Below are 72,089 nucleotides of genomic sequence, written 5' to 3' on the forward strand. Positions count from 1 at the left end.
TAGCTATTATTACGCTTAGCAAATTTATACCACAAATTCTTTGGTCTAGCCCAATGTTTGGGTCAAGTTTCGTCGAATTTTGAGAACGTTCAAAATTTAGCTGGTTTGCATAGTTATATTAAAGCAAGTTTGTTTACCTTCTATACAAATTTGTAGTTATTATTACGCTTAGCAAATTTACCACAAAAGTTCTTGGGGCTAAACCAACATTTGGATCAAGTTTCGTCGAATTCTGAGAACGTTCAAAATTTAGCTATTTTGCACGGTTTTATTAAAGCAAGTATGTTTCCCTTTTTTACAAACATATAGTTATTATTACGCTTAGCAAATTAACCACCCAAATTCTTTTTTCTCGACAAATGTTAGGGTCATGTTTCGTCGAATTCTGAGAACGTTCAAAATATAGTTGTTTTGCACTGTTTTATTAAAGCAAGTTTGTTTCCCTTTTATACAAACTAGTAGTTATTATTACGTTTAGCAAATTTACCACACAAATTCTTGGGTCTAGACCAACGTTTCGATCAAGTTTCGTCAAATTTTGAGAACATTCAAAATTTAGCTATTTTGCACGGTTTTATTAAAGCAAGTTTCTTTCCCTTTGTACAAACTTGTAGTTTTTATTACAGTTAGCAAATTTATCACACAAATTCTTGGGTCTAAACCAGCGTTTGGGTCATGTTTCGTCGAATTCTGAGACCGTTCAAAATTTAGATGTTTTGCACAGTTTTATTAAAGTCAGTCTTTTTACCTTTTATACAAACTTGTAGTTATTATTATGCTTAACAAATTTACCACACAAATTTTTGCGTCTAGACCAACGTTTGGGTCATGTTTCATCGAATAATGAGAACGTTTAAAATTTTGCTATTTTGCACGGTTTTATTAAAGCAATTTTGTTTCCCTTTTATACAAACTTGTAGTTATTATTACGCTTAGCATATTTACCACACAAATTCTTGGATCTAGACCAACGTTTGGATCATGTTTCGTCGAATTCTGATAACGTTCAAAATTTAGCTGTTTTACACGTTTTATTAAAGCAAGTTTTTTCTCTTTTATACAAATTTGTAGTTATTAATACGCTTAGCAAATTTACCATACAATAGTTTTGGTCTAGATCAACGTTTGGGTCAAGTTTCGTTGAATTCTTAAAACGTTCAAAATTTAGCTGTTTTGGACAGTTTTATTAAAGCAAGTTTGTTTCTCTTTTATACAAACTTGTAGTTATTATTACGCTTAGAAAATTTGACACACAAATTGTTGGGTCAAGAGCAACGTTTGGGTCATGTTTCATGAAATTTTGATAACATTAAAAATTTAGTTGTTTTGCACGGTTTATTAAAGCAAGTTTGTTTCCCTTTTATACAAACTTATAGTTATTATTACGCTTAGCAAATTTAACACACAAATTCTTGGGTCTAGACCAACGTTTGGGTCATGTTTTGTTGAATTTTGAGAATGTTCAAAATTTAGCTATTTTGCACGGTTTTATGAAAGCAAGTTTGTTTCCCTTTTATACAAACTTGTAGTTATTATTACGCTTAAAAAATTTAACAAACAAATTCTTTGGTCTAGAGCAACGTTTGGGTCAAGTTTCGTCGAATTTTACGAATGTTCAAAATTTAACTGTTTTACACGGTTTTATTAAATCAAGTTTGTTTCCCTTTTATACAAACTTGTAGTTATTATTACGCTAAGCAAATTTACAACACAAATTCTTGGGTCCAGATCAACGTTTGGGTCAAGTTTCGTTGAATTCTTAGAACATTCAAATTTAGCTATTTTGCACTGTTTTATTAAAGCAAGTTTGTTTCCCTTTTAACAAACTTGTTGTTATTATTACGCTTAGCAAAATGTACCACACTAATTCTTGGGTCTAGACCAACGTTTGGCTCATATTTCCTCGAATTTTGAGAACGTTCAAAATTTAGCTGTTTTGCACGGTTTTATTAAAGCATGTTTGTTTCCGTTTTATACAAACTTGTAGTTATTATTACGCTTAAAAAATTTAACACACAAATTCTTTGGTCTAGAGCAATGTCTGGGTCAAGTTTAATCGAATTTTGAGAACGTTCAAAATTTAGCTGTTTTGCATGGTTTTATGCAAGCAAGTTTGTTTCCCTTTTATACAAACCTGTAGTTATTATTATGCTAATCGAACATTTGTGTGCTCTAGAGAGAATCACGAACAAGTTTCATTGATGTGAAAGAAATTACCTGGACAATTGTTTGAAACATGAAGAAACATAGGATGTGTAGGGGGGTATTTATACACACATACGTACACATAATGTAGAACAAATCAAGCCATTCATGGTAATAACTACACCCCTATCCCTATCCACTTACTATATAACAATTCAAATAAATCATGAGTAAGGCTCTATCCAAATTACAGTATTTTTTACTGTATTTACGGAATAGGAAAAGAATCATTAATTATTGCGAAGCTGTCGTAAAAAGATAATACAAATACTAATCATAATTAAGATGTCAAAATCTATACCGTGCAGGAACAATAAGAGATGCAATAAATCCATCGATAATTATTTTTTGTAAAAAATTATTCTTGGGATGTATAATGAGTAATTTTACGATATTGAATGAGAAAAAAATTATGAGAAATTAAAAGATAATGACAAAGTACGTAGTGATTATCCATATCTTACGTAGGATTTGCTTTTGAGTAAGTCAAGTGAGTTTACAAAATTGAATTTTGAATCTCAAAAAGTATCCTCATTAATTTGTCAACCTACTATATATGAAAAAAAGATATATTATAATGACAAAATCGATATTAATTTTACGTTAATAAATGTGTTCTACAGATTTTATCTCTTATTTAGATTTACTGAAATTTAATTGGAGCAAATTCTGAATGTTAATTATACTATTCTTGTAATTGTTACTATATGCAATTGATTCATGTATTTGAACATTTTGTGGTCCATGATTTATATGAAAGTAATTAAGTTGCAGTATCCATCCGTTGATGTTACTGATTGATCCATTTATTTTAGTTTATTTTGTTTTAGTTTTGTAATAACGCTATTGTATGCAGTAGTAATTTAGTTTCCTGAATTATTTTACATGAATTCTTCATTATATGTTACAGGAATTAATCACACAACTTATTCCTCGTTAATATTCAGGAATATAGCAATGATTAATATGCTCTTATGGATATCATAAATGTTAACATGCGATCACAATTCGTTTTAGTCATCTTATATTAATATATTCACATTATACATTTATTCATCTATCTCAAATGCAATCACGAATAATTTGATTTACTTTATCCCTATGCACATCAAAAACAAATATACATAATCCTATTTGCGACTAGTTAAAACTTTCCGATACATTTAGTACGATCAACAAAAGATGTAATTCCTACTCAAACGAATCTAATACTCACTTCCATATAAGTATGATCAACGAAGAATATAATCCGTACTCAAACTAAATTAATACTTACTTCCATATGATGCTTCTACATATGTACGAACAAAATTTATTATCTCTACTTATACAAATTAAACTAGTGTTTGAACAGTTAATATAAATTACTAAAATTGTCAAAATTATATTTTTTGTTCATACATATGTAGAAGCATCATATGGAAGTAAGTATAAATTTATTTTGAGTATGGATTACCTCCTTCATTGATCATACTCATATGGAAGTGAGTATAAATTTAGTTTGAGTAGTATAGAGCGGAAATCACTTGAAAATCCTATCCAACTATTACAAAAATTGGAGTACGAAACACCATACGATTATTACAGGCCAATATACAACTTAAATGATAATAACAAATGAAAGAAATAATGAAATAATTAAATCAACAGTATAGTGATTAACATGCTTAAAGCAGCTAGATCCAATATCTCGATAAAGGAATACGGTCACAAGGCACTGTTTCCACAATGAACCGACTCACGGTAACTCCACAAACCAAGAACCCGACCACAACTCCGATCACTCAGATCTCAGTATCACACGGTCATAGAGACCCCTACAAAATATTTCACAAAGAACTTTGGCGAATGGTGAAGGAGATAAACAACTTGATTCATGTTTTAGCCGAAAGGGAGAATCCCCTATTTAAAGGGGTGAAAACAGTGGTAGAGAAGGAAAACCTTGGTGGCTTTCCTAAACCATTAGATTTGTTTATGAAAATGGCCATGGCTCTCGGAGAACAGAAGGCAGAAAATCACAGAGAGGATTCGGAGAGGAGAGGAAGTAGACAGCGCAGAAAAAACAAATAAGAGGGAAACTGAAATTTAGGGCTAGGGGTGTGATATAAGTAGGTAGATTGGATGGGTCGGGTTACCGGGTCGGTTGTGGGCCGCCAAGTGGGTCAGGTAATTGGGCTGCCAAGGTCGGCCTTTTAATAAGTCAATAGGCTACAAATTATAACAAGTAGGGATTACATCTTTTGTTGATCGTACTAAATGTATCGGCAACTTTTAACTAGCTGCAAATAGGATTAAATATATTTATTGTAGATCATGCTAATCGCACGGGCATGAGTTTTAATTAGTATAAATGGGATTACATATATATTTCGTTGATCAAAGCATTGAATATTCTTGCTTTCATACTAATTCTACCGCCATGAATTTTAACTCAGTATATAAGTAGAACTACATAATTTTGTTGATCATACTAATTGTTCATATGCAAGAAGGTACATATATATTTTGTTAGTAAAAGCATCACATTATGCTTGTAAACTAATTGTACGAACATTGGTTTTAGACTGGACCAACATAATAACTTCTTTGGTACACCACAATAATTGCACGTACACGATTTTTCACTTGATGATCATAATAAATACACGGAACATGACTTTTTACTTGGTATAAATACGTTCGCACAAGACTATATTATACTTTATTGATACAAACATCATTAATATATTCACATTTATAATTAAGACAATTTGCAACTTTTCTTGACATATTAATTGTACTGACATGAGCTTTAAATTGATATGAGTAGGATTATATTTAAAAATAATTCTATAAATAATGTTTAATTTGGTAACTAGGACTAAATATTTCATTGATGGAAGCACCATAAATATACGTATATGAGTTTTATTAACCTAGATAAATGTTACAAGAATTAATCACAAATCTTATTCCTCGTTCATATTCAAGAATATAGCGATGATTAATACGCTTTTATAGATATCATAAAAATTAACATGCAATCACAATTTGTGTTAGTCATATTATACTAATATATCCGTATTACAAATTTATACATCAACCTCAAGTGCAATCGCGAATAATTTGATTTAATTTTCAACTTTCTTCAAGAACTCCAGATATATATGTGTACATATATATCCACCTACTCACCCATAGTATTTTTACTTATATTTTATTGATAACACTAATTATTTTAGTAATTTTAATTCTATTAATTCTATAATTTTTATAATTTTAGTCTTGTAAAAACTAATTATCATAACTTCTGTAGGACAAAAAATGACAGCCCCTCATAAATTACAAGACAGAAACTGTATTTTTATACCTATACAAATAAGTAGGATTTAACATTTTAATAATCACACTAACTGCTCGAACACTAGTTTAATTGGTATAAGTAGAGATAATAAATTTTGTTCATACATATGTAGAAGCATAATATTAAAGTATGTATTAATTTAGTTTGAGTACAGATTACGTCCTTCGTTGATCAGACTCATATGGAAGTGAGTATTAATTTTGTTTGAGTAAGGATTACTTCTTTTGTTGATCGTACTAAATGAATTGACAAGTTTAACTAGACGCAAATAGGATTATATATATTTCTTGTTGATAATGCCAATCGAACAGACATGAGTTTAAATTTGTACAAATTGGATTACATATGTATTTCGTTGATCAAAGCATTGAATATTAATGCTTTCACACTAAATGTACTGCCATGAATTTTAACTCAGTATATCAGTAGAACTACAAAATTTTGCTGATCATACTAATTGTTCATATGCACGAACGTACATAATTGATCATACTAATTGTTCATATGCAGTAGGTTTCGGATCTATGTTTTCTTTGCAAATGAAATGAGCCACCATGTTCGTGATTGTTCATATGCAGTAGGTTTCGGATCTATGTTTTCTTTGCAAATGAAATGAGCCACCATGTTCGTACTCGGCTTCAGCACCAATTTCTCCCATGCATCATTGGCATCTCCACCACATCGAAGGAATACCTCTGTGGCCTTTAACCGATAGATTTGCCACCCAAATTCCTCCCTCATCCTCAAGATCTTTTCAACTTGACGGCAAGCTAATTTGCAAGTATTCATCTTAATTTCATCTATAGCTGCCTTAAGAAGCTTAGCCCTAGTTTCACCATCGACTAGACCCTCACTCCTGAAGAATTCATCCATCTCGGGGACCCCGATGGCACGCCTAATCCCATAATCATAGTCACGAATTTTTGGGTCAAAAAATGCCTTGCCCTCCTCCACCAACCCGCTATCCACCATCTAATCAACCCTTTTCGACACGTACGAGTGCAAGACCGGGATCGCCACGTCCATCCAGAGAAAGCAACACTCGTACTTGGAGGAAAACTCAGTGTTGTCAGTGACAAGTGCCTGTATGAAGGAATTGGACCCTCCAGCAATGATTGGCAACCGATTCTTTTGTACGATGGAATCAGCAGCCAGCAATGCATGATGCACAAAATCATGTACAGTGAAATCCACCTCGGGATCAATGATTCCGAGCAAATGGTGCGGCACGCCGTGGCATTCCTCATTGCTCACCTTATTGGTTACTATGTCAAGGCCCTTGTAGACCTGAATTTTGTCCGAGTTGATGACCTCTGCCCCGAAACGGGTGGCCAGGTCTATCGCCAGGCGCGATTTGCCTGTGCCAGTGGCACCCAATACCACCACCACCTTATCCTTCCCTTGGTGCTTGTTCATCATGCCCCGAACTGAAAAGTTTGTCATGCTAGATTGTGCTGGCTTCCAAGCGGAGATCGACATTTTAATTGGTAATTACTTTTACTTTTTGTAACACCTGTCAATTTCATCACACAAATAAAAAAAGAAAAAGGACACGTGTTAGAATACTCTAAAACAAAACTTGTACCAAACACAATCTACTATTTTTAGAATTTCTATCTATCATAGAGTGACAAGCCCTTCTCAACTCTTGAATTAATTTCTCTTCTTCAAAACGATTTGTTTGAAGAAAAACTTCAAACATTTGTATGCTCTAGAGAGAATCACGAACAAGTTTCATTGATGTGAAAGAAATTACCTGGACAATTGTTTGAAACATGAAGAAACATAGGATGTGTAGGGGGGTATTTATACACACATACGTACACATAATGTAGAACAAATCAAGCCATTCATGGTAATAATTACACCCCTATCCCTATCCACTTACTATATAACAATTCAAATAAATCATGAGTAAGGCTCTGTCCAAATTACAGTATTTTTTACTGTATTTACGGAATAGGAAAAGAATCATTAATTATTGCGAAGCTGTCGTAAAAAGATAATACAAATACTAATCATAATTAAGATGTCAAAATCTACACCGTGCAGGTACCATAAGAGATGCAATAAATCGATCGATAATTATTTTTTGTAAAAAAATATTCTTGGGATGTATAATGAGTAATTTTACGATATTGAATGAGAAAAAAATTATGAGAAATTAAAAGATAATGACAAAGTACGTAGTGATTATCCATATCTTACGTAGGATTTGCTTTTGAGTAAAGTCAAGTGAGTTTACAAAATTGAATTTTGAATCTCAAAAAGTATCCTCATTAATTTGTCAACCTACTATATATGAAAAAAAGATATATAATAATGACAAAATCGATATTAATTTAATGTTAATAAATGTGTTCTACAGATTTTATCTCTTATTTAGATTTACTGAAATTTAATTGGAGCAAATTCTGAATGTTAATTATACTATTCTTGTAATTGTTACTATATGCAATTGATTCATGTATTTGGACATTTTGTGGTCCATGATTTATATGAAAGTAATTAAGTTGCAGTATCCATCCGTTGATGTTACTGATTGATCCATTTATTTTAGTTTATTTTGTTTTAGTTTTGTAATAACGCTATTGTATGCAGTAGTAATTTAGTTTCCTGAATTATTTTACATGAATTCTTCATTATATGTTACAGGAATTAATCACACAACTTATTCCTCGTTAATATTCAGGAATATAGCAATGATTAATATGCTCTTATGGATATCATAAATGTTAACAGGCGATCACAATTCGTGTTAGTCATCTTATATTAATATATTCACATTATACATTTATTCATCTATCTCAAATGCAATCACGAATAATTTGATTTACTTTATCCCTATGCACATCAAAAAGAAATATACATAATCCTATTTGCGACTAGTTAAAACTTTCCGATACATTTAGTACGATCAACAAAAGATGTAATTCCTACTCAAACGAATTTAATACTCACTTCCATATGAGTATGATCAACGAAGGATATAATCCGTACTCAAACTAAATTAATACTTACTTCCATATGATGCTTCTACATATGTACGAACAAAATTTATTATCTCTACTTATACAAATTAAACTAGTGTTTGAACAGTTAATATAAATTACTAAAATTGTCAAAATTATAAATTTTGTTCATGCATATATAGAAGCAACATATGGAAGTAAGTATAAATTTATTTTGAGTATGGATTACCTCCTTCATTGATCATACTCATATGGAAGTGAGTATAAATTTAGTTTGAGTAGTATAGAGCGGAAATCACTAGAAAATCCTATCCAACTATTACAAAAATTGGAGTACGAAACACCATACGATTATTACAGGCCAATATACAACTTAAATGATAATAACAAATGAAAGAAATAATGAAATAATTAAATCAACAGTATAGTGATTAACATGCTTAAAGCAGCTAGATCCAATATCTCGATAAAGGAATACGGTCACAAGGCACTGTTTCCACAATGAACCGACTCACGGTAACTCCACAAACCAAGAACCCGACCACAACTCCGATCACTCAGATCTCAGTATCACACGGTCATAGAGACCCCTACAAAATATTTCACAAAGAACTTTGGCGAATGGTGAAGGAGATAAACAACTTGATTCATGTTTTAGCCGAAAGGGAGAATCCCCTATTTAAAGGGGTGAAAACAGTGGTAGAGAAGGAAAACCTTGGTGGCTTTCCTAAACCATTAGATTTGTTTATGAAAATGGCCATGGCTCTCGGAGAACAGAAGGCAGAAAATCACAGAGAGGATTCGGAGAGGAGAGGAAGTAGACAGCGCAGAAAAAACAAATAAGAGGGAAACTGAAATTTAGGGCTAGGGGTGTGATATAAGTAGGTAGATTGGATGGGTCGGGTTACCGGGTCGGTTGTGGGCCGCCAAGTGGGTCAGGTAATTGGGCTGCCAAGGTCGGCCTTTTAATAAGTCAATAGGCTACAAATTATAACAAGTAGGGATTACATCTTTTGTTGATCGTACTAAATGTATCGGCAACTTTTAACTAGCTGCAAATAGGATTAAATATATTTATTGTAGATCATGCTAATCGCACGGGCATGAGTTTTAATTAGTATAAATGGGATTACATATATATTTCGTTGATCAAAGCATTGAATATTCTTGCTTTCATACTAATTCTACCGCCATGAATTTTAACTCAGTATATAAGTAGAACTACATAATTTTGTTGATCATACTAATTGTTCATATGCAAGAAGGTACATATATATTTTGTTAGTAAAAGCATCACATTATGCTTGTAAACTAATTGTACGAACATTGGTTTTAGACTGGACCAACATAATAACTTCTTTGGTACACCACAATAATTGCACGTACACGATTTTTCACTTGATGATCATAATAAATACACGGAACATGACTTTTTACTTGGTATAAATACGTTCGCACAAGACTATATTATACTTTATTGATACAAACATCATTAATATATTCACATTTATAATTAAGACAATTTGCAACTTTTCTTGACATATTAATTGTACTGACATGAGCTTTAAATTGATATGAGTAGGATTATATTTAAAAATAATTCTATAAATAATGTTTAATTTGGTAACTAGGACTAAATATTTCATTGATGGAAGCACCATAAATATACGTATATGAGTTTTATTAACCTAGATAAATGTTACAAGAATTAATCACAAATCTTATTCCTCGTTCATATTCAAGAATATAGCGATGATTAATACGCTTTTATAGATATCATAAAAATTAACATGCAATCACAATTTGTGTTAGTCATATTATACTAATATATCCGTATTACAAATTTATACATCAACCTCAAGTGCAATCGCGAATAATTTGATTTAATTTTCAACTTTCTTCAAGAACTCCAGATATATATGTGTACATATATATCCACCTACTCACCCATAGTATTTTTACTTATATTTTATTGATAACACTAATTATTTTAGTAATTTTAATTCTATTAATTCTATAATTTTTATAATTTTAGTCTTGTAAAAACTAATTATCATAACTTCTGTAGGACAAAAAATGACAGCCCCTCATAAATTACAAGACAGAAACTGTATTTTTATACCTATACAAATAAGTAGGATTTAACATTTTAATAATCACACTAACTGCTCGAACACTAGTTTAATTGGTATAAGTAGAGATAATAAATTTTGTTCATACATATGTAGAAGCATAATATTAAAGTATGTATTAATTTAGTTTGAGTACAGATTACGTCCTTCGTTGATCAGACTCATATGGAAGTGAGTATTAATTTTGTTTGAGTAAGGATTACTTCTTTTGTTGATCGTACTAAATGAATTGACAAGTTTAACTAGACGCAAATAGGATTATATATATTTCTTGTTGATAATGCCAATCGAACAGACATGAGTTTAAATTTGTACAAATTGGATTACATATGTATTTCGTTGATCAAAGCATTGAATATTAATGCTTTCACACTAAATGTACTGCCATGAATTTTAACTCAGTATATCAGTAGAACTACAAAATTTTGCTGATCATACTAATTGTTCATATGCACGAACGTACATAATTGATCATACTAATTGTTCATATGCAGTAGGTTTCGGATCTATGTTTTCTTTGCAAATGAAATGAGCCACCATGTTCGTGATTGTTCATATGCAGTAGGTTTCGGATCTATGTTTTCTTTGCAAATGAAATGAGCCACCATGTTCGTACTCGGCTTCAGCACCAATTTCTCCCATGCATCATTGGCATCTCCACCACATCGAAGGAATACCTCTGTGGCCTTTAACCGATAGATTTGCCACCCAAATTCCTCCCTCATCCTCAAGATCTTTTCAACTTGACGGCAAGCTAATTTGCAAGTATTCATCTTAATTTCATCTATAGCTGCCTTAAGAAGCTTAGCCCTAGTTTCACCATCGACTAGACCCTCACTCCTGAAGAATTCATCCATCTCGGGGACCCCGATGGCACGCCTAATCCCATAATCATAGTCACGAATTTTTGGGTCAAAAAATGCCTTGCCCTCCTCCACCAACCCGCTATCCACCATCTAATCAACCCTTTTCGACACGTACGAGTGCAAGACCGGGATCGCCACGTCCATCCAGAGAAAGCAACACTCGTACTTGGAGGAAAACTCAGTGTTGTCAGTGACAAGTGCCTGTATGAAGGAATTGGACCCTCCAGCAATGATTGGCAACCGATTCTTTTGTACGATGGAATCAGCAGCCAGCAATGCATGATGCACAAAATCATGTACAGTGAAATCCACCTCGGGATCAATGATTCCGAGCAAATGGTGCGGCACGCCGTGGCATTCCTCATTGCTCACCTTATTGGTTACTATGTCAAGGCCCTTGTAGACCTGAATTTTGTCCGAGTTGATGACCTCTGCCCCGAAACGGGTGGCCAGGTCTATCGCCAGGCGCGATTTGCCTGTGCCAGTGGCACCCAATACCACCACCACCTTATCCTTCCCTTGGTGCTTGTTCATCATGCCCCGAACTGAAAAGTTTGTCATGCTAGATTGTGCTGGCTTCCAAGCGGAGATCGACATTTTAATTGGTAATTACTTTTACTTTTTGTAACACCTGTCAATTTCATCACACAAATAAAAAAAGAAAAAGGACACGTGTTAGAATACTCTAAAACAAAACTTGTACCAAACACAATCTACTATTTTTAGAATTTCTATCTATCATAGAGTGACAAGCCCTTCTCAACTCTTGAATTAATTTCTCTTCTTCAAAACGATTTGTTTGAAGAAAAACTTCAAACATTTGTATGCTCTAGAGAGAATCACGAACAAGTTTCATTGATGTGAAAGAAATTACCTGGACAATTGTTTGAAACATGAAGAAACATAGGATGTGTAGGGGGGTATTTATACACACATACGTACACATAATGTAGAACAAATCAAGCCATTCATGGTAATAATTACACCCCTATCCCTATCCACTTACTATATAACAATTCAAATAAATCATGAGTAAGGCTCTGTCCAAATTACAGTATTTTTTACTGTATTTACGGAATAGGAAAAGAATCATTAATTATTGCGAAGCTGTCGTAAAAAGATAATACAAATACTAATCATAATTAAGATGTCAAAATCTACACCGTGCAGGTACCATAAGAGATGCAATAAATCGATCGATAATTATTTTTTGTAAAAAAATATTCTTGGGATGTATAATGAGTAATTTTACGATATTGAATGAGAAAAAAATTATGAGAAATTAAAAGATAATGACAAAGTACGTAGTGATTATCCATATCTTACGTAGGATTTGCTTTTGAGTAAAGTCAAGTGAGTTTACAAAATTGAATTTTGAATCTCAAAAAGTATCCTCATTAATTTGTCAACCTACTATATATGAAAAAAAGATATATTATAATGACAAAATCGATATTAATTTAATGTTAATAAATGTGTTCTACAGATTTTATCTCTTATTTAGATTTACTGAAATTTAATTGGAGCAAATTCTGAATGTTAATTATACTATTCTTGTAATTGTTACTATATGCAATTGATTCATGTATTTGGACATTTTGTGGTCCATGATTTATATGAAAGTAATTAAGTTGCAGTATCCATCCGTTGATGTTACTGATTGATCCATTTATTTTAGTTTATTTTGTTTTAGTTTTGTAATAACGCTATTGTATGCAGTAGTAATTTAGTTTCCTGAATTATTTTACATGAATTCTTCATTATATGTTACAGGAATTAATCACACAACTTATTCCTCGTTAATATTCAGGAATATAGCAATGATTAATATGCTCTTATGGATATCATAAATGTTAACAGGCGATCACAATTCGTGTTAGTCATCTTATATTAATATATTCACATTATACATTTATTCATCTATCTCAAATGCAATCACGAATAATTTGATTTACTTTATCCCTATGCACATCAAAAAGAAATATACATAATCCTATTTGCGACTAGTTAAAACTTTCCGATACATTTAGTACGATCAACAAAAGATGTAATTCCTACTCAAACGAATTTAATACTCACTTCCATATGAGTATGATCAACGAAGGATATAATCCATACTCAAACTAAATTAATACTTACTTCCATATGATGCTTCTACATATGTACGAACAAAATTTATTATCTCTACTTATACAAATTAAACTAGTGTTTGAACAGTTAATATAAATTACTAAAATTGTCAAAATTATAAATTTTGTTCATGCATATATAGAAGCAACATATGGAAGTAAGTATAAATTTATTTTGAGTATGGATTACCTCCTTCATTGATCATACTCATAAGGAAGTGAGTATAAATTTAGTTTGAGTAGTATAGAGCGGAAATCACTAGAAAATCCTATCCAACTATTACAAAAATTGGAGTACGAAACACCATACGATTATTACAGGCCAATATACAACTTAAATGATAATAACAAATGAAAGAAATAATGAAATAATTAAATCAACAGTATAGTGATTAACATGCTTAAAGCAGCTAGATCCAATATCTCGATAAAGGAATACAGTCACAAGGCACTGTTTCCACAATGAACCGACTCACGGTAACTCCACAAACCAAGAACCCGACCACAACTCCGATCACTCAGATCTCAGTATCACACGGTCATAGAGACCCCTACAAAATATTTCACAAAGAACTTTGGCGAATGGTGAAGGAGATAAACAACTTGATTCATGTTTTAGCCGAAAGGGAGAATCCCCTATTTAAAGGGGTGAAAACAGTGGTAGAGAAGGAAAACCTTGGTGGCTTTCCTAAACCATTAGATTTGTTTATGAAAATGGCCATGGCTCTCGGAGAACAGAAGGCAGAAAATCACAGAGAGGATTCGGAGAGGAGAGGAAGTAGACAGCGCAGAAAAAACAAATAAGAGGGAAACTGAAATTTAGGGCTAGGGGTGTGATATAAGTAGGTAGATTGGATGGGTCGGGTTACCGGGTTGGTTGTGGGCCGCCAAGTGGGTCAGGTAATTGGGCTGCCAAGGCGGCCTTTTAATAAGTCAATAGGCTATAAATTATAACAAGTAGGGATTACATCTTTTGTTGATCGTACTAAATGTATCGGCAACTTTTAACTAGCTGCAAATAGGATTAAATATATTTATTGTAGATCATGCTAATCGCACGGGCATGAGTTTTAATTAGTATAAATGGGATTACATATATATTTCGTTGATCAAAGCATTGAATATTCTTGCTTTCATACTAATTCTACCGCCATGAATTTTAACTCAGTATATAAGTAGAACTACATAATTTTGTTGATCATACTAATTGTTCATATGCAAGAAGGTACATATATATTTTGTTAGTAAAAGCATCACATTATGCTTGTAAACTAATTGTACGAACATTGGTTTTAGACTGGACCAACATAATAACTTCTTTGGTACACCACAATAATTGCACGTACACGATTTTTCACTTGATGATCATAATAAATACACGGAACATGAATTTTTACTTGGTATAAATACGTTCGCACAAGACTATATTATACTTTATTGATACAAACATCATTAATATATTCACATTTATAATTAAGACAATTTGCAACTTTTCTTGACATATTAATTGTACTGACATGAGCTTTAAATTGATATGAGTAGGATTATATTTAAAAATAATTCTATAAATAATGTTTAATTTGGTAACTAGGACTAAATATTTCATTGATGGAAGCACCATAAATATACGTATATGAGTTTTATTAACCTAGATAAATGTTACAAGAATTAATCACAAATCTTATTCCTCGTTCATATTCAAGAATATAGCGATGATTAATACGCTTTTATAGATATCATAAAATTTAACATGCAATCACAATTTGTGTTAGTCATATTATACTAATATATCCCTATTACAAATTTATACATCAACCTCAAGTGCAATCGCGAATAATTTGATTTAATTTTCAACTTTCTTCAAGAACTCCAGATATATATGTGCACATATATATCCACCTACTCACCCATAGTATTTTTACTTATATTTTATTGATAACACTAATTATTTTAGTAATTTTAATTCTATTAATTCTATAATTTTTATAATTTTAGTCTTGTAAAAACTAATTATCATAACTTCTGTAGGACAAAAAATGACAGCCCCTCATAAATTACAAGACAGAAACTGTATTTTTATACCTATACAAATAAGTAGGATTTAACATTTTAATAACCACACTAACTGCTTGAACACTAGTTTAATTGGTATAAGTAGAGATAATAAATTTTGTTCATACATATGTAGAAGCATAATATTAAAGTATGTATTAATTTAGTTTGAGTACAGATTACGTTCTTCGTTGATCATACTCATATGGAAGTGAGTATTAATTTAGTTTGAGTAAGGATTACTTCTTTTGTTGATCGTACTAAATGAATCGGCAAGTTTAACTAGACGCAAATAGGATTATATATATATTTCTTGTTGATAATGCCAATCGAACAGACATGAGTTTAAATTTGTATAAATTGGATTACATATGTATTTCGTTGATCAAAGCATTGAATATTAATGCTTTCACACTAAATGTACTGCCATGAATTTTAACTCAGTGTATCAGTAGAACTACAAAATTTTGCTGATCATACTAATTGTTCGTATGCACGAACGTAGATAATTGATCATACTAATTGTTCATATACAGTAGGTTTCGGATCTATGTTTTCTTTGCAAATGAAACGAGACACCATGTTCGTACTCGGCTCCAGCACCAATTTCTCCCATGCATCATTGGCATCTCCACCACATCGAAGGAATACCTCTGTGGCGTTTGACCGATAGATCTGCCACCCAAATTCCTCCCTGATCCTCAAGATCTTTTCAACTTGACGGCAAGCTAATTTGCAAGTATTCATCTTAATTTCATCTATAGCTGCCTTAAGAAGCTTAGCCCTAGTTTCACCATCGACTAGACCCTCACTCCTGAAGAATTCATCCATCTCGGGGACCCCGATGGCACGCCTAATCCCATAATCATAGTCACGAATTTTTGGGTCAAAAAATGCCTTGCCCTCCTCCACCAACCCGCTATCCACCATCTGATCAACCCTTTTCGACACGTACGAGTGCAAGACCGGGATCGCCACGTCCATCCAGAGAAAGCAACACTCGTACTTGGAGGAAAACTCAGTGTTGTCAGTGACAAGTGCCTGTATGAAGGAATTGGACCCTCCAGCAATGATTGGCAACCGATTCTTTTGTACGATGGCATCAGCAGCCAGCAATGCATGATGCACAAAATCATGTACAGTGAAATCCACCTCGGGATCAATGATTCCGAGCAAATGGTGCGGCACGCCGTGGCATTCCATATTGCTGACCTTATTGGTAACTATGTCAAGGCCCTTGTAGACCTGAATTTTGTCCGAGTTGATGACCTCTGCCCCGAAACGGGTGGCCAGGTCTATCGCCAGGCGCGATTTGCCTGTGCCAGTGGCACCCAATAACACCACCACCTTATCCTTCCCTTTGTGCTTGTTCATCATGCCCCGAACTGAAAAGTTTGTCTTACTAGATTGTGCTGGCTTCCAACCGGAGATCGACATTTTAATTGGTAATTACTTTTACTTTTTGTAACACCTGTCAATTTCATCACACAAATAAAAAAAGAAAAAGGACACATGTTAGAATACTCTAAAACAAAACTTGTACCAAATACAATCTACTATTTTAGAATTTCTATCTATCATAGAGTGACAAGCCCTTCTCAATTCTTGGATTAATTTTTCTTCTTTAAAACGATTTGTTTGAAGAAAAACTTCAAACATTTGTATGCTCTAGAGAGAATCACGAACAAGTTTCATTGATGTGAAAGAAATTACCTGGACAATTGTTTGAAACATGAAGAAACATAGGATGTGTAGGGGGGTATTTATACACACATACGTACACATAATGTAGAACAAATCAAGCCATTCATGGTAATAACTACACCCCTATCCCTATCCACTTACTATATAACAATTCAAATAAATCATGAGTAAGGCTCTGTCCAAATTACAGTATTTTTTACTGTATTTACGGAATAGGAAAAGAATCATTAATTATTGCGAAGCTGTCGTAAAAAGATAATACAAATACTAATCATAATTAAGATGTCAAAATCTACACCGTGCAGGTACCATAAGAGATGCAATAAATCCATCGATAATTATTTTTTGTAAAAAAATATTCTTGGGATGTATATTGAGTAATTTTACGATATTGAATGAGAAAAAAATTATGAGAAATTAAAAGATAATGACAAAGTACGTAGTGATTATCCATATCTTACGTAGGATTTGCTTTTGAGTAAAGTCAAGTGAGTTTACAAAATTGAATTTTGAATCTCAAAAGGTATCCTCATTAATTTGTCAACCTACTATATATGAAAAAAAGATATATTATAATGACAAAATCGATATTAATTTAACGTTAATAAATGTGTCCTACAGATTTTATCTCTTATTTAGATTTACTGAAATTTAATTGGAGCAAATTCTGAATGTTAATTATACTATTCTTGTAATTGTTACTATATGCAATTGATTCATGTATTTGGACATTTTGTGGTCCATGATTTATATGAAAGTAATTAAGTTGCAGTATCCATCCGTTGATGTTACTGATTGATCCATTTATTTTAGTTTATTTTGTTTTAGTTTTGTAATAACGCTATTGTATGCAGTAGTAATTTAGTTTCCTGAATTATTTTACATGAATTCTTCATTATATGTTACAGGAATTAATCACACAACTTATTCCTCATTAATATTCAGGAATATAGCAATGATTAATATGCTCTTATGGATATCATAAATGTTAACATGCGATCACAATTCGTGTTAGTCATCTTATATTAATATATTCACATTATACATTTATTCATCTATCTCAAATGCAATCACGAATAATTTGATTTACTTTATCCCTATGCACATCAAAAACAAATATACATAATCCTATTTGCGACTAGTTAAAACTTTCCGATACATTTAGTACGATCAACAAAAGATGTAATTCCTACTCAAACGAATCTAATACTCACTTCCATATGAGTATGATCAACGAAGGATATAATCCATACTCAAACTAAATTAATACTTACTTCCATATGATGCTTCTAAATATGTACGAACAAAATTTATTATCTCTACTTATACAAATTAAACTAGTGTTTGAACAGTTAATATAAATTACTAAAATTGTCAAAATTATAAATTTTGTTCATGTATATGTAGAAGCATCATATGGAAGTAAGTATAAATTTATTCTGAGTATGGATTACCTCCTTCATTGATCATACTCATATGGAAGTGAGTATAAATTTAGTTTGAGTAGTATAGAGCGGAAATCACTAGAAAATCCTATCCAACTATTACAAAAATTGGAGTACGAAACACCATACGATTATTACAGGCCAATATACAACTTAAATGATAATAACAAATGAAAGAAATAATGAAATAATTAAATCAACAGTATAGTGATTAACATGCTTAAAGCAGCTAGATCCAATATCTCGATAAAGGAATACGGTCACAAGGCACTGTTTCCACAATGAACCGACTCACGGTAACTCCACAAACCAAGAACCCGACCACAACTCCGATCACTCAGATCTCAGTATCACACGGTCATAGAGACCCCTACAAAATATTTCACAAAGAACTTTGGCGAATGGTGAAGGAGATAAACAGCTTGGTTCATATTTTAGCCGAAAGGGAGAATCCCCTATTTAAAGGGGTGAAAACAGTGGTAGAGAAGGAAAACCTTGGTGGCTTTCCTAAACCATTAGATTTGTTTATGAAAATGGCCATGGCTCTCGGAGAACAGAAGGCAGAAAATCACAGAGAGGATTCGGAGAGGAGAGGAAGTAGACAGCACAGAAAAAACAAATAAGAGGGAAACTAAAATTTAGCGCTAGGGTTGTGATATAAGTAGGTAGATTGGATGGGTCGGGTTACCGGGTCGGTTGTGGGCCGCCAAGTGGGTCAGGTAATTGGGCTGCCAAGGTCGGACTTTTAATAAGTCAATAGGCTACAAATTATAACAAGTATAGATTACATCTTTTGTTGATCGTACTAAATGTATCGGCAACTTTTAACTAGCTGCAAATAGGATTAAATATATTTATTGTAGATCATGCTAATCGCACGGGCATGAGTTTTAATTAGTATAAATGGGATTACATATATATTTCGTTGATCAAAGCATTGAATATTCTTGCTTTCATACTAATTCTACCGCCATGAATTTTAACTCAGTATATAAGTGGAACTACATAATTTTGTTGATCATACTAATTGTTCATATGCAAGAAGGTACATATATATTTTGTTAGTAAAAGCATCACATTAAGCTTGTAAACTAATTGTACGGACATTGATTTTAGATTGGACCAACATAATAACTTCTTTGGTACACCACAGTAATTGCACGTATACGATTTTTCACTTGATGGTCATAATAAATACACGGAACATGAATTTTTACTTGGTATAAATACGTTCGCACAAGACTATATTATACTTTATTGATACAAACATCATTAATATATTCACATTTATAATTAAGACAATTTGCAACTTTTCTTGACATATTAATTGTACTGAAATTGATATGAGTAGGGTTATATTTCAAAATAATTCTATAAATAAAGTTTAATTTGGTAACTAGGACTAAATATTTCATTGATGGAAGCACCATAAATGTACGTATATGAGTTTTATTAACTTAGACAAATGTTACAAGGATTAATCACAAATCTTATTCCTCGTTCATATTCAAGAATATAGCGATGATTCATGCGCTTTTACAGATATCATAAAAATTAACATGCAATCACAATTCGTGTTAGTCATCTTATACTAATATATCCGTATTACAAATTTATACATCAACCTCAAGTGCAATCGCGAATAATTTGATATAATTTTCAACTTTCTTCAGGAACTCCCGATATATATGTGTACATATATATCCACCTACTCACCCATAGTATTTTTACTTATATTTTATTGATAACACTAATTATTTTAGTAATTTTAATTCTACTAATTTTATAATTTTTATAATTTTAGTCTTGTAACAACTAATTATCATAAGTTCTGTAGGACAAAAAATGACACCCCCCTCATAAATTACAAGACAGAAACTGTATTTTTATACCTATACTAATAAGTAGGATTTAACATTTTAATGATCACACTAACTGCTCGAACACTAGTTTAATTGGTATAAGTAGAGATGATAAATTTTGTTCATACATATGTAGAAGCATCATATTGAAGTAAGTATTAATTTAGTTTGAGTATGGAATACATCCTTCGTTAATCATACTCATATGGAAGTGAGCATTAATTTAGTTTGAATAGAGATTACATCTTTTGTTGATCAACTAAATGAATCGACAAGTTTAACTAGATGCAAATAGGATTATATATATTTCTTGTTGATAATGCTAATCAAACAGACATGAGTTTAAATTTGTATAAATTGGATTACATATGTATTTCGTTGATCAAAGCATTGAATATGAATGCTTTCACACTAATTGTACAGCCATGAATCTTAACTCAATATATCAGTAGGACTACAAAATTTTGCGGATCATACTAATTGTTCATATGCATGAAGGTATATAATTGATCATACTAATTGTTCATATGCAATTGGTTTCGGATCTATGTTTTTTGCAAATGAAACGAGCCACAATGTTCGTCCTCGGCTCCAGTACCAATTTCTCCCATGCTTCATTGGCATCTCCACCACATCGAAGGAATACCTCTGCGGCGTTCAACCGATAGATCTGCCACCCAAATTCCTCCCTCATCCTCAAAATCTTTTCAACTTGACGGCAAGCTAATTTCCAAGTGTTCTTCTTAATTTCATCAATAGCTGCCTTAAGAAGCTTAGCCCAAGTTTCACCATCGACAAGACCCTCACTCTTGAAAAATTCATCCATCTCAGGGACCCTAATGGCACGCCTAATCCCATAATCATAGTCCCGAATTTTTGGGTCAAAAAATGCCTTACCCTCCTCCACCAACCCGCTATCCACGTATCTGATCAACCTTTTTCGACATGTACGAATGCAAGACCGGGATCGCCACGTCCATCCAGAGAAAGCAACACTCGTACTTGGAGGAAAACTCAGTGTTGTCATTGACAAGTGCCTGTACGAAGGAATTGGACCCTCCAGCAATGATTGGAAACTGATTCTTTTGTACGATGGCATCAGCAGCCAGTAATGCATGATGCACAAAATCATGTACAGTGAAATCCACCTCGGGATCAATGATTCCGAGCAAATGGTGCGGCACGTCGCGGCATTCCTCATTGCTCACCTTATTGGTTACTATGTGTAGGCCATTGAGACCTGAACTTTGTCCGAGTTGATGACCTCTCCCTCGAAACTTGTGGCCAGGTTAATCGCCAGGCGCGATTTGCCTGTGCCGTTGGCACCCAATACCACCACCACCCTATCCTTCCCTTGGCGCTTTTTCATCATGCCCCGAACTAAAATTTTCGTCATGCTAGATTGTGCTGGCTTCTAAGCGGAGATCGACATTCTAATGGGTAATTACTTTTACGTTTTTTAACACCTGTCAAATTCATAACACAAATAAAAAAAGAAAAAGGCCATGTGTTGGAATACTCTAAAACAAAACATATACCAAATACAATCTACTATTTTAGAATATCTATCTATCATAGAGTGACAAGCCCTTCTCAATTCTTGGATTAATTTCTCTCTTCAAAAGGATTTGTTTGAACAAAAACTTCAAACATTTGTGGGCTCTAGAGAGAATAACGAAAAAATTTCATTGATGTGAAAGAAATTACCTAGACAATTGTTTGAAAAGTGCAGAAACATAGGATGTGTAGGGGGGTATTTATATATATATACATACAAACAATGTGGAACATATCAAGCCATTAATGGTAATAACTACACCCCTATCCCTATACACTTACTATATAACAATTCAAATAAATCATGAGTAAGGCTCTGTCCAAATTACTGTATTTACGAAATAGGAAAAGAATCATTAATTATTGCGAAGCTGTCGTAATAAGATAATACAAATACTAATCATAATTAAGATGTCAAAATCTACACCGTGCAGGTACCATAAGAGATGCAATAAATCCATTGATAATTATTTTTTGTAAAAACTTATTCTTGGGATGTATAATGAGTAATTTTACTATATTGAATGAGAAAAAAATTATGAGAAATTAAAAGATAATGACAAAGTACTTAGTGATTATCCATATCTTACGTAGGATTTGCTTTTGAGTAAAATCGAGTAGTTTACAAAATTGAATTTTGAATCTGAAAAAGTATCCTCATTAATTCGTCAACCTACTATATATGAAAAAACATATATTATAATGATAAAATCTATATTAATTTAACGTTAATAAATGTGTTCTACAGACTTTATCTCTTATTTAGATTTACTGAAATTTAATAGTAGCAAATTCTGAGTGTTAATTATACTATTCTTGTAATTGTTACTATACGCAATTGATTCATGTATTTGGACATTTTGTCGTCCATGATTAATATGAAAGGAATTAAGTTGCAGTATCCATCCGTTGATGATACTGATTGATCCATTTATTTTATTTTATTTATTTTTAGTTTTGTAATAACGCTATTGTATGCAGTAGTAAATTAGTTTCCTGAATTATTTTACATGAAGTCTTCATTATATGTTGCAGGAATTAATCACACAACTTATTCCTCGTTAATATTCAGGAATATAGCAATGATTAATATGCTTTTATGGATGTCATAAACGTTAACATGCGATCATAATTCGTGTTAGTCGTCTTATATTAATATATTCACATTATACATTTATTCATCTATCTCAAATACAATTGCGAATAATTTGATTAAATTTATCCCTATGCACATCAAAAAGAAGTATATATAATCCTATTTGCGACTAGTTAAAATGTGCCAATACATTTAGTACGATCAACAAAAGATGTAATCCGTACTCAAACTAATCTAATACTTACTTCCGTATGAGTATGATCAAGGAAGGATATAATACGTACTCAAACTAAATTAATACTTACTTCCATATGATGCTTCTACATATGTATGAACAAAATTTATTATCTCTACTTATACAAATTAAACTAGTGTTCGAACAGTTAGTATAAATTACTAAAACTATCAAAATTATAAATTTTGTTCATACATATGTAGAAGCATCATATGGAAGTAAGTATAAATTTAGTTTGAGTACGGATTACCTCCTTAGAGCAGCTAGATCCACTATCTCGATAAAGGAATACGGTCATAAGGCACTATTTCCCCAGTGAACCGACTCACGGTAACTCCACAAACCAAGAACCTGACCACAACTCCGATCACTCAAATCTTAGTATCACACGGCCACAAAGACCCCAACTAAAAATTTCACAAAGAACTTTCGTGAATGGTGAAGGAGATAAACAGTTTGATTCATGTTTTAGCCGAAAGGGAGAATCCTCTATTTAAAGGGGTGAAAACAGTGGTAGAGAAGGAAAACCTTGGTGGTTTTCCTGAAACCATTAGATTGGTTCATGAAAGTGGCCATGGCTCTCGGAGAAGAGAACGCAGAAAATCACAGAGAGGATTTGGAGAGGAGAGGAAGTAGACGGCGCAGAAAAAACAGAGAAGAGAGAAATTGAGATTAGGGTTACGGATGTGATATATGTAGGTAGATATGATGGGTCGGGTTATCGGGTCGGTTGTGGGCTGCCAAGCGGGTCAGGTAGTTGGGCTGCAAAGGTTGGCCTTTTAATAACTCATTGGGCTACAAATTATAACAAGTAGGGATTACATCTTTTGTTGATCGTACTAAATGTATCGGCAACTTTTGACTAGCTGCAAATAGGATTAAATATATTTATTGTAGATCATGCTAATCGCACGGGCATGAGTTTTAATTAGTATAAATGGGATTACATATATATTTCGTTGATCAAAGCATTGAATATTCTTTCTTTCATACTAATTCTACCGCCATGGATTTTAACTCAGTATATAAGTAGAACTACATAATTTTGTTGATCATACTAATTGTTCATATGCAAGAAGGTACATATATATTTTGTTAGTAGGATCATCACATTATGCTTGTACACTAATTGTATGGACATTGGTGTTAGACTGGATCAACATAATAACTTCTTTGGTACACCACAGTAATTGCACGTCCACGATTTTTCACTTGATAATCATAATAAATACACGGAACATGAATTTTTACTTGGTATAAGTACGTTCGCACAAGACTGTATTATACTTTATTGATACAAACATCATTAATATATTCACATTTACAATTTAGATAATTTGCAACTATTCTTGATCATATTAATTGTACTGACATGAGCTTTAAATTGATATGAGTAGGATTATATTTCAAAAGATTCTATAAACAAAGTTTAATTTGGTAGCTAGGACTAAATATTTCGTTGATGGATGCACCGTAAATGTACGTATATGAGTTTTATTAACTTAGATAAATGTTACAAGAATTAATCACAGATCTTATTCCTCGTTCATATTCAAGAATAAAGCGATGATTACGCTTCTATAGATATCATTAAGTTTAACATGCAATCCCAATTCCTGTTAGTCATCTTATACTAATATATTCGTATTACAAATTTATACATCAACCTCAAATGCAATCGCGAATAATTTGATTTAATTTTCAACTTTGTTCAAGAACTCCGGATATATATGTGTACGTATATTTCCACCTACTCACCCATTGTATTTTTACTTATATTTTATTGATAACACTAATTATTTTAGTAATTCTTTAATTCTATTAATTTTATAATTTTTATAATTGTAGTCTTGTAAAAACTAATTTTCAAAACTTATGTTGGATAAAAAATGACACCCCTTCATAAATTACAAGACAGAAACTGTATTTTTATACCTATACAAATAAGTAGGATTTAACATTTTAATGATCACACTAACTGCTCGAACACTAGTTTAATTGGTATAAGTAGACATAATAAATTTTGTTCATACATATGTAGAAGCATCATATTGAAGTAAGTATTAATTTAGTTTGAGTACGGATTATATCCTTCGTTGATCATACTCATATGGAAGTGAGTATTAATTTAGTTTGAGTTGGGATTACATCTTTTGTTGATCATACTAATGAATCGGCAAGTTTAACTAGATGCAAATAGGATTATATATATTTCTTGTTGAAAATATACCCAATACAATCGGCAAATTTCATCACACAAATAAAAAAAGAAAAAGGCCACGTGTTAGAATACTCCCAAATAAAACAAACAAAACATGTATCCAGTACAATCTACTATTTTAGAATATCTATCTACCATAGAGTGACAAGCCCTTCTATATTCTTGAAGTAATTTCTCTTCTTCAAAAGGATTTGTTTGTAGAAAAACTTCAAACATTTGTGGGCTCTAGAGAGAATCACGAACAAGTTTCATTGATGCGAAAGAAATTACCTAGACAATTGTTCGAACGTGAAGAAAAATAGGATGTGTAGGGGGGTATTTATACATACATACGTACACACAATGTGGAACAAATCAAGCCATGCATACTAATAACTTCACCCCTATCCCTATCCACTTACTATATAACAATTCAAATAAATCATTAGTAAGGCTCTATTAAAATTACTGTATTTTTTACTGTATTTACGAAACAGAAAAAGAATCATTAATTGTTGCAAAGATGTCGTAAAAAGATAATACAAATAGTAATCATAATTAAGATGTCAAAATCTACACCATGCAGGTACCATAAGAGATGCAATAAATCAATCGATAATTATTTTTTGAAAAAAAAATTATTCTTGAGGTGTATAATGAGTAATTTTACTATATCGAATGAGAAACAAATTATGAAAAATTAAAAGATAATGACAAAGTACTTAGTGATTATCCATATCTAACGTATGATTTGCTTTTGAGTAAAATAGAGTGAGTTTAACTATTCTCATTAATTCGTCAACCTACTATATATGAAAAAATATATATTATAATGACAAAATCTATATTAATTAAACGTTAATAATGTGGTCTACAGATTTTATCTCTTATTTAGATTTACTGAAATATAATTGTAGCAAATTCTGAATGTTAATTATACTATTCTTGTCATTGTTACTATATGCAATTGATTCATGTATTTGGACATTTTGTGGTCCATGATTAATATGAAAGCAATTAAGTTGCAGTATCCATCCGTTGATGATACTGATTGCATCCATTAATTTTATTTTATATTGTTTTAGTTTTGTAATAACGCTATTGTATGCAGTACTAAACTAGTTTTCTGAATTATTTTACATGAATTCTTCATTATATGTTACAGGAAATAATCACACAACTTATTCCTCGTTAATATTCAAGAATATAGCAATTATTAATACGCTTTTATAGATATTATAAACGTTAACATGCGATCACAATTCATGTTAGTCTTCTTATATTAATATAATCGCATTATACATTTATTCATCAATCTGAAATGCAATCGCGAACAATTTGATTTAATTTATCACTATGCACATCAACAAGAAATATATATAATCCTATTTGCAACTAGTTAAAACTTGCCGATACATTAAGTACGATCAACAAAAGATGTAATCCCTACACAAACTAAATTAATACTCACTTCTATATGGATATGATCGCTGAAGGATGTAATCCTTACTCAAACTAAATTAATATACTTCCATATGATGCTTCTATATATGTACGAACAAAATTTATTATCTCTACTTATACCAATTAAACTAGTGTTCGACAGTTAGTATAAATTACTAAAATTATCAAAATTATAAATTTTGTTCATACATATGAGTGTAGTTTATCCTAAATGTGGAATCAATTTGCCCCCTCTCCAGCCATGGATTAAGTGTACCGTTTCTTCCAAAGAGGTTTCTTCGATAAATCACATTGCTACAAACAAAAATATTAAATATTTTTTGTTGATAAGTTACAAGAACCTAAAGTAATAACGACGAGTACAACATAAGTGAAATCATAGCTTGGTTGCATTACCACATTGGAAAATAAAGAGGAACTCTAAATGGATGAAAACTATTTAGTAAGCTGGTTGAATCTTAATATTGAACAACTGAAAATTGCACACGTGAAACTGCTCATTCTAACATAATTACCTCACAATCAGAACAGCTACAGGCCCGCTTCTTATTGTGCACACAGAATCCGATCGAGTAAACTACACTAGAAACCCCCGTTACGTATAAGTTCCTCCACTTTTACGCTCAACAATGTTCATGATCAAATCAACTTTTCCTGCATTGACGAAATTACAATAAACCAATAGATACAGGTGGACACTGCCATTAACATTTAACCACATTTACCAAAAATATTGAAGTAGCATCAAAAATCATTTAGCAACAGCCGGCTCACGAATAATACTAACGTCGTCCATAATACCATAGCTAGGACATAACCCACATCACTTTTCCAATAAATCATACAATAGACCTTCATAACACAAAGAACGCAATCCTAAACATGAGATAGTAAACTAATCTACCAATTTCAATTTCTACAATTCCTTATATTGGATTTTTTAATTGTTGCTTATGAAACAAGTTGTATAATGGCCTCATTATTTATCACTGTCAAAACAACTCAGAACTTCTTTCAAGAAGAAAGTGGTAAAGAGTGCTGAGGTCAGTGCATCGGAAGTTGGTCTGGTATTTTAGAATAACTAAGCTACAAGGAAAGAAAGCAATAGAAAAAGTTCTTTGGAGCAAGTTACCCAATGCATACAACAGAAGGAAGTATTCCATAAGACATCAAAGATCAAATGTACCAAATACCTGCCCTTTCTTGGTATTAAGTTGCAAGACTAATGTTGCTGGCTTTATTTCCCCACAGTTGGCTCACCACTAAAGATAACAAGAAATAACACGAGCTGTGAGATCTATTAGCAATATGGAAACACCCTAGTTCACATGATTCAAGAAAAATCAGGAACGAGTCTCGTACTTCTTATCAAGGATATGTATGGATATATCATTGACCCCTTCTTCTCAAACTTATAATTTAATAATATCCTAAAATGCAATTGGATCAAGAACTCAAATTTCAAAGATACTCCACTGCGAAAGGATATTCCAACAATGGAGAAAGCTCGACATTTCCCATCAACACTTACGTTATCAAAACTCAATGGGGATCGCTTTTCTATCTCTTTTTTTTTTTTGCGAATACTGATCTCTTTTTCTTTTTTTTTCTTTTTGTTCTTTTCTTGTTGGATTTTTGTTTTTTTTTTCCTTTTGCTCTTTTTTTCCGGATTTTCTTTTTGCCGTTCGAATTCTCTTAAGCTTATCTCCCATTGCATCTTTAGAAAATCCGTTCTAGTAATATGAAAAAAAAAAATAGAAGACAAGACAACCATATAAGAAACCCTAACATTTACAAAATGGTTGTTGCGGCACAACAGTATGTAGCAGACATAATTAGCAAACAGCAAAATTTCTGCTGTGGAAACGAAAATCTACTGCATATTTTGATGCACCATAATTAGAATTCTCGTGATTCTGCTACTGCAGAATTGTTCTTCTGCAGCAACACAATTCAATTGTGCAACAGAATCTAATTAAACATCCCTAATGCACAATGGAAATATAACATTTCAAAGGTTGTAGTAGAATTTGATTTTGAATTCTGCAATTCTTCTAATTCTCGAGCAACAGAATGCAGACTCAATGCAATTTTACAGAAAAATTCATTTATAAATCACACAAGCACAAGAGAACGTTAAGAGCTTCAAGAATCTTACTTTAGTAACACTTTTCCACTTGCCCCTCTTCCTTAGGATTCTCAACCTTCGGTTTTAAATCTCTCCCTATGCCACAAGCGGCATTCACTCTTTCCCCATTTGTGAATAACTTTGGCATATCCACATGAAAAGAAAGTTCATGAGTTTGTGTACAAAAAAGAAACAAAAGCAACACTACAGAAATAGAAGGATCATAATTTAAACAGCTTTGTGATCACCAACTACTTGTTTAGCTTACATAGGCCAAAAAAAATCCATATAAATAAGAAAAATTAAATCACATGAGCAAATTGGAAGCTGAGTTCAATCAGCACACTTTGCACGATCAGCCTCATTTTGCAGCATAATGAGCAAATTTTGCTGCTGAATCAACTTATTCTTCAGCAAAATTTTGCAGAAATAGATGCATCAAAATAAGCCAAATCCAGTTGCAAAATTCTTTTGTTGAGTTCTTGAAACAAACAACAAAGAAAGTCTTGAACACATAATTTCGACGATGAGTGAGTGTGGAGAGCTATTTGACCTAACGCGTGTCTCGTGCTTGGTAACACTCTAATCAACTCGTCTACTAATTGAAGTGCTTGAACCTTTTTTATTCTAGAGGAAGCACTTCCTTATCATCAAAGAATGGTAGGAGAGAAAAGCTCGAAGCAAGTTTGTTGTTATAGACTGATTAGATATTCTTGCTTCAAAAGCTGCTCAAAATTTTGAATTTCAACCTTTTTTGTTCTTATTGTCATACTTTATATCATTTATCCGTCAATATGAAGGTCCTTTTATATTTTACCAATATATGAAAGACAGTTAGATCGAGATATATTTGAGGAATTGCAACCTATTCAAACTAAATACCAAACTATTCCACAAAGGCAATGCAATTAATAAACTTTCAACCCAAAATCAAGAGTTAAAGCACAAGAATGGTCACTTGAACTGGCAACATAAACTCAAGGTAGCCCCAAAAATGAGGAACACGAGAGCACAACTGTTAATTGAAACCATAAATTACAGAAATGCACCTAAAAAATAATTCGAGTTGTTCCATCCCATTTTGGCCAAAATGGCCAACGATACTCAATTCCAGCAGTGATGTGAGTTGTTCCATCCCATTTTGGCCAAAATGGCCAACGATACTCAATTCCAGCAGTGATGTGCCCAATCATATGGCCGTTACTGTAAGCATGATTTCCATGAACAAGTGTTCCTGGCATTCTTGAATTCGGATAGTGGAAGAAACAAAAATCAGTTTATGTAATAGGCATATCAAGTGAATAATGAGTTGGACATTCGGCAACAAGACATTAGGCACCGGAATCATGATTGCTCTTGATGCCCTCTTATCATCTCCTTCAATCCACGGATGAGTGTAGTTTATCCTAAATATGGAATCAATTTGCCCCCTCTCCAGCCACGGATTAAGTTTACCGTTTCTTCCAAAGAGGTTTCTGCGATAAATCACATTGTTGCAAACAAAAATATTAAACTTTTTTGTTGATAAGTTACAAGAACCTAAAGTGATAAGGACGAGTACAGCATAAGTGAAATCATAGCTTGGTTGCATTACCACATTGGAAACTAAAGAGGAACTCTAAATGGATGAAAACTATTTAGTGAACTGGTTTGAATCTTAATATCCTTCAAACTGAACAAGTGAAAATTGCACATGTGAAACTGCTCATTCTAACATAATTACCTCGCAATCAGAACAGCTACAGGCCCTCTTGTCATTGTGCACACAGAATCCAATCGAGTAAACCATAGTAGTCAGTAGCGCACGGCACACAATGGCGTCAAGGGCTCCTGAAGGCATGGCACACGGTGCAGCGCGCGCCTTTCGTAGGATGACGCAAATATAAGAAATAACCTATACATTTATATAATTAGTATTATTTTGACTAGATTAAGTTATAAGGAGTTAAATAAGACATACAAAATACGGTATGCTCTTAACTTTGATAATCTGAATGTGGAAGTCTATGAGTCCATAATAAATACCGACATAAACATACAATAAAATATTGTAATTAATCATCCCAAAAAGAACACTAATAAAACAACTAAAGCACTTAGACATTAATAAAATCACATCAAATTCAATGATTCAATCGGCATAATTAGAGCTTGTACTGCTGTACATGCCAAAGATTTACACTTCATGAATTTAGAAAAAAAGTCATCCCATAAATAAACGGTGAACAGCAGTGGCACATTACTATGGAAGAGAAGAAGAAGAGAAGAATTGAGAAAAAGATGCATTGGCAGAGGAATAAGAAGTGAATAAAGAAGAGTCAAGAATGATAGTTACCCATGCATGCAAAGTACATATAATTTGATGCAATTCCTTTTTTAATAGGGTTTCTTTTATTTCATGGGCTTGGGCAGCCCTGCTAGGAGCCGGCCGCCCAGGCCCTGGCAATGCCAAAATGGCGCCCAGGCGTGCGCGATGGAGAAGCCATGGAGAAGGCGCACGCCATTGGCGCCGTATGGCGCGAGGGGCTCCATGGCGCATCATTGACTACACTGGTTAGAGGTCATTCAATTCCTTTCTGCAAAGATTTAAACATATCTATATGGATGATTAATTCGATGACTGGCAGGAAGATTCTATGACCAAGATCTAATCAAACCAAACAGGAAGATTATTTACTAGGATCCAATCAAAATGACCTAAAAAATACATATATTATAATTTTTGGGAATAAACATTAGTTTTGCAAAACCAAAATGTGGTGATCGCATCGCCAAACAGTTTCCATATGACCCAGCATCAGTGTACTAACAGCATCAGTGTACTAACAGGTTCGGTATAATGTAAATATGAGAACAGAACATTAGGCCCACATCAAGGCAATATCATGAATGAAATGGAAGCAATGCAGTAGAAATCAAGTTGAGAACTTTGACACCCATGATCATTTAGTAAATTAAGAGAAATGTCTTAAAACAATGAAAATATGGCCAGTAATTACGTGGAGTCACAACAACTTTTTCAGTCTCCACCTTCAGCCGCTTATCGATTTATGGAAACTTTTGTATTATCTAAAAATTGACCAGTTACAAATAACCATGCACAAAAGATACCACTTCACATGCTGGAAAGTGGCTCGCTTAGAAATTCACATGTGGCATTTGCAAGAGGAAATAGCATGCAGACCTGATAAATTTCACTCACAAACTCCAAAAGGGAGACAAAAGGTTCCCGCACAGTTTCGTAAGTTTCTTGAGGATGGCCACTGCCTTCAATCATCTGATTGTGTGGCAGTAGGGTGGTATGGACTAAGCATAGCAATAGCCTTCTCTTTTGCTTCTTTTACCCGTCAAATTATTTTTCAATCAAAGAAGCAATGTCAGCAATTATTGTATACTTAGCATTCTTATAAAGCACACTGAAGTTACAGCAAAGCAAAAGCTGTATCATTTTATATGAACGAAAAACTTTTGCATTATTATTGTTTAAATTTCAACTCAATAAAGCCTTGCCCTAGCCTCATCCCAAACTAACATTAGTCCATTGTAGGAATCCTCTTTCCACTCATGAGATCAAGGACCATTCCAAAGTTAAGCCACGAAGACTCAAATCCTAAAGTACCTCATGCTAGATGATTTTGGGTAGACATCTTCCTCTAGCTTTGTCCATAATACAAGTTCCTGACTTTCCCAACTGCTGTTCACTGACGTAGCTTTCAATCCCAAAAACTATATCTCATTTAATTGACTAGTAAATATGGCATTATCAATTGCATCTCTTGGTATTCGACCAGAAATCAGATGACATTCCTACCTCAGCTATACATACTTTGTCATGGACTTGCTTTAAGAGGTGTATATTTGGTCCTGCACAACAAATCAAGACATGCCAAGTTATAAATGAAAAATTAATTAAACAACCCTAAGGCTTGCCATAATTTAGAAAGACTCGTTATTTAATAATTACACCAACACCCCCGGTCAAAGACTGCACCAAAAGCAGATGATTTCATTTGAAATGACCTTGACGTGAATTATTCATCCAAAGAAAAGGAAAAAATAACCAAAATATCAAATTGAGTGTCCAAACTATCCCTAGAGGTTCTTTCTCATATTTATGTCAAACATAAAGGGAGAGTTTAGATGGCCTTTCTGTAATTACATCAATCTTCAATGAGAATTATGTAAAAACTCTATTTAAACCCCTCTTCCTTCATTGTGCTCATCCCCCCCCCCCCCCCCCCACAAAAAAAAATAAATAATTGCAAACAACTAGACCAGAAATGAAAATGAAAGGGTGAAATGACAAAGAAAACAAGAAACTCAAAAGGAAAGTGGAAAAGATAAAATTACATGCAGTCACGCCCCTTAAAAAGTTCTTTCATGATCTTACCCAGAACCCTCACATGACCAAGTATACACAAGAATAAAACAGTTTTGGTCCAAAACACTCTGACGGTGATTAAAAGAACATGCAGGGGCAAAATCAACTTTTCCAAGCATTTTTATGATGAAATCAACATTTCTGGGATAGAAGTTCGACCAGCAGGGAAATATATAGGAAAAATATAACTGACAATAGTATGTAATCATTGAATCTGTAATTATGTCAAATCTCAAAGGATGACTATGTAATTATCCTTTTTATGTGAAGTATCTCGAAAACACAAAAATAGACATGAGAACTCATTTGAAAGTAACAAATAAGCTCTCTCATGACAATAAGGTTCCCACAACCTATCTAGTAGCTTCAACATGAAAGTGGCCTACTGTCACATTCACAACTACCAAGAAACTGAATACATAGACCATTAATTGATGTAGACCAAATAAACGTAAATAAAATGATAATGGACTTTTATAGAGTTGCAAACCAACTCAACTTGCTACCCAAAAATTTATTTCATTGCCTAATACGAATTCTATGTTGACATGGAGATTCTTTTTTCCATCATGAATCGTCTCAGTCAACCCCTCCCTCAAAGACGACTCACTAGTACTCATTAAATTGCATGTCCTAATCAGTGTGCTAGTACCATTCTTAAATTGCAAAATAACATCTTAATTAAGTCTTCGCGCTATATCAACGTCAGCCTACTCTTTCACAAGTCTCTGTTTCTTACTTCATCTTCTTCTAGTAATCCAAGTCCACCTTAATATATACATGTTAAGGGTAACATGGATGTTTTTTATCCAAGAGGATCATTACAATACCAGCATTATTGGAACTTCCTACAGAACCTGGAGGGAATTTGTTTACCAGTGACCACATGACCCCCAACTCTATTATTCTCCACTTGACAATCAGCCCTAACTTCAGTAACTTGCACCCTTTTGGTTATCAATCGCATGAATCAGAAACATAAATAAAACATACGATAAAACTACAAACTTGTACCACATTTGAAGAAGCTAAAACATTTAAGCCAACTGAGTTCTCAATATTCAATGAAGATTGATGCATGACAGCAAACAAATCATAATCAACTAACCTTGTCTCTGGCAAGTGGATGAGAAAGAAAGCATGCCATTTGCTTGTGAAGATAAGCATTGTACATGTAGACCATATCCTCATCATCATTCTGCATGAAAAGACACAACTGCAATTGATGGCCAGCCGAAGGACATAGATATAGAAAAACAATCTAAGAGCTACTTAAGGTCAACCAAATATCAATTTAGATAAAGGTGGTGCCACTTGTTTTATTAAGGAAAGGGATGATATAGTATAGCCTTAAGATTCAAGCATGACATGCAAATGTACATGTATAGCAAGGGAGACACCAACTTAAGAAAGAAAAAATAAGGGGAGAAAACTCAGTACCTGTTATAGCAATATTTACTTAAGTTCTGGAGAGCATTTACCAAATGAAGCACTAGTGGTCAACTTAATATGTTCTAAAAATTCAAAGGTCGGTATCTAATAATTTAATTAAGGTGCAGAACAGATGAGACAAGCCATTGGTTTTGGTTAAACAGTTCGCAGCGAATTAGTACACGCGAGACTTGAGAATACAGGAATAGAGCTCCTTAGGTTTGAATAAAATGGAATGAAGCAAAAACCATAAGTGAAGTTTTAATACATGCATAACATGTTTCAAAGCCTTCAGTTACGAAACGCAAATTCCAAGCAAGAACCATCCTTCAGTTTTTATTGGAGAGAGTGAAACAAAAGGAAGAAAATAAAGGAAAGAGAAATAAATTTTCTTTCACAAAAAAAAATACTGATATCTCTCTTCACTTTTGCTGAAGTTCACTTATCAAACTTTCCATTACTTCAAGTCACTCCAATGGAGCAAGTCATAAACCAACCTTCAGGATTGGTATATGCTACAGAAAACAACTATTCAGGCCCAGATGTAGCCAAGTCATTAAACGGAACTATCCTCAACATAAGAATTGCATGATGCAGACACCTACTTTCCCAAAGGTTGAAGCCAATTCAAAACAAGATGATACCATCAAATGTTGCGTCCATCCCTAACTTTCTTAGGATGAAAGAACTCAAAACTACTTCTAGGTAGGTTCTGGAGATTGCATAAAAACCAAATATTTTTCTATAAAGAATTCATCCACAGAGAACAAATAGGGTATGACACAACATCAGTTTAGGACTAGTCATGATCCTTCAACCAGGAAGTTTTCATTCCAGTCAAGAGCATGATTAAAATTAGATGATGGAGCTTGCAATACCACCTCTGGTGTCAAATTAGCTTTCAGAAAGATTAATCACCAACCTGATATGCTGCTGTATGAAAGATCTTATCCAGCCAAAACTAGAAAACGTTATTGGCAAAACCGACGTCCAAACATGAGCAAACACTTTTCATATCATTAGACAAAGTACTTGTCAGTGCCTCGTTTGCATCATTTACATCTTCTACCATAATCAAATGTACAACCCATTGAAGCCTTACACAATCAACAAAGCCTTCAACTACAGTATCATTTCCAGCAACCATCACCTGGAAGAAGCACTGGATCCAGTAAGGTTCATGATGTCATAGACACAGGTACAGTGTCAAACAAATAGGTAAGGTTTTATCATACAATCTCATGAAATTCATGCCTAAAAGAAGCATCCTAGGACAAGACTGGCGCTTTGTTTGGTACTGTGCTCAAAGATCTGATATGAAAGCGATGACAAGAGAGAATAGAAGGTTATATGCTATCTGCACAAACAAAGAGAACTTTGCATTATCAGTAATAACAAAATAGAAAAATGACATAAATAGGAAAGACGCATTCAAAATTTCCTAACCAAACAAGAATCAAAAATGAAAAAGGAAGGAAAAAGCAAGCAAGTGTAAATAAACAATTCCATTTTAACAAAACAGATACTAGTTTATTGATGGAGGAACTTTTGGCTCTAGCATATTCATGCTCCACGTAAATATGAAACTTACAGTGCTTTTGCATATAAAATAAATTGCAGATGACCTTAAACCATATTGTAAGAAATTGGTTGAACACTTGCAGAAAAATCATACCATGAAGAAATCTATAAGCAAAATTTCATGGTAAGCCTATAACAATACATATTCTTTCTATATGGTCATCAGCAAATATAAAATAGAATATACCGCATGTACGCTAGAACATACAGAAGTTCCCACGCTATTAGAAAATGAGTACCGGTCATCAATTCTTTGTTCTCACTTCTCAGTCTGTATTAACATTATATAACTGTATTTAACCTATGTAATTAGTACAGTGGGATGGATATCTGTAATAAACATAAATAAATCCCAGTCAAGGGAAGAAAATAAATTTAATGTAAACCTTTATAGTAATGGCCGAGGGAAACTTGAAAGAGCACTAAGTCAGTGTAGATTAAGAAAAGGATAATCTCTCCGAGATACATAGACAACTGAAATAAATGTTATGTGAGTACATTTGAACTGCATGCACCTAATGTATAACCAAACTCTAAAATTCCTTAGTGCAACTAAGGTGCACTATAAAATACAGAACAAGATAAGAAGATACGGACCTGATGCTTCAAGGAGTCCAAACCCCCACTGAGTTCTGCGGCATTCTCTTTCAAAGCAGAAAATATGTCTTTAGAGCCTGCAAGAAGCAAATGCTATCAGATCATTTACGTCAGTTCTTTCAAAGAGAAGCCCAGAAATATGTTGAGCACCCCTCCTATCCTAGCTCTTTTAGAATCACTTCATTTATCACATTGAAGCATGAGATAGAAATCATCCAGCTGTTCATGACAAATCACAGGCAGCAAACCAAGAGGAATATTTTGATGCACCACAATTAGAATTCTCGTGATTCTGCTACTGCAGAATTGAGCTTCTGCAGCAACACAATTCAATTGTGCAGCAGAATCCAATTAAACAGCCCTAATGCACAATGGAAATATAAGATTTCAAAGGTTGCAGTAGAATTTGATTTTGAATTCTGCAATTCTTCTAATTCTCAAGCAACAGAATGCAGACTCAATGCAATTTTACAGAAAAATTCGTTTACACATCATAAAAGCACAAGAGAGAGTTAAGAGTTTCAAAGTTCTTACTTGAGTAACACTTTTCCACTTGCCCCTCTTCCTTTGGATTCTTAACCTTGTGTTCTCAATCTCTCCCTACGCCAATAGCAGCGTTCATTCTTTCTCAATTTGTGAATAACTTTGGTGTATCCACATGAAAATAAAGCTCATGAGTTTGTGTACAAACAATAAAAAAAAGCTATTGCACACAAATAGAAGAAACATAATTCAAACAACTTTGTGATCATCAATAGCTTGTTTAGCTTACATAGGCAAAAAACAATCTATATAAATAGGAAAAATCAAATCATTTTACAATAGAGAATTGAAGACACATATTTCTTGGTAAAACTGAAAATTGAAAGTGAAAACATATAAACAAAGAAGGTTTAATTTTTACAACAATATCGTATGGTGAAATTATGTTCATTGTCGAACATGTGCCTCTAGATCCAACTGGTTCAAATGCCAATGAACTGTGTCCTATATTTTGTTCTGAGTAATTTTAGTACGATAAGCATGTACTTTAGATGCAGCATTGTTAGTAGTCAATTAGTTGAAAGTGCATTGGTCACAAAGTTCCAACCACAGATGTCTACAAATATTCACAAATCATGAAATAAAAGGAAATGAAAAATAATGGTCAGAATTCAGAAATTGGGACAGGTACTGATTAATCGAATGCCCGAGATATCTTACATAATAAAGACGGGTATAAGTAAAATTACAATGACATAGATATGAACTGGAAAATGGAAAAAAGGAAAAAGGCAAGGAGCTCTCATTAGAGAAGAAGGCTATATAGTTCTCACTGATTCAATATCTCTAATATACAATTTTAGCATGGGCATACTGCATTGAAATATAGACCTTCCGAAAATAGTTGTCAATTATTAACTAGTATTAATTAACTTCAACGAGTAAAATATATAACCTGGATGGCATAAATTACGGATATATGACTTATCCAGAAAAATGTACCATCTACATTGCAGTAGCAATGATTTTGACATCGAAGCATGATACATGCAGCAGAATTCAGAATAACCGAAAAAATGGTTCAACAAGGATTTGATCTTTCCCTTATGATCTAGAGTATGGCACACTCATCCACCATATTAATAAAATTCTTAGATAAATTATAATGCGAAATTCTCCTCAAATTTCAGTTAATAAAATTGTTCATTTGTGAAATTCAGTCCTATTTTAGTATGATTAAAATAAATAGAAATACTAACTTGCTTTTTCTTTTAAAATACATAGTACTGACTTGATAACATAATATCCAATTTTCACATGTAAAAGTATTATATTCGTAAATAATTAAGTACCTTGTATTGTTATAACTTTGAATCTGTATGAAGAATTCTGTAAGTGAGTGATATTTTGTCGAACTATAGCAAATAACACCCAAATTCAGACTTTAAGAGCAATCAGCATTGCGAATCCTCAATTTGTAATATGCATGCAACTAACAACCATAGAACCAACAATGAAATAATCTAAAAGTCAAGGGATAACATGCATGTGTCTGTCTTTTACCAGTAAAACAAATAAATACATCATATAACTGCAAATAGGATAAAAAGAGTGGGAATAAAAGAGATAGACAGCAAAATCCCCTTCCTCACACACCATTCTTCCAACAACAAACAGATAGATGCATACACCCTTACATATCCCTGAAACAGTTGTAAGGAATCATGGTACTATTCCCTCAAAGAAGCACTCTCTTTACAACTCTCAACTCTTCTCTGAAACTCCTCCACATCAAATCCACCATCAAATGGAGAAACCCTCTTCACCAAAAATTCAAGAAATGAACTGAAGAAACCCTCTTCACCAAAAATTCAAGAAATGAAATGAAAGGAAGAGTAAGATGATTTTGAGTATTTTTACCAGTGGACTTTTCTTTCTCGGATTTTTCTATCTTGTACCCAACCTACGCCGTTGCTTCTCCTACTGACGCTGCCTTGCACAGGGGCACCATCACGCCCCATCACGTTCGCCTTCTTGACTCGCCCATCCTGGGCACACTCCACCGTAGCCCCTTCACCGCGACTACGCATGCAGATTGGTGAACGAAACGCCATTTTCTTGATTTTCTTCCCTCTGTTTTTCTGGGTGAAAAGGGAACAGAGGAAAGGAGAAACGAATGTGAGGGGGAACATGTCATTCTGCTGGGAAGAGGACGGTGTCGATGATTTTAAAGTGAACTTTACAGGTAAATGTAAGTTTTATTAATAAAACAAGATCGTACAGTACAACAGTGCTCAACTAGTGGTTTCTCCCTCGACAGGCCAAGTGATACGCCATAATTTATATAACGCACATGAACTTTCACTTTCTTGATTTACAGCATGGTGAGACGGGGGAGGAGGGGGGTTTGATGAGGGTTTCTCAATAGCGATTTGGAGGGGATAAGGGAATGGGTAATTTTATATGTTATAATAATACCCTTTTTGTTTCTTTCTAATATCTTTTTATCCTTAAATTTTGGTGTTATGATTATTTTGATAAATAGAAAGTTTAGCAAATTTTTGTTATGAATTAATTGAAATTTATGTTTTCTGTGTCCTTTTAATTTTGATTTCTAGTGTAAATACATTACAATTTATACTTAGTCGTTATGGCACGTTATCCCTGCATGCATATAATGAGTAACTATTTATACTTTAAAATATATTATAAATAAGAATAAGATACATAAACCAACACATCATATTTTTTAAAAAATAAATAAATAATTAATTAAAAATAAACGAATTTAACGATATTATCCACTCCAAAAAAATTTGTTGTCGTTGTTTTACAAACTAATGTTTGTGAGTGAAATTTTTCATATTAGTATAGATATATAATTAAAAATAGAATTTGAGTAGAAGTGGTTGAAAATGCATAAGGATATTTTTGCATTTAAAAAATTATTGTTGCGATGTAACTAACCGCTATTTGTGAGTGAAAATTGGGTATTCTTTTTTATATAGTATATATTGATAGAACTGATTTGCACAAAGAGACATACAACTATACATAAGTTTCTAGTCTTCTAGTAAGAATGTAGTGAGGTTGAGCTACTAATATTTTAATAAATCTTGATTTATTACTCACCATAAAATAAATGAATAATTACACCTCTCATCCCTAAGGTTTAATGTGATTATCGAAAAAATCCTGTGGTTTGTAAATTACAGTTAGTACTTTTAAGATTTGCTTCTATCTGACAAATATGTCACATCATTAGTCAAAATTCACTGAATTATTGATATTAACAAAAAAAATGAACGAAAAACAATATTTACCTTATATTGACTTATTACTAACTTATTGGATATTAAACAAGTATTCTCTAACTAAACTGCACTTGCAAGGGTGAAGATACACTTCCTCATACGTATTAACTTATGATGTATGGGGATAGTTTGGTCGTAAAAAAACTTGTTTAATCTATAATAAGTAAGTTATAAGTTAATCGGAGGTAAATATAAATTTTTATCTAATTTTTTTGTTGATATCAATAATTTTTGTGAATTTTAACTGTTGAAAGGACTTATTTTTTATACAAAAGTAAATTTCAGGGGTACTGAATTTAATTTTTCAAATCATTAGGAGTCCACATGTAATTATACTAAACCTTAGCGGACAACAGTGATAAATGTTCAAGGGAAGATTAAGATCTTATTAGCTGCCAATAAGATTTAACTATCCATTAGGGTTTTTTGGTCTGTATTGAGAGGGCGAATTCAAAGGAATTTGATTGAAAAATTTGATTTTGTTTACCCTAAATAGAACCAAAAATACCAATTTTAAGGTTCGTAGGTTAGATTTGGGGTTTGGATTTGAGGAGAAGGTGGAGCTGCATAGAGGTCGTTCGTGTTCTTGAAGAAGAATGGGTAAGTTTTTATTTTTTATTTATTTTGAGAAAAATATTGTGCTTCTTATAAGAGTTTTGTGGTTTTGTTTGAAAACATGTAGGGTTTTTATTTACATTTGATATGGTTACAGTTTTTTTTTTCTATGTGTGTATTTTGTTGTTTACTAGTTGTTTAAAATATTTTTTCGTATTCTGGTTCCCCTCCTAATTTTTGTGTATTACTATTTTTGGTCCCTCCAGCTTTGTGTATTACAGTTTATAATTGTTTGTTTTTGTATTTCTTTTACTACTGAAAATGTTTAGATATGCTTTATTGTTAAATTTTTGCGGTTAATAACAGAAATATTTACAATTTTTGTAGTAATTAATTATCAATTTTATGTGTTATGGCTAAGTTAGTTTCTTAATTAATTTGCAGAGAATGGTTTTCGGAGACTATGCAGACTTTTTTGTGTGATTCGGTGGGGTTATAAAATGCGTACCAACCATTAGGTATGTTGGGGGGTATAAGATCTTTTTTCCATGAGTTGATCAAGAAAGATTATTCTATGATAACCTAATAACAATATACACTAAAGCTGGGGGCAAGGGTAGTAATGTAGTAATCTATTATTTACTTCCCCAAAAATTATTATGAATGTCTATAAAGATTGTAGAAGGGGATGAGGCTATTAGAGAATTATTAAGAGACTACAAAGGCTGTAATGTATATCAATTTACATTGAAGAAAAAGCAGGCCCTTTGTTATTTATCGATGCTAGTGGTAATATTCTTAATTCTGAAGAACCTGTGCCATTATTATAGTATAGTATTGACGGTGCAAGGGATGAGGAAGGGATTGAGGCTGAGAATGAGAATGTAGGGATTGAGGAAGGGGTTGAGAATGAGGTGTTGGGGTTGAGGAAAGGCTTGAAGAAGGGGATGAGGCTGAGAATAAGGGAGTTGGGGTTGAGGAAGGGGTTGAGAATGAGGGGGTAGAGGCTGAGGCTAGGAATGTTGAGGAAGAGACTGAGGTTGTAGAGGGTGAGGAAGAGATTGAGGCTGTAGAGGGTGAGGAAGTAGGGGATGAGATAAGGGTGTTCTGGGGAGACTATGTTGATTGGGGTGGGGTACAAGAAGATTTTCGAACTGAGGTAGAAATTGGGGTTGATGCAGAGGTTCAAACTGGGGTTGAGAATGAAGTGCAAAATGATGAGTCAGAATTAAATTCTAATTCATCATTAATGTTAATCAACACTTGAAAAACGATGTTCCACAAAGCTTCTTCAACTTATAGTGTTAACCAACACTTGAAAACAATGACTTAAGTTCAAAGAATATAGCCAAAAAGGGATGCAGAACAAACATCATATGAATGGTTGGATGAAATACCTTCAGTGTATTAGGCAAGATGCTTCTTTTGAATTAAGACAAGATGTGATGTTCTAGTAAATATTTTACGAGTTTGGCTATTTAAATTAGTGTCGAATTAAATATCACATTTTATATAAAAATGACATAGTTGGTTACTTAAATTATTAGATTGCTAGATTTAATTATTATTATAGTTAATTTACATAATTTCATCGGAATGATTAACCAAATACATAATTCTATATATTGTTGTTTAATTAAATTATATAGTAACAATAAATTGAAAAAACAATCATAGAAATGTTCAGAAAATTATATTTAAAAGATATCATGAAAATGAAGTTTTAATGGTAATATAATATAGAGATGTTGTTAAAAATGATAGTAATAAGTATATAAGGGGTTTGATTAAATGAATTCTTATGAGTTAGTTGATAAATTAAATATATACTTGGGAAGTTTAGAGAGTGTAGTTATTTAAAAGAAAACGAAACAGGGGTTTGAACTTTAAAATAAGTGAAATATTAAAATATTAGTGGAATATGTATGAACATTATCAATATTTTATTTAGAGTTTAAGATATTCTATATATTAATTATATGTATAAGTTTCTATTATAGGACATGACGACAAAATAGAGGGTTGAGCAGTCCCTTGTGTAAATTGAAGTATTTTGGAATTGAAGGTAAGTATAGTCAATTAGATATATATATATATATATATATGTTTAGTACTATATATTATATATATATTGGTTTCTTATATTTGATCATGAACTTCGGTTTATATTAATATACGTGGATTTTGTATTTTGGTTGTTTATATAATTAGTTGGATTATTTATTGAATTACCTTAATACCGGTGGAATTGTTACTATGTGTCATGTGATTGTAACGTACGGACGTGAGAGGTATGATTATGTGATGATCGTATAATTGATTGTTGTATGAAATCAAATTGGGAAGTTATTATTGAAAAGTGAGTATTATAGAGAATAGAATGATGATCGTGAATTGAAATAAACGATGGTGCTTACCTAATTGGGAACATAGTCAATGGTTTATGATAATGTGATTGATGATGATATGATTAATGATGTAATATGAAAAATATATGATTCATGCTAGGTACCATAGCGGGTAAGGACCGGGTGGTGGGGAATGTCCTGTGTTGTTAGCTACACACCGGAGTAGTATGGAGATACCATGTTTTGTTGTGATGTTTTGTGCTGATATTGCTACACACTGGAGTAGAGAGTGTGGGGATATCACATACAACAGGTATCTTGTGTTGTATATGATATGACATTGACCGAGATGATGATGACCACCAAAACCATTGATTAATATACTCCAATTAGAGTAAGTAGGGCCTTTAGTTAATAAACGGTAACATCAAATATTATGTCGTGGATTGATTTATAGTTGTGGGTATATATTATTCTTTACATCTGCTATTGCTATACGATGAATATTTATTAGTTGATGTGATTGCATTGTACATGACTTGCGGCCTGGGTGAACCTAAAGAGTCACACAAGTCCAAGTCTAGCTGAGGGTGAACCTAATGAGTCACACACAAATCACCATGGAATTGGTGGAATTAATTAAAGAAGAGATGAAGTAATTTAGTTGGATTAAATTAATTCAAGGAGAATATATAAATGGTTGGCTCATTTATTTAATAATCCATTTGATGGATGGCACAAGAATTAATTAATTGGATTAATTAATTTTTAGGCTTAACACCTTTAAATTAATTGGATTAATTTATTAGATTTGATTTAATTAATTGATTAGATCAATTAATTCGTGTTTGGGCTTAAATTTATTTAATTGAATTTAAATAAATCTTTGACTTAACTGGTTAAAATTAATTTAATTAATTATTGTCCAATGAACTTTGTTCGGGCTTAGTTTAATTTGATTAAATCAAGCCCGGTGCATATTTGAAGTCCAAGCCCATTTGAGGGAGGTTGGAGCAAGTTAAGAAGGAGTTGAAACTCCTGACTATGATGAACATGATGGAGTGGTTATTTCATCATGGTTGGAGGTTATATGCATGTGGTTGTATAGGTTGCCTTGAAGGCAAACTTGGTAGTTATTGAATTTTGAATTCAATTGTATGTGATATATAAAATTACACACATATCCAACATAATCTACCTCATAAGCCACGAATTTTGCTCTCTTTTTCTCTCTAAAAATATTCTTCTTTCGTTCTATATTGAATAGGATCCAAGTTAGAACATAAAATAATCCAAAAGCACTAAATAGTATTGTTGGTTTGGAGTTGTTTTTCTTCTTGTTCTTTGTTCTATCTAACAATAGAAAAAGAACTATATCTATTCCATTTTGTCGTGTGGACAACTTAGAGGAATTCAAATTTGAATTCTCAAATAAATGAGAGAACGAAAAGGGAACCACACACGTTGCTGCTGATTGTTTATATATTTGTTACTATGCTTTTCAATACCAAACTCCCGGGAATTTCAAAGGGAAGACCCCTTTGATTCGTTTTTTATTTTTTATTTTTTGTTTCACGCTTCCATCGTCTTCCCGGGTCATACCGATTCTCTTGTGATGGATTCCAAAGTTCTAAAAATATGCGATTTACACCAATTAGATTTCAAAACTTTTTTCTGAGAAGGAGAAAGACCACAAAAACTCTTTTATGGGATAAAATGAGCTTACTAGTTGCACGTTGGATTGGATCCAATGTGATATTTGCAGTTTATCTAAAAACACAAGATCAATGTGCAGTTCACAAGTCTAACTATGTTTGAAATGTTCAAAGTATTAGACTTGGAGTGGTGAACCATACTATTATCCTTTTGATTGGATCGAGAGGGTGTATATTTAGTGGGAGTTCTTGAATATCTAAAATGAGAATGCGATTCTCACTTAGTGAAGTTCTTTCTAAAGGGGCCACGACTGAACAGTCTTTGATAATGAAGAAATAAAAAGAGTATTCGCTATTAGCATTTCCTTTGTTGTGCTCATTGTATATGTTTGCATTTGTTTTGAACATCACAATAAAGCCCACAGACCACTTTGATAATTGTGCAACAGCTGGACTGCTTAGATGGCGGTCATTAAATCAATTGCCGAGGGTTGGGTCTGAAATATTCCTTGGACCTCAAGAATGGGCATCAAGTTGGACGTCCATGCGATCTTAGTGGGTCGATTGGCTAAGTGTTGAATCAACTGAACTGACTCGCGGGGATAGTCATATGGAAGCCTTAGAGGCTTGGTCGATATGACTTGAATCCCCGGCTTCAATAGTACGGGAGTAGTCCTCAATCTTGGAGAATCACGAAAGCCACGTGCATATGATGATTGTATCTTGGATTTATGCGAGAGGTAATTGTGTCATAGATATGGCCATCATAAGCCTTGTCCAGTGCTGTCAAAGCATATACCGATGGTCAGTTTCAAGAAGATGGTCTATCCTCTATCAATAGGTGACAAAGGTATCTCCTATGCACTTGGAGATGCGTTTACGCTCTATAAACCTGTGCTCACAGTCATTGGTCGAATAGAAAAAGAGGTTCTATGTCGAGCAATTTAGCGTAACACGATCTCAAGTATTAAGTATAGGCGGCTAGTCCAGGATGGGAGCCGACACCAAATTCCATGCCCTAGACTAAGATCGGGAGGTTGTATACCGAAGGATCGTACCCGTATGTATTTGAGAGCTTGAAAGTTCACATGGATATTCACCTAGTGTCTAGTGCCATGGATTGTTGCTAGACGACTACCTATGGTGATGGACTTTCTTGATCAAAGGTTGATCGAGAATTATCAATTAAATTAGATTTAATTAATAATAGTGTTTAACACTACCTCAAGTCTAGCTAAGAGGTGAACCTAAAGAGTCACACACAAATCACGAGAAGGAACGAGTTAATTCCATAAGTAATTGGATTACTTACAAATGAGAGAGATCCATGGAGAAGCCCAAGGATAAATAATAGAATTAATTTATATTGAGCTTGTCATTATTATAATAAGTTGGACTTATTAATTAATAGACTTATTGGGCTCATGTATTTAATTGGATTAAATATATGATAGACTTATTTAGGTGGATGTTAATTAAATTGGATTTTATCAAAATTAGTTGGGCCTTGTATTTTTTATCCTAATAAAATCGGCCAAACAATCCCCTAAATTAAGCACATTAGATAATTTTGGGGAAGGTAATAATTGACTAGCAATTCTCTCTTTCCGGAAGTGCTATGTTGGTCATTGTTTATTTCGAATAAAGAATATATTGCCTTATGGATAATGGAATGAATCTAAGAACATTCTAGTACCCCCATACAAGGTGTATATATATATATATATTCTAATTAATTATTTAAAATAATTAATTATTACATAACACAAAAAAAATCCTCTTACCCTAGAACAACTCCAATCGGCCGCCCCCTCTGTCTCCAAACACACTTGGTGTGTTTTCTCCTTTATTCTCTTCTAGCAAAGGGAATTAAGGGATTCCTATTTTTCGGTGTGGTTTGAACATGTCTTTAGAGAACTTCTACGTTGGAGTCTAGCGTGAACAAATCGACAAAAAGTGGTTTGAAAGAAATCAAACAAGAGGTAATATTTGATTTACGTTTCTTTCGCTCCTCAATTTTAATTTCACCATAAGCCCCGTTTAAATTTTTATTGTTTATTTAATTACCTACAACGAACGCTCAGGACTCCAAGGGTACAACCCTTGGAACTATGGTTTTATTATATTCAGTTTTTAATTAATATATTTTAATCACCGCTTTCGCTTGCGCATTCCCAGACTGATCCAGTCGCCGCACCTTTCAGAAGCCACTGCCAATCGCTAATCACGCCCGCACTAGACTACCCTGAAATAGAAAAAAAGAACAGCCACACAAAAAGGAAGGTAATCAGCTAAGAGAGATTACGAACATCTAAGAAACCTAGGACAGAACTACAACTAGAACAACGAAAGAAAGAGCAAGAATGAGAGACGACACAACTACAATGCTGACACGGTGCTATACTACTTGCCAACATGCCATAACAACAGAGACACACCGTACAACGAAAACGCAAAGCAAGAAAGTAAAGAGATCTCTCTCGTCAGACAATTTGTGAAGCTAGAAATAAAGTATAGTGTATACCGCGAGGGAGGGAGACCCAAAACTCCTATGGAAAACCGCCAGTGGGAATAGGTGTTTGGGTTAGGTAATCAATTTGTACATTGTTATTACTATTGTGTATGGTGCCACTGAAATTCCTGAGCGGCGTGAGTTGTGGCGATCACTGGGGGTGCTTGCAGGTCAATGTGTGGATGACCCGTGGATAGTAGGAGGAGATTTTAATGCTGTTCGTGACCTCAGTGAGGTGTGTGGTAATTATGGGGATATTATATTGGCGATGGATGAATTTAATGCATGCATACAGGATACGGGATTGCTACAAATGCCCATACAGGGTGAATGGTACACGTAGCATAACCGGAGTTCGAATTCGCCAAGTTTATTGAAGCATTTGGATTGGATGCTCATAACTGACATATGGCTTGAGCGTTTTCCTAACTCATACTATTCAAGCCTCACCCCACGCACCTCGGATCATTCACCACTGGTGCTTTGTGGGGATCGACAACAACAACTGGGAGGTATGTTCAGATTTGATAATTACCTTACTCTTTCACCAGATTTTATTCCCAGTGTGCAGAATGTCGAAACACGACATTATTGGAGTGCCTATGTACGCGATTACGCGAAAACTAAAAGCTTTAAAGCCAGTTTTCCGACAACAACAGCGCAATAAAGGAGATCTTTCAGAGAATGTACGACTGGCTAAATGATTCCTTGAGGAAGTACAGATCTTGGTTAGCTCGGATAGACAGAATGACCTCTTTCTACTCCTCGAACACTGTTGTCGTTTGGTATACTCTAAGGCGGAAAAAATGGATCAAATCATGTTACAGCAGTGAGCTAAGATGCAATAGATGAAGGATGGGGATCAATGCTCACGAGTCTTCTTTTGCATGATAGCTCAACGACGTGCCACTCGGAGAATCTTGCAAATAAATGATGAACACGGGACCACCTACCCAGACTCAGGACCGGTTATTCATGAGTTTTTCTCCTTCTATCAGGCTCTGTTAGGCGGAGAAAGATAGAGGCAGGTGATAGATATCAGGCTCTGTTAGACGTGCCACTGTGGATAATTTCATTTGGAGGGAACGAAATTTGAGACGCTTTGAGCATAAGGAGCGAGCGATCACCGAATACATAGCCACCATTATTGTGGAAGATATTAGACAGAGGATTATCAGTGTTAATTTATCTCGTTCTGTCAGTTGATGTGCGTTATATAGATTATGGTGTGTATCCCTTTGCCTATCGCGTGAGAAACCACCAGTTGAGCACTATTGTACTGTACAATCTTATTTTACTATGAAACTTACATTTACCCAAAAAAAAAAAAAAGAAAACAGGTGTTGTATCAGTGAAATTGACCTTACTGGAACAAACTCTCATTACAAATTATTTTACCCATCAACATATAGATGGGCCTTGTAATTTCTTCGTGGGTCTCCTTCTCATTGGACCTTCTTCTCCATAGGCTTGCTTAAAAAAATAAAAAATAAACATCTCATCAAATTTCCTATACTCCTCTCTTTACATTTAAAAAAGAAATGCTGATCAAAAGTCGGGTACTCATATGGAGGGAGATAGCAAGCCTTATTATTCTAAGGCAAATAAAAAGAGGGTGAGAGAAGATAATATTTCAACCATAATCATAAACATACAAGAGGTCATGTGCTTCGTGATCATCCATACATACATTTCATAGTATACATCCCATGTAATACAACAATCCATGATATCCAATTTCACAAATAAAAATTATACGAAGAAAACACAGGTTTGTAATTTGCAATTAAAGGATGACCGAACATATGTGCTTCCAATGCACATAATAAATCTAATTAATTATGAAATTTTAATTTTTAGAAAAATCCAATTTCATCCAAAAACTAAAAAACAACATAATTAATAATGAAGAAAAATTCACGAAAATCAAATTTTCAAAAGAGGTGAAAAACGGGCTAGCTGTCGGCCGTCGACCCTACAGCGCGCACTGTTGTTGCTGCCTGCGCTGGCCCCTCTGCCAGCATATATCTTGTATTGATAATTAAGAATATTTTTAAATACATTCTATCATCTACAATGCATATTTCTCTTTATTCGAAATGGCTAAACTTGCACTTTCCAAAATTACAATTTGCTAGAAATTATTTCCTTCGATGGAATTTTCTATGGGCTCAAAAAAATTGGGCTTGGACGATTTATACTCTTAAAATACAAACCCAATGATTTTTTATTAAAATTCAATTTAATTAAAAAATACATTTAATTGAGCCCAACTTGTATTTAATCTAATTAAATACACATGCCCAAATTATCCTTATTATTTAGTAAGATCCAACTTATTAAATTAATAGAACAATCCCAATATAATCTAATGCCATTAATTTATAATAAAACCGTACAAAACAGTTAAATTTAAAATATTCTCAGAATTCGAAACTTGACCCAAACGTTGGTCTAGACCAAAAAATTTGTGTGCTAAATATGCTAAGCGTAATAATAACTACAAGTTTGTATAAAAGGGAAACAAACTTGTTTTGATAAAACCGTGCAAAACAGCTAAATTTTGAACATTTTCAGAATTCGACGAAACTCGACCCAAACGTTGGTCTAGACCCAAGAATTTGTATTGTAAATTTGGTAAATATAAGAATAACTACAAGTTTGTATAAAAGGGAAACAAATTTGCTTCAATAAAACCGTACAAAACAACTAAATTTTGAACATTTTCATAATTCGATGAAACTTGACCCAAACGTTGGCCTTGAGCCAAGAATTTTTTTTGTGGTAAATTTTCTAAGCGTAATAATAACTACAAGTTTGAATAAAAGGGAAACAAATTTGCTTTAATAAAATCGTGCAAAATAGCTAAATTTTGGACTTTATCAAAATTCTACGAAACTTGACCCACAGGTTGGTCTAGACCCAAGAATTTGTGTGGTAAATTTTTTATGTGTAATAATAACTACAAGTTTGAATAAAAGGGAAACAAAATTGCTTTAATAAAACCCTGTAAAACAGCTAAATTTTGAACATTATCAGAATTCAACGAAACTTGACGCAAACGTTGGTCTACACCCAAGAATATGTTTGGTAAATTTTCTAAGTGTAATAGTAACTACAAATTTGTATAAAAGGGAAATAAACTTGCTTTAATAAAACCATGGAAAACAGCTAAAGTTTGAACGTTCTCAAAATTCGACGAAACATGACCCAAACGTTGGTCTAGACCCAAAAATTTGTTTGGTAAATTTACTAAGAGTAATAATAACTACATGTTTGTATAAAATGTAAACAAACTTGCTTTAATAAAATCGTACAAAAATGCTAAATTTTGAACGTTCTCATAATTCGACGAAACTTGACCCAAACGTTGGTCTAGATCATAGAATTTGTGTTGTAAATTTGGCAAACGTAATAATAATTACAAGTTTGTATAAAAGGTAAACAAACTTGCTTTAAAGAAACCATGGAAAACAGCTAAATTTTAAACGTTCTCAGAATTTGACGAAACTTGACCCAAACGTTGGTCTAGACCCAAGAATTTGTGTGGTAAATTTACTAAGCGTAATAATAACTACAAGTTTGTATAAAATATAAAAAAACTTGTTTTAATAAAATCGTGCAAAAATGTTAAATTTTGAACTCAAAATTCGACGAAACTTGACCCAAATGTTGCTCTAGACCCAAGAATTTGTGTGCTAAATTTGCTAGGCGTAATAAAAACTACATGTTTGTATAAAAGGGAAACAAAAATGATTTAATGAAACCATGGAAAAGAGCTAAATCTTTTAACATTCTCAGAATTCGACAAAACTTGACCTAAACGTCGGACTAGACCCAAGAATTTGTGTTGTGAATTTGGTAAGCGTAATAATAACTATAAGTTTTGTATAAAAGGGAAACAAACTTGCTTTAATAAAACAGTGCAAAACAACTAAATTTTGAATATTTTCAAAATGTGTGGTAAATTTGCTAAGCGTAATAATAACTACAAGTTTGTATAAAAGGGAAACAAAATGCTTTGATAAAATCGTGGAAACCAGCTAAATTTTGAACGTTCTCAGAATTCATCGAAACTTGACCCAAACGTTGATGTAGACCCAATAATTTGTGTTGTAAGATTGGTAAGCTTAATAATAACTACAAGTTTGTATAAAAGGGAAACAAACTTGCTTTAATAAAACCGTACAAAACAACTAAATTTTGATTATTCTCAGAATTCGACGAAACTTAACCCAAATGTTGGTCTAGACCCAAGAATTTGTGTTGTAAGATTGGTAAGGATGATAATAACTACAAGTTTGTATCAAAGGAAAACAAACTTGCTTTAATGAAACTGTATAAAACAACTAAATTTTGAACATTTTCAAAATTCGACGAAACCTAACCCAAGCGATGGTCTTGACCCAAGAATTTGTGTGGTAAATTTGCTAAGCGTAATAATAACTACAAGTTTGTATAAAAGGGAAACAAACATGCTTTAATAAAATCGTGCAAAACACCTAAATTTTGTACGTTCTCAGAATTCGACGAAACTTGACCGAAACGTTGGTCTAGACCAAAGAATTTGTGTTGTAAATTTGGAAAGCGTAATATAACTACAAGTTTTAAAAGGAAACAAACATGCTTTAATAAACCCGGCAAAACAGCTAAATTTTGACCGTGCTCAGAATTCGTCGAAACTTGATCCAAGCGTTGGTCTAGATCTATGAATTTGTGTCGTAAATTTGTTAAGCATAGTAATACCTACAAGTTTGTATAAAAGGGAAACAAACTTCTTTAATAAAACCGTACAAAACAGCTAAATATTGAACGTTCTCAAAATTCAACGAAACTTGAGCCAAACGTTGGTCCAGACCCAATAATTTGTGTTGTAAATTTGTTAAGCGTAATAATAACTACAAATTTGTTGGAAAACAAACTTGCTTTAATAAACCGTGCAAAATACCTAAATTTTGAACGTTCTCAGAATTGGATAAAACTTGACTCAAACGTTGGTCATGAGCAAAAAATTTCTGTGGTAAATTTTCTAAGCGTAATAACAACTACAAGTTTGTATAAAAGGAAAACAAACTTGCTTTAATAAAACCGTGCAGAATTGCTAAATTTTGAACGTTTTTATAATTCGACGAATCCTGACCCAATCGTTGGTCTAGACCCAAGAATTTGTGTGGTAAATTTTGTAAGCGTAATAATAACGACAAGTTTGTATAATAGGGAAACAAATTTGCATTAATAAAACCCTGCAAAACAGCTAAATTATGAACGTTCTCAGAATTCGAAGAAACTTGATCCAAACGTTGGTCTAGACCCAAGAATTTGTGTTGTAAATTTGGTAAGCGTAATAATAACTACAGGTACCCAAGAATTTGTGTTGTAAATTTGGTAAGCGTAATAATAACTACAGGTTTTAAAAGGAAAACAAACTTGATTTAATAAACCGTGCAAAACAACTAAATTTTGACAATGCTCAAAATTCGTCGAAACTTGATCCAACAGTTGGTCTAGATCCAAGAATTTGTATGGTAAATTTATTAAGCGTAATAATAACTAGAACTTTGTATAAAATGAAAACAAACTTCTTTTAATAAAACCGTACCAAACAGCTAAATCTTGAACCTTCTCAGAATTCGACGAAACTTGATCAAAACGTTGGTCTAGATCCAAGAATTTGTGTGGTAAATCTGTTAACCGTAATAATAACAACAAGTTTGTATAAAAGGGAAACAAACTTGCTTTAATAAAACCGTTCAGAACTAAATTTTGAACGTTCTCAGAATTCGACGAAATTTGACCGTAATGTTGGTCTAGATCCAAGAATATGTGTGTTAAATTTGCTAAGCGTGATGATAACTACAAGTTTGTATAAAAGAAAAACAAACTTGCTTTAATAAAATCGTGCAAAACAGTTAAATTTTGAACGTTCTGAGATTTTGACAAAACTTGACCCAAACGTTGGTCTAGACCCAAAAATTTGTGTGGTAATTTGCCAAGACTAATAATAACTACAAGCTTGTATAGAATGGAAACAAACTTGCTTTAATAAAACTGAGCAAAATAGCTAAATTTTGAACCTTCTCAGAATTCGACAAAACTTGACCCAAACGTTGTTCCAGACCCAAGAATTTGTGTGCTAAATTTGCTTGGCATAATAATAACTACAAGTTTGTATAAAAGGGAAACAAACATGCTTTAATAAAATCGTTCAGAACAGCTAAATTTTGAACGTTCTCAGAATTCGATGAAACTTAACCGAAACGTTGGTCAAGACCCAACAATTTGTGTTGTAAATTTGGTAAACGTAATAATAACTTACAAGTTTTAAAAGGGAAACAAACTTGGTTTAACAAACTGTGCAAAACAACTAAATTTTGACCGTGCTCAGAATTCTTCAGAACTTGATCCAAGTATTGGTCTAACCAAGAATTTAATGGTAAATTTGTTAAGCATAATAATAACTACAAGTTTATATAAAATGGAAAAAAACTTCTTTTAATAAAACCGTATAAAACAGCTAAATTTTGAACGTTCTCAGAATTCGACGAAACTTGACCCAAACGTTGGTCTAGACCCAAGAATTTGTGTGGTAAATTCGCTAAACCTAATAATAACTACAAGTTTGTATAAATGGGAAACAAACTTGCTTTAATAAAACCGTGCGATACAGTTAAATTTTGAACATTCTCAGAATTCAACGAAACTTGATCCGAACGTTGGTCTAGACCCAATAATTTGTGTGGTAAATTTGCGAAGACTAATAATAACTACAAGTTTGTATAAAAGGGAAACAAAGTTTCTTTAACAAAACCGTTTATAACAGCTAAATTTTGAATGTTCTCATAATTCGACGAAACTTGATCCAAAGCTTGGTCTAGATCCAAGAATTTGTGTGGTAAATTTGTTAAGCGTAATAATAACAACAAGTTTGTATAAACGGGAAACAAACTTGCTTTAATAAAACCGTTCAGAACAACTAAATTTTGAACAATCTCAGTATTCGATGAAATTTGACCCTGACGTTGGTCTAGACCCAAGAACTTGTGTGTTAAATTTATTAATCGTGATAATAACTACAAGTTTATATAAAAGGGATACAAACTTACTTTAATAAAATCGAGCAAACCAGCTAAATTATGAACGTTCACAGAATTCGACGAAACTTGACCCAAACGTTGGTCTAGACCCAAGAATTTGTGTACTAAATTTGCATAGCATAATAATAACTACAAGTTTGTATAAAAGGGAAACAAACTTGCTTTAATACAATCGTGCAAAAACAACTAAATTTTGAACGTTATCAGAATTCGGCGAAGCTTGACTCAAACGTTGGTCTAGACCAAAGAATTTGTGTGGTAAATTTTGTAAGCGTAATAATAACTTCAAGTTTGTATAGAAGTGAAACAAATTTTTATTAATAAAACCCTGCAAAAAACAGCTAAATTATGAACGTCTCAGAATTCGAAAAAACTTGATCTAAACGTTGGTGTAGACCAAAGAATTTGTGTGGTAAATTTTCTAAGCGGAATAGTAACTACAAGTTTGTATAAAACGAAAACAAACATGTTTTAATAAAATCGTGCAAAACAGCAAAATTTTGTACGTTCTCAGAATTCGACGAAACATAACCCATACGTTGGTCTAGACCCAAGAATTTGTGTTGTAAATTTGGTAAGCGTAATAATAACTACAAGTTTTAAAAGGGAAACAAACTTGTTTTAATAAACCGTGCAAAACAGCTAAATTTTGATCGTGCTCTGAATTCGTCGAAACTTGATCCAAGCATTGGTCTAGATCCAAGAATTTGTGTGGTAAATTTGTTAAGCATAGTAATAACTACAAGTTTGTATAAAAGGGAAACAAACTTCTTCTAATAAAATCGTACAAAACAGCTATATATTGAACGTTCTCAGAATTCGACGAAACTTGACCGAAACGTTGGTCTAGACCCAATAATTTGTGTTGTAAATTTGTTAAGCGTAATAATAAGTACAACTTAGTATAAAAGAGAAACAAACCTGCTTTAACAAACTGTGCAAAATAGCAAAATTTTGAACGTTCTCAGAATTGGACGAAACTTGACCCAAACGTTGGTTTAGACCAAAAAATTTGTGTGGTAAATTCGCTAAGCGTAATAATAACTACAAGTTTGTATAAAAGGGAAACAAACGTGCTTTAATAATACCGTGCAATATAGCTAAATTTCGAACGTTCTCATAATTCGACGAACCTTGACCCAATCATTGGTCTAGACCCAAGAATTTATGTGGAAAATTTTGTAAGCGTAATAATAACGACAAGTTTGTATAAAAGTGAAACAAATTTGCATTAATAAAACCCTGCAAAACGCCTAAATTATGTACGTTCTCAGAATTCGAAGAATCTTGATCCAAACGTTGGTCTAGACCAAAGAATTTGTGTGTTAAATTTGCTAAGTGTAATAATAACTACATGTTTGTACAGAAGAGAAACAAAACATGCTCTAATAGAATCGTGCAATACAGCTAAATTTTGAACGTTCTTTGAATTCGACGAAACTTGACCCAAACGTTGGTTAGACCCAAGAATTTGTGTTGTAAATTTGGTATGCGTAATAATAACTACAAGTTTTAAAAGGTAAACAAACTTGCTTTAATAAACCGTGCAAAAAAGTTAAATTTTGACAGTGCTCAGAATTCATCGAAACATGATCCAAGCGTTGGTCTAGATCCAAGAATTTGTATAAAAGGGAAACAAACTTCTTTTAATAAAACCGTACAAAACAGTTAAATTTTGAACGTTTTCAGAATTCGACAAAACATGATCCAAATGTTGGTCTAGATCCAATAATTTGTGTGGTAAATTTGTTAACCGTAATAATAACAAAAAGTTTGTATACAACGGAAATAAAATTGCTTTAATAAAATCGTTCAGAACAACTAAATTTTGAACATTCTCAGAATTCGACCAAATTTGACCCTAACGTTGGTCTAGACCCAAGAATTTGTGTGTTAAATTTGCTAAGCGTGATGATAACTACAAGTTTGTATAAAAGGAAAACAAACTTGCTTTAATAAAACCGTGCAAGAAAGTTAAATTTTGAACGTTTTCAGAACTCGACAAAACTTGACTCAAACGTTGGTCTAGACCCAAGAATTTGTGTGGTAAATATGCTAAGACTAATAATATCTAAAAGTTTGTATAAAAGGAAAACAAACCTGCTTTAATAAAACCGAGCCAAATAGCTAAATTTTAAACGTTCTCAGAATTCGACAAAACTTGACCCAAACGTTGGTCCAGACCCAAGAATTTGTGTCCTAAATTTGCTTAGTGTAATAATAACTACAAGTTTGTTAAAAGGGAAACAAACTTGCTTTAATAAAATCGTGCAAAACAGCTAAATTTTAAATGTTCTCAGAATTCGAAGAAGCTTGACCAAAACGTTGGTCTAGACCCAAAAATTTGTGTGGTAAATTTTGTAAGCGTAATAATAACTACAAGTTTGTATAAAAGGGAAACAAATTAGCATTAATAAAACCCTACAAGACAGATAAATTATGAACGTTCTTCGAATTCGAAGAAACTTGATCCAAATGTTGGTCTAGACCCAAGAATTTGTGTGGTAGATTTGCTAAGCGTAATAATAAGTACAAGTTTGTATAAAAGGGAAACAAACATACTTTAATAAAATCGTGCAAAATAGATAAATTTTGAATGTTCTCAGAATTGGACGAAACTTGTCCAAAACGTTGGTCTAGATCGAAAAATTGGTGTGGAAAATTTGGTAAGCGTAATAATAAATACAAGTTTGTATAAAAGGGAAACAAACTGCCTTTAATAAACCGTGCAAAATAGCTAAATTTTGAACGTTCTCGGAATTCGACGAAACTTGACCCATACGTTGGTCTAGACCCAAGAATTTGTGTGGTAAATTTTCTAAGTGTGATAATAACTAAAAATTTGTATAAAAGGGAAACAAACTTGCTTTAATAAAACCGAGCCAAACTGCTAAATTTTAAAGGTTCTCAGAATTCGACAAAACTTGACCCAAACGTTGGTCTAGACCCAAGAATATGTGTGCTAAATTTGCTTAGCGTAATCATAACTACAAGTTTCAAAAGGGAAACAAACTTGCTTTAATAAACCTTGCAAATCAACTAAATTTTGACAGTGCTCAGAATTCGTCGAAACTTGACCTAAACGTTGGTCTAGACCCAAGAATTTATGTGGTAAATTATCTAAGCCTAATAATAACTACCAGTTTGTATAAAAGGGAAACAAACTTACTTTAAAAAAACCGTGCAAAACAGTTAAATTTTGAAAGTTCTCAGAATTCGAAGAAACTTCACCCAAACGTTGGTCTATACCCAAGAATTTGCGTGGTAAATTTGTTAAGCATAATAATAACTACAAGTTTGTACAAAAGGAAAACAAATATGCTTTAATAAAACCGTTCAGAACAACTAAATTTTGAACGTTCTCAGAATTTGACGAAATTTGACTATAACGTTGGTCTAGACCCAAGAATTTGTGTGTTAAATTTGCTAAGCATGATAATAACTATATATTTGTATAAAAGGGAAACCAACTTGCTTTAATAAAACTGAGCAAAACAGCTAAATTTTGAACCTTCTCAGAATTCGACAAAACTTGACCCAAACGTTGGTCTAGACCCAAGAATTTGTGTGCTAAATTTGCTTAGCGTAATAATAACTACAAGTTTGTATAAAAGGGAAACAAACATGCTTTAATAAAATCGTGCAAAACAGCTAAATTTTGAACGTTTTCAGAATTCGACGAAACATAACCCAAACGTTGATCTGGACCCAAGAATTTATGTGGTAAATTTGCTACGCGTATAATAACTACAAGTTTGTATAAAATGAAAACAAACTTGCCTTAATAAAGCTATGCAGAACAGCTAAATTTTTAACGCTTTCAGAATTCGACGAAACTTGACCCAAACGTTGGTCTAGACCCAAGAATTTGTATGGTAAAATTTGCTAAGCGTAATAATAACTACAAGTTGTATAATAGATAAACAAACTTGCTATAATAAAATCGTGAAAAACAGCAAAATATTGAACGTTCTCAGAATTTGATTAAAAAATGTTGGTCTAGACCCAAGAATTTGTGTGGTAAATTTACTAACTGTTATAATAACTACAAGTTTATATAAAAGAGAAAAAACCATGCTTTAATGAAATCGTGCAAAACAGCTAATTTTTGAACGTTCTCAGAATTCGACGAAACTTGACCCAAACGTTGGTCTAGACCAAAGAATTTGTGTGGTAAATTTGCTAACCGTAATAAAAACTACAAATTTGTATAAAAGGAAAACAAACTTGCTTTAATAAAACCGTGCAAAACAACTAAATTTTGAACGTTTCCAAAATTCGATGAAACTTGACCCAAAGGTTGGTCTAGACACAAAAATTTGTGTGGTAAATTTGTCAAGCGGAATAATAACTACAAGTTTGTACAAAAAGGAACTTGCTTTATTAAAACCGTGCAAAACAACTAAATTTTGAACGTTCTTAGAATTCGGCGAAACATGACCCAAACGTTGGTCTAGACCCAAGAATTTGTGTGGTAAATTTGCTAAGCGTAATAACTTGCTTTAATAAAACCGTTAAGAACAGCTAAACTTTGAACGTTCTTAGAATTCGACGAAACTTGATACAAACGTTGGTTTAGATCTAATAATCTGTGTGGTAAATTTGTTAAGCGTAATAATAACAACAAGTTTGTATAAAAGGGAAACAAACTTGCTTTAATAAAATCGTTCAGATCAATTAAATTTTGAACGTTCTCAGAATTCGACGAAATTTGACCCTATCGTTGGTCTAGACCCAAGAATTTGTGTGTTAAATTTGCTAAGCATGATAATAACTACAAGTTTGTATAAAAGGGAAACCAACTTGCTTTAATAAAATCGAGCAAAACAGCTAAATTTTGAACTTTCTCACAATTCGACAAAATATGACCCAAACGTTGATCTAGACCCAAGAAGTTATGTGCTAAATTTGCTTAGCGTAATAATAACTACAAGTTTGTATAAAAGGAAAACAAACTTGCTTTAATAAAATCGTGCAGAACAACTAAATTTTGAACGTTCTCAGAATTCGACGAAACATGACTCAAACGTTGGTGTAGACCCAAAATTTTGTAAGCGTAATAATAACTACAAGTTTATATAAAATGAAAACAAATTTACATCAATAAAACCCTGCAAAGTAGCTAAATTATGAATCTTCTCATAATTCGAATGAACATGATCCAAACGTTGGTCTAGACACAAGAATCTGTGTGGTAAATTTGCTAAGGATAATAATAACTACAAGTTTTATTAAAGGGAAACAAACATGCTTTAATAAAATCGTGCAAAAAAGCTAAATTTTGAACGTTCTCATAATTCGACGAAACTGGTCCCAAACGTTGGTCTAGACCAAAGAATTTGTGTTGTAAATTTGGTAAACGTAATAGTAACTACAAGTTTTAAAAGGAAAACAAACTTTCTTTAATTTGATTGTGCTCAAAATTCGTCGAAACTTGATCTAAGCGTTGGTCCAGATCCAAAAATTTGTGTGGTTATTTGTTAAGCGTAGTAATAACTACAAGTTTGTATAAAAGGAAACAAACTTATTCTAATAAAACCGTACAAAACAGCTAAATTTTGAACGTTTTCAGAATTCGACGAAACTTGATCCAAAAGATCTAGACCCATGAATTTGTGTGATAAATTTGCTAAGCGTAATAGTAACGACAAGTTTGTATAAAAGGAAAAAAACTTGCTTTAATAAAACCGTGCAAAATAGCTAAATTTTGAATGTTGTAAGAATTCAACGAAACTTGACCCAAACGTTGATTTTGACCCAAGAATTTTGTGGTAAATTTGTTAAGCGTAATAATAACTACAAGTTTGTATAAAAGGAAAAAAAACTTGCTTTAATAAAACTGTGCAAAACAATTAAATTTTGAACGCTTTCAGAATTCGACGAAACTTGACCCAAACGTTGGTCTAGACCCAAGAATTTGTATATTAAAATTTGCTAAGCGTAATAATAACTAAAAGTTTGTATAATAGGTAAGCAATTTGCTTTAATAAAATCGTGAAAAACAGCAAAATTTTGAACGTTCTCAGAATTTGATGAAAAAATACTGGTCTAGACCCAAGAATTTGTGTGTTAAATTTGATAAGTGTAATAATAACTACAAGTTTGTATCAAAGAGAAACAAACATGCTTTAATAAAATCGTGCAAAACAGCTAAATTTTTAAAAATTCGAGGAAATTTGACCCAAATGTTGGTCTAGACCCAAGAATTTATATGGTAAATTTGCTAATCGTAATAAAACTACACAAATTTGTATAAAAGAAAAACAAGCTTGTTAATAAAACCGTGCAAAACAACTAAATTTTGAACGTTTCCAAAATTCGACGAAATTTGACCGAAACGTTGGTCTAGATCAAAAATTTGTGTGGTAAATTTGCTAAGCGTAATAATAACTACAAGTTTGTATAAAAAGGAAACAAACTTGCTTTAATAAAACCGTGCAAAAACAGCTAAATTTTGAACGTTCTTAGAATTCGACGAAACTTGACCCAAATATTGGTTTAGACCCAAGAATTTTTGTGGTAATTTGCTAAGCGTAATAATAACTACAAGTTTGTGTAAATGGAAAATAAAATTTCTTTAATAAAATCGTGCAAGACAGTCAGCCCACCAACAGACAACCCACCTCCTCCTCCACCGCGGCGATGCTGCCGCGCCGCCGCCGGCCGGTAGCCAGAAAATTCCACCGGCAAGTGAAAGCACACGCGCCCCTCCAGTGGAAGCGCCTCTGAAAATCCGTCATAATGATGCTGATTTTGCACTGAACTGCCGCTGGACTCTGCCGGACGACTCGCTAAATTTGCTGAAGTCGTCAGTTTTTCGCCCGAATATCGCCGGCCACTTCTCTCTAATATCCAGCCGTTTCCCGGTGTGTTGACGGTCATTCGATACATGGATCGACTCGCCTTGATGAGTAGAAGCTTTCCCCTCAAGTAATTTGAAGAATCGTCCACTGTAGACGATGGGCTAGGTCCACGATCACGGCCACGTTTTTCCGTCGATTCGCCGCCGGTGAGCCAACCCATGGTCACGGACCACGATCGTCCGCTTCCTTTGCTCACTGCGAATCTTTTGAGACCTATCCTGTTGAATTTCATTACCGGTACGAGAAGATCTTGCATTTCTCCCATTTTCGCCGTCGCCGCCCTTCGGACTGCCGTTGCGCCGCCGTCACGCCTCCGTTTGCCGGCGGACCACCACCGTTCACCTCGCCTCGTCATGGCGCATCAGACCATCCGCTCTGTTTCGACCATCGGAGCAACGCCATTGTCGCCTCCTCCGGCAGCCATTGACGGTCAACAGTCAATGTTTACTGAGTTGACTCGGTTAACTCTCCATGTCAACCCCCTTTGACCGCGTCAACCGGGTCAACTCAGTCAACCGACCAGCTTCAGCAGCCGCCTTCATCGATTCCGATGACGAACCATCGGAGGAAAACATTCGCTGAAGTTGTGGCGCTATCTCGGGCCTCGAAAATTGCAAATACGGCACCCCACAAATATTTTTCTGCGGACTCGCCACCTCCTGCTATCGGTACAGTTTTGGCTGGCGACAAAGGTCCAAAATTGCTGTTGACAGATGTTGAGACCGAATTACTCGCAGCTCCATTCAGATTTGCACTCGTGGGAAAATTTTCGCATGGAGCACCCTCGTACAACATGCTGCACAAACTGATCGCGAAAACTGGCATAAAAAACAAATTCATAGTTAGTATGCTGAACAACAGGCATGTCTTAATTTTCCTATCCTGTGAAGCAGATTATACTCACCTGTGGCTGAGGCGTATTTGGTATATCCAGGGGTACCCAATGCGCATCTTCAAGTGGACTCCTACTTTCACACCGTCTCAGGGGTCATCAATTGTGCCGGTTTAGGTTAGTTTCCCGGAGCTGCCAGCACATCAGTTCCGCAAGGAAGTTCTATTCACGGTGGCGAGCATGATTGACGATGCTACACTCAATCAGTCCAAGCTCTCCAAGGCAAGGGCATGCATTGAATTGGATCTTTTCAAACCGCGCCTTGAAGACTTTAAAATCCAAACTTGTGGGGCTACTATTGTGCAGCGTATTGAGTATGAGGATATCCCACACTACTACTCCTTATGCCACACTAGCTGTTTTGCACGGTTTTATTAAAGCAATTTTGTTTCCCTTTTATTTAAACTTGTAGTTATTATTACACTTAGAAAATTTACCACACAACTTCTTGGGCCTAGACCAACATTTGAGTCAAGTTTCGTCGAATTCTGAGAACGTTCAAAATTTAGCTGTTTTGCACGGTTTTATTACAGCAACTTTGTTTCTCTTTTATACAAACTTATAGTTATTATTACGCTTAGCAAATTTACCACACAAATTCATGGCTCTAGAGCAACGCTTAGGTCAAGTTTTGTCGAATTCTGAGAACATTCAAAATTTAGCAGTTTTGCACGATTTTATTAAAGCAAGTATGTTTCCCGTTTATAAAAACTTGTAGTTATTATTAAGTTTAGCAAATTTACTGCAAAAACTCATGGGTGTAGACCAATGCTTGGGTCAAGTTTCGTCGGATTCTGAGAACGTTTAAAATTTAGCTGTTTTGCACGGTTTTATTAAACCAAGTTTTGTTTTACTTTTATACAAACTTGTAGTTATTATTACACTTAGCAAATTTACCACACAAATTCTTGGGTCTAGACCAACGTTTGGGTTTAAGTTTCGTCGAATTCTGAAAACGTTCGAGATTTTGCCGTTTTACAGGTTTTATTAAAGCAAGTTTGTTTCTCTTTTATACAAACATGTAGTTATTATTATACTTAGCAAATTTACAACACAAATTCTTTGGTCTAGACCAATGTTTGGGTCAAATTTCGTCGAACTCTGAGAACGTTCAAAATTTTGCTGTTTTGCACGGTTTTATTAAAGCAGGTTAGTTTCCCTTTTACACAAACCTATAGTTATTATTACTTTAACAAATTTACCACACAAATTCTTGGGTCTAGACCAACGTTTTGGTTAAGTTTCATTGAATTCTGAAAAGGTTCAAAATTTAGCTATTTTGCACGATTTTATTACAGGATGTTCTTTTCCCTTTTATACAAACTTGTAGTTATTATTACACTTAGCAAATTTACCTCACAAATTCTTGGGTCTGGACCAATATTTTTTCATCGAATTCGGAGAACGTTCAAAATTTTGCTGTTTTGCACTGTTTTATTAAAGCAAGTTTGTTTACCTACTAAACAAACTTGTAGTTATTATTATGCATAGCAAATTTTACCACACAAATTCTTTGGTCTAGACCAATGTTTGGGTCAAGTTTCATCGAATTCTGAAAACGTTCAAAATTTAGTTGTTTTGCACAGTTTTATTAGAGCAAGTTTGTTTCCCTTTTATATAAATTTGTAGTTATTATTACGTTTAGCAAATTTACTACACAAATTCTTGGATCCAGATCAACGTTTGAGTCAAGTTTCGTTGAATTCTTAGAACATTCAAAATTTAGCTATTTTGCATGGATTTTATTAAAGCAATTTTGTTAAAGCAATTTTGTTTCCCTTTTAACAAACTTGTTATTATTACGCTTAGCAAATTTACCACACTAATTCTTAGGTCTAGACCAACGTTTCGCTCATGTTTCGTCGAATTTTGAGAACGTTCAAAATTTAGCTGTTTTGCACGGTTTTATTAAAGCAAGTTTGTTTCCGTTTTATACAAACTTGTAGTTATTATTTTGCTTAGAAAATTTAACACACAAATTCTTTGGTCTAGATCAACGTTTGGGTCAAGTTTAATCGAATTTTGAGAATGTTCAAAATTTAGATGTTTTGCACGGTTTTATTAAAGCATGTTTGTTTCTCTTTATACAAATTTGTAGTTATTATTATGCTTAAAAAATTTACCACACAAATTCTTGGGTCTAGACCAACGTTTTGGTCAAGTATCGTCGAATTTTGAGAATGCTCAAAATTTAGCTATTTTGCACGATTTTATAAAAGCAACTTTGTTTCCCTTATATACAAACTTGTAATTATTATTACGCTTAACAAATTTACCACAGAAATTCTTGGGTCTAGACCAACGTTTTGGTCAAGTTTTATCGAATAATGCAAACGTTCAAAATTTTGCTATTTTGCATGGTTTTATTAAAGCAAGTTTGTTTCCCTTTTATACATAATTATAGTTATTATTACGCTTAGCAAATTTACCACACAATGTTTTGGGTCTAGACTAACGTTTGGATCATGTTTTGTCGAATTCTGATAACGTTCAAAATTTAACTATTCTGCACGGTTTTATGAAAGCAAGTTTATTTTCCTTTTATACAAACTTGTAGTAATTATTACGCTTAAAAAATTAACACACAAAATCTTGGGTCTAGAGCAACGTTTGGGTCCAGTTTCATCGAATTTTGCGAACGTTCAAAATTTAGCTGTTTTGCACGATTTTATTAAAGCTAGTTTGTTTCCCTTATATACAAACTTGTAGTTATTATTACGCTAAGCAAATTTATCACATAAATTCTTGAGTCTAGACCAACGTTTGGGTCAAGTTTCGTTGAAGTCTGAGAACGTTCAAAATTTAGCTGTTTTGGACGGTTTTATTAAAGCAAGTTTGTTTTCCTTTTATACAAAATGTAGTTATTATTACGCTTAGCAAATTTTTCACACAAATTCTTGGTTCTAGACCATCATTTGGGTCAAGTTTAGTTGAATTCTGAGAACGTTCAAAATTTAGCTGTTTTGCACGATTTTAGTAAAGCAAGTTTGTATAAAGTTGGTTTCCCTTTTATACAAAGTTGTAGTTATTATTACACGTAGATAATTTAACACTCAAATTTTTGGGTCCAGAGCAACGTTTGGGTCAAGTTTTGTCGAATTCTGAGAACGTTCAAAATTTAGCTGTTTTGCACGATTTATTAAAACAAGCTTTTTCTCTTGTATACAAACTTGTAGTTATTATTACGCTAAGCAAATTCACCACACAAATTATTGGGTCTAGATCAACGTTTAGGTCAAGTTTCGTCGAAATCAGAGAACGTTCAAATTTTAGTTGTTTTGCACAATTTTATTAAAGCAAGTTTGTTTCCCATTTATTCAAACTTGTAGTTATTATTACGTTTAGCAAATTTACCACACAAATTCTTCGGTCTAGACCAACATTTAGGTCAAATTTCGTCGAATTCTAAGAACATTCAAAATTTAATTGTTTTGCACGGTTTTATTAAAACAAGTTTGTTTCTCTTTTATCAAACTTGTAGTTATTATTACGCTTAGAAAATTTAACCCACAAATTCTTGGTCTAGAGCAACGTTTGGGTCAAGTTTAGTCGAATTTTGAGAATGTACATAAGTTAGCTGTTTTGCACGGTTTTATTAAATCAAGTTTGTTTCCCTTTTATACGAACTTGTAGTTATTATTACGCTTAGCAAATTTAACACACAAATTCTTGGGTCTAGACCAATATTTGGGTCAAGTTACGTCGAATTCTGAGAACTTTCAAAATTTAGTTGTTTTGCACGGTTTTATTAAAGTAAGTTTGTTTCCCTTCTATACAAACTTGTAGTTATTATTACGCTTAGAAAATTTAACACACAAATTCTTGGGTTTATAGCAACGTCTGGGTAGAGTTTCGTCAAATTCTTAAAATGCTCAAAATTTAGCTGTTTTGCACGGTTTTATTAAAGTAAGTTTGTTTCCCTTTTATACAAACTTGTAATTATTAAACATAGCAAATTTATCACACAAATTCTTGGGTCTAGACCAACGTTTGGGTCAAGTTTCGTTGAATCCTGAGAATGTTCAAAATTTAGCGGTTTTGCACGGTTTTATTAAAGCAAGTTTGTTTACCTTTTATACAAACTTGTAGTTATTATTACGCTTAGAACATTTAACACATAAATTATTGGGTCTAGAGCAACATTTGGATCATGTTTCATCGAATTTTGAAAATATTAAAAATTTAGCTGTTTTGCACGGTTTATTAATGCAAGTTTGTTTTCCTTTTATACAAACTTATATTTATTATTACGCTTAGCAAATCTAACACACAAATTTTTGGGTCTACACCAACATTTTGGGTCATGTTTTGTTGAATTCTGATAATGTTCAAAATTTAGCTGTTTTGCACGGTTTTGTGAAAGCAAGTTTGTTTTCCTTTTATACAAACTTGTAGTTATTATTACGCTTAAAAAATTAACACACAAAATCTTTGGTCTAGAGCAACGTTTGGGTCAAGTTTCCTTAAATTTTTTGAACGTTTAAAATTTAGCTGTTTTGCACGGTTTTATTAAAGCAAGTTTGTTTCCCTTATATACAAATTTGTAGTTATTATTAAGCTAAGCAAATTTAGCACCCAAATTCTTGAGTCTATACCAACGTTTGGGTCAAGTATCATCGAATTCTGAGAACGTTGAAAATTTAACTGTTTTGCATGGTTTTGTTAAAACAAGTTTGTTTCTCTTTTATACAAGCTTGTAGTTATTATTACGCTTAGAAACTTTATCACACAATTCTTGTGTCTAGACCAACGTTTGGGTCAAGTTTCGTCGAAGTCTGAGGACGTTCAAAATTTAGCTGTTTTGCACGGTTTTATTAAAGCAAGTTTATACAAACATGCAGTTATTATTACGCTTAGCAAATTTTTCTCACAAATTCTTGGTTCTAGACCATCGTTTGGGTCAAGTTTAGTTGAATTCTGAGAACGTTCAAAATTTAGCTGTTTTGCACGATTTTAGTAAAGCAAGTTTGTATAAAGTTTGTTTCCCTTTTATACAAACTTGTAGTTATTATTACACGTAGATAATTTAACACTCAAATTCTTGGGTCTAGAGCAACGTTTGGGTCAAGTTTTGCCGAATTCTGAGAACGTTCGAAATTTAGCTGTTTTGCACGATTTATTAAAACAAGCTTTTTCTCTTGTATACAAACTTGTAGTAATTATTACGCTAAGCAAATTCACCACACAAACTATTAGGTCTAGATCAACGTTTTGGTCAACGTTCAAATTTTAGCTGTTTTGCATAATTTTAATAAAGCAAGTTTGTTTCCCATTTATTCAAACTTGTACTTATTATTACGCTTAGCAAAATTACCACACAAATTCTTTGGTCTAGACCAACGTTTAGGTCAAGTTTCGTCGAATTCTGAGAACATTCAAAATTTAGTTGTTTTGCACGGTTTTATTAAAACAAGTTTGTTTCTCTTTTATCAAACTTGTAGTTATTATTACGGTTAGAAAATTTAACCCATAAATTCTTGGTCTAGAGCAACGTTAGGGTCAAGTTTAGTCGAATTTTGAGAACGTACATAAGTTAGCTGTTTTGCACGGTTTTATTAAAGCAAGTTTGTTTCCCTTTTATACAAACTTGTAGTTATTATTACACTTAGCAAATTTACCACACAAATTCTTGGGTCGAGACCAATATTTGGGTCAAGTTTCGTCGAATTCTTAAAATGCTCAAAATTTAGCTGTTTTGCGCGGTTCTATTAAAGCAAGTTTGTTTCCATTTTATACAAACTTGTAGTTATTATTACAGTTAACAAATTTATCACACAAATTCTTTGGTCTAGACCATCGTTTGGGTCAAGTTTCGTCGAATTATTAGAACCTTTAAAATTTAGCTGTTTTGCACGGTTTCATTAAAGCAAGTTTGTTTCCAATTTATTCAAACTTGCAGTTATTATTACGCTTAGCAAAATTACCACACAAATTCTTAGGTCTACACCAACGTTTAGGTCAAGTTTCGTCGAATTCTGAGAACATTCAAAATTTAGCTGTTTTGCACGGTTTTATTAAAACAAGTTTGGTTCTCTTTTATCAAACTTGTAGTTATTATTACGATTAGAAAATTTAACCCACAATTTCTTCATCTAGAGCAACGTTTGGGTCAAGTTTAGTCGAATTTTGAGAGCGTACATAAGTTAGCTGTTTTGCACATTTTATTAAAGCAAGTTTGTTTTTCTTTTATACAAACTTGTAGTTATTATTACGCTTAGCACATTTACCACACAAATTCTTCGGTCTTGACCAATATTCGGGTCAAGTTACGTCGAATTCTGAGATCTTTCAAAATTTTGATGTTTTGCACGGTTTTATTAAAGTAAGTTTGTTTCCCTTTTATACAAACTTGTAGTTATTATTACGATAAGAAATTTACCACACAAATTCTTGGGTCTAGATTAACGTTTGGGTCAAGTACGTTCAACGTTTAGTTGTTTTGCACGATTTTATTAAAGCAGGTTTGTTTCCCTTTTATACAAACTTGTAATTATTATTACACTTGGGTCTATAGCAACGTTTGGGTAGAGTTTCGTCGAAGTCTTAAAATGCTCAAAATTTAGCTGTTTTACACAGTTTTATTAAAGCAAGTTTGTTTCCCTTTTATACAAACTTGTAGTTGTTATTACACTTAGCAAATTTATCACACAAATTCTTGGGTCTAGACTAATGTTTGGGTCAAGTTTCGTCAAATTCTGAGAACGTTTATAATTTAGCGGTTTTGCGCGGTTTTATTAAAGCAAGTTTGTTTCCCTTTTATACAAACTTGTAGTTATTATTACGCTTATAAAGTTTAACACACAAATTCTTGAGTCTATAGCAACTTCTGGGTCAAGTTTCGTCGAATTCTTGGAATGCTCAAAATTTAGCTGGTTTGCACGGTTTTATTAGAGCAAGTATGTTTCCGTTTTATACAAACATTTAGTTATTATTACGTTTAGCAAATTTACCATGCAAATTCTTTTTTCTAGACCAACGTTTGGGTCATGTTTCGTCGAATTATGAGAACATTCAATATTTAGCTATTTGGCATGATTTTATTAAAGCAAGTTTGTTTCCCTTTTGTACAAACTTGTACTTAATATTACACTTAGCAAATTTATCACACAAATTCTTAGGTCTAGAGCAATGTTTGGGTCACTTTTCATTGAATTTTGAGAATGTTGAAAATTTAGCGGTTTTGCACGGTTTTATTAAAGCAAGTTTGATTCGCTTTTATACAAACTTGTAGTTGTTATTACACTTAGCAAATTTCTCACATAAATTCTTGGGTCTAGACCAACGTTTGGGTCAAGTTTCGTCAAATTATGAGAACGTTCAATAGCGGTTTTGCACAGTTTTATCAAAGCAAGTTTGTTTCCCATTTATTCAAACTTGTAGTTATTATTACGAATAGCAAAATTACCACACAAATTCTTAGGTCTAGACCAACGTTTAGGTCAATTTTCGTCGAATTCTGAGAACATTCAAAATTTAACTGTTTTGCACGGTTTTATTAAAACAAGTATGTTTCTCTTTTATCAAACTTGTAGTTATTATTACGCTTAGAAAATTTAACCCACAAATTCTTGGTCTAGAGCAACATTTGGGTCAAGTTTAGTCGAATTTTGAGAACGTACATAAGTTAGCTGTTTTGCACTATATTATTGAAGCAAATTTGTATCCCTTTTATACGAACTTATAGTTATTATTACTCTTAGCAAATTTACCACACAAATTTTTGGGTCTTGACAATATTTGGGTCAAGTTACGTCGAATTCTGAGAACTTTCAAAATTTAGCTGTTTTACACGGTTTTATTAAAGCAAGTTTGTTTCCCTTTTATACAAACTTGTAGTTATTATTACGCTAAGAAAATTTACCACACAAATTCTTGGGTCTAGATTAAAGTTTGGGTCAAGTTTCGTTGAATTCTAGTACGTTCAACATTTAGTTTTTTTGCACGGTTTTATTAAAGCAAGTTTGTTTCCCTTTTATACAAACTTGTAGTTATTATTACACATAGCAAATTTATAACACAAATTCTTGAGTCTAAACCAACGTTTGGGTCAAGTTTCGTCAAATTCTGAGAATATTCAAAACTTAGCGATTTTGCATGGTTTATTAAAGCAAGTTTGTTTCCCTTTTATACAAACTTGTAGTTTTATAAAATTTAACACACAAATTCTAGGGTCTATAGCAACTTCTGGGTCAAGTTTCGTCGAATTCTTAGAATGCTCAAAATTTAACTGTTTTGCACGGTTTTATTAAAGTAAGTTTGTTTTTCTTTTATATAAACTTGTAGTTATTATTACAGTTAGCAAATTTATCGCACAAATTCTAGGGTCTAGACCAACGTTTGAGAACGTTCAAAATTTAGCTGTTTTGCAAAGTTTTATTCGAGCAAGTTTGTTTCCTTTATATACAAACTTGTAGTTATTATTACGCTTAGCAAATTTACCTCACAAATTCTTGGGGCTAGACCAACATCTGGGTCAAGTTTCATTGAATTATGAGAACATTCAAAAATTAGCTGTTTTACACGGTTTTATTAAAACAAGTATGTTTCCAGTTTATACAAACATGTAGTTATTATTACGTTTAGCAAATTTACCACACAAATTCTTTTTTCTAAACCAACGTTTGGGTCATGTTTCATCGAATTATGAAAACATTCAATATTTAACTGTTTTGCTCGATTTTAGTAAAGCAAGTTTGTTTCCCTTTTATACAAACTTGTAGTTATTATTACACTTAGCAAATTTATCACATAAATTCTTGGATCCAGAGCAATGTTTGGGTCATGTTTTGTCGAATTCTAAGAACGTTCAAAATTTAGCAGTTTTGCACGGTTTTATTAAAGCAAGTTTGTTTCCATATTATACACTCTTGTAGTTATTATTACGCTTAAAAAATTAAACACACAAATTCTTCGGTCTATAGCAACATTTGGGTCAAGTTTCGTCGAATTCTTAAAATGCTCAAAATTTAGCTATTTTACGCGGTTTTATTAAA

At 33.0% G+C, this 72,089-nt stretch overlaps 1 long non-coding RNA gene and 4 pseudogenes across 5 annotated transcripts; all 5 read right to left on the bottom strand.

Moving 5' to 3' along the window:
* Positions 1–6,070: 6,070 nt before the first annotated feature.
* On the bottom strand, positions 6,071–6,967 carry LOC105180137 (adenylate isopentenyltransferase 5, chloroplastic pseudogene; annotated as a pseudogene).
* Positions 6,968–11,158: 4,191 nt separating this feature from the next.
* Positions 11,159–12,055, bottom strand: LOC148789419 (adenylate isopentenyltransferase 5, chloroplastic pseudogene; annotated as a pseudogene).
* A 4,157-nt stretch (positions 12,056–16,212) lies between these two features.
* On the bottom strand, positions 16,213–17,076 carry LOC148789420 (adenylate isopentenyltransferase 5, chloroplastic pseudogene; annotated as a pseudogene).
* A 4,157-nt stretch (positions 17,077–21,233) lies between these two features.
* LOC105180054 (adenylate isopentenyltransferase 5, chloroplastic pseudogene) lies at positions 21,234–22,106 on the bottom strand (annotated as a pseudogene).
* Positions 22,107–30,341: 8,235 nt separating this feature from the next.
* LOC105180021 (uncharacterized) lies at positions 30,342–40,255 on the bottom strand. Of its 5 annotated transcripts, none has more exons than XR_016063502.1 (10): positions 39,784–40,255; positions 37,915–38,023; positions 37,381–37,457; positions 36,438–36,559; positions 36,125–36,352; positions 34,880–34,969; positions 33,202–33,254; positions 31,114–31,284; positions 30,730–30,865; positions 30,342–30,632 (listed from the first exon to the last, which is right to left on the bottom strand). It is a non-coding gene; the product is annotated as an uncharacterized LOC105180021 (long non-coding RNA). The 5 variants fall into 5 exon arrangements; XR_016063508.1 differs by lacking the exon at positions 33,202–33,254 and having other exon boundaries at positions 36,125–36,209; positions 36,305–36,352; positions 39,784–40,230; XR_016063507.1 differs by lacking the exon at positions 33,202–33,254 and having other exon boundaries at positions 31,114–31,251; positions 39,784–40,231.
* Positions 40,256–72,089: the final 31,834 nt, after the last annotated feature.

This window comes from Sesamum indicum, linkage group LG1 (assembly GCF_026168435.1).
Source record: "Sesamum indicum cultivar Baizhima isolate 11 linkage group LG1, ASM2616843v1, whole genome shotgun sequence".
In the NCBI taxonomy this organism is placed as follows: domain Eukaryota; kingdom Viridiplantae; phylum Streptophyta; class Magnoliopsida; order Lamiales; family Pedaliaceae; genus Sesamum; species Sesamum indicum.